Source organism: Ovis canadensis, chromosome 9 (assembly GCF_042477335.2).
Source record: "Ovis canadensis isolate MfBH-ARS-UI-01 breed Bighorn chromosome 9, ARS-UI_OviCan_v2, whole genome shotgun sequence".
NCBI lineage: Eukaryota > Metazoa > Chordata > Mammalia > Artiodactyla > Bovidae > Ovis > Ovis canadensis.
In genome coordinates, this window is record NC_091253.1 from 61474422 (window position 1) to 61546510 (window position 72089).

General features: G+C 37.7%; 1 pseudogene; it reads right to left on the reverse strand.

The window, feature by feature from the left end:
- Window positions 1-26912: 26912 nt before the first annotated feature.
- On the reverse strand, window positions 26913-37561 carry LOC138446250 (nucleotide triphosphate diphosphatase NUDT15 pseudogene; annotated as a pseudogene).
- Window positions 37562-72089: the final 34528 nt, after the last annotated feature.

The following is a 72089-nucleotide window of genomic DNA, read 5'->3' on the forward strand; positions in this document are numbered from 1 at the left end:
ACTCATGTCCATTGAGTCGGTGATGCCATCCAACCACCTCATCCTCTGTTGTCCACTTCTGCCTTCAATCTTTCCCACCATCAGGGTCTTTCCCAGTGAGTTAGACCTTCACATCAGGTGGCCAAAGTATTGGAGCTTCAGCTTTAGCATCAGTCCTTCCAATGAATATTCAGGACTGATTTCCTTTAGGATTGACTATTTTGATCTCCTTGCAGTGCAAGGGACTCTTAAGAGTCTTCTCCAACACCACAGTTCAAAAGCATCAGTTCTTCGGTGCTCAGCTTTCTTTGTGGTCCAACTATCACATCCATATGTGGCTACTGAAAAAACCATAGCTTTGACTAGACAGACCTTTGTTGGCAAAGTAATGTCTCTGCTTTTATTATTTTAATTAAAGGCTAATGTAAAGTAATTAGCCTCCAATTAAAATAAACAACTAAAAAAATGCTGTTTAGGTTGGTCATAGCTTTTCTTCCAAGGAGCAAGTGTCTTTTAATTTCATGGCTGCAGTCTCCATCTGCAGTGATTTTTGAGCCCAAGAAGATAAAGTCTGTAAGTATTTCCATTGTTTCCCCATCTCTTTTGCTATGAAGTGATGGGAACAGATAGCATGATCTTCATTTTTTGAATGTTGAGTTTTAAGCCAGCTTTTTCATGCTCCTCTTTCACTCTCATCAAGAGAGGCTCTTTAGTTCCTCTTGGCTTTCTGCTATAAGAGTGGTGTCATCTGCATATCTGAGGTTATTGATATTTCTCCCAGAAATCTTGATTCCGGCTTGTGCTTCATCCAGCCAGGCATTTAGCATGATGTACTCTGCATAGAAGTTAAATAAGCAGGGTGACAGTATACAGCCTTGACGTACTCCTTTACCAATTTTGAAACAGTTCGTTGTTCCATGTCTGGTTCTAGCTGTTGCTTCTTGACCTGCATACAGATTTCTCAGGAGGCAGGTCATGTAGTCTGGTATTCCCGTCTCTTTAAGAATTTTCCACAGTTTGTTGTGATCCACACAACAGCTAAAGCCTGAAGTCAAAGGCTTTAGTGTAGTCAATGAAGCAGAAGTATATGTTTTTCTGGAATTCTCTTGCTTTTTCTACGATCCAATGGATGTTGGCAGTTTGATCTCTGATTCCTCTGCCTTTTCTAAAAGCAGCTTGAACATCTAAAGTTCCAACTTGAACATTGTGGAAGTTCTCAGTTCATGTACTGTTGAAACCTTGCTTGGAGAATTTTGAGCATTACTTTGGCAGTGTGTGAGATGAGTGCAATTGTGGTATAGATTAAAGAAACTGGCAGAATGTAGAAAATTATCAAAGCTGGTGGATTGATACTGGGGATGGTTTCATTGACATTATTCACTTTACTTTTAAAATGTTTGAAAATTTCCTAATGAATCTTTAGAAAAAGAATTAAGAAAAATGCATACTATTTACCTTTGTGTTCTGACAAATTTATTTTTCATGAATACTCTGGCAAATAATACTGTTGGTCCTACACAGTACTCTTTCCTCATTTGTTTATAGATGTATAGACATGCCGTGTGCTCAGTCATGTCTGGCTCTTTGTAACCCCTTTTCCTGTAGCCCAACAGGTTTTTCTGTCCGTGGAATTTTCCAGGCATGGATACTGGAGTGGGTTGCTATTTCCTCTTCCAAGGGATCTTCCCAACTCAGGGACTGAACCTGCATCTCCTGTGTCTGCTGCATTGCAGGGAGATTCTTTCTGCTGAGCCATCATTTGTGTATAGAACCCCAAGATTTTCAGAAGCTAAAATTCTTAAGAAAAGTATATTCTTCCCTACCCTCTAAAGGATGAAGCATGAATATGTAAACGAAGCATGGTTATGGCATTTTACTCTGCCACAGATTTTTATAGAGATGAGAAGGTGATCAGATTGTGAAAAAAAATATTTAAGGAGACATCTGCTTAGGGGCAAGCTGTTTCTGGGAAGGACTTTTGCTCCATGGATATAAAGAGAGCAAGATAGATACACAGTTACATTGAATAGAGTTTTGTGAAGAAATGACAGTTCAGAGTTGTGATTTTAGTTATATAGCTAAAAAGTGACAAACATTTACTTTAATGAAAACTAATATGCTGAGGATGGGAAAATGAAAAAAAACCAGTGAGAAACAAAGACTAATAATTTTGTTGAATTATGACATCAAGCCTAAAACTTCTGTACCCAAAGTTGCTGAACACCTTTATTTCATAAGTCACCTCATGTGAGCAATGTGTTTCCTGCAGTAAAAACCATTTGTAGTTGGCACAGTTACATAAACATTACTCATGATTGTTTCATGATCAGTCCTGAAAATCACTTTATTTCCTTAAAATAGATTTTTCTGTGCCCAAACACTTGAACTAATTTGGAATGGTTAGATTCTCTATTAGAATTTTTTTCTATTCTTGAGCTTATGTTTCCTCTTTTTCCCCCAGCTTTATTGAGGCAAAACTGATAAATAGAAATTATATACATTTTCAGTGAAGAATGTGATGTGGATAGATGTATGCATACATTGTAAAATGATAAGCATAGTGAAACTAATTAATGTAATCAGCTCCTCATGCAGTTATCAATAATTTTGTAGTGAGAACATTTAAGAACTACTCTTTAGCATATTTCAGGTACAGTGTACAGAATTATTCAGTTCAGTTCAGTTGCTCAGCCATGTCTGACTATTTGCGACCCCATGAACTGCAGCACTCCAGGCCTCACTGTCCATTACCAACTCCTGGAGTCCACCCAAACCCATGTCCATTGAGTCAATGATGCCATCCACCCATCTCATCCTCTGTCATCCCCTTCTCCTGCCCTCAGTCTTTCCCAGCATCAGGGTCCTTTCCAATGAGTCAGCTCTTCACATGAGGTGGCCAAAGTATTGGAGTTTCAGCTTCAACATCAGTCTCTCCAATGAACAACCAGGACTGATCTCCTTTAGGATGGACTTGTTGGATCTCCTTGCAGTCCAAGGGACTCTCAAGAGTCTTCTCAAACACCACAGTTCAAAAGCATCAATTATTCAGCTCTCAGCTTTCTTCACAGTCCAACTCTCACATTCGTACATGACCACTGGAAAAACCATAACCTTGACTAGACGGACCTTTGTTGGCAAAGTAATGTCTCTGCTTTTGAATATACTATCTAGGTTGGTCATAACTTTTCTTCCAAGGAGTAAGTGTCTTCTAATTTCATGTCTGCAATCACCATCTGCAGTGATTTTGGAACCCAAAAAATAAAGTCTGACACTGTTTCTGCTGTTTCCCCATCTATTTCCCATAAATTGATAGGACCGGATGCCATGATCTTAGTTTTCTGAATGTTGAGCTTTAAGCCAACTTTTTCACTCTCCTCTTTCACTTTCATCAAGAGGCTCTTTAGTTCTTTGCTTTTTGCCATAGGGTAGTGTCTTCTATATCTGCATATCTGCAGTTATTGATATTTCTCCCGGCAATCTTGATTCCAGCTTGCGGTTCATCCGGCCCAATGTTTCTCATGATGTACTCTGCATATAAGTTAAATAAGCAGGGTGACAATATACAGCCTTGACGTACTCCTTTTCCTATTTGGAACCAGTCTGTTGTTCCATGTCCAGTTCTAACTGTTGCTTCCTGACCTGCTTACAGATTTCTCAGGACGCAGGTCAGGTGGTCTGGTATTCCCATCTCTTTCAGAACTTTCCACAGTTTATTGTGACCCACACAGTCAAAGACTTTGGCATAGTCAATAAAGCAAAAATAGATGTTTTTCTGGAACTCTTGGTTTTTCGGTGATCCATCGAAACATCCATTCCCTGTTGGCAGTTTGATCTCTGGTTCCTCTACCTTTTCTAAAACCAGCTTGAACATCTGGAAGTTCATGGTTCATGTATTGCTGAAGCCTGGCTTAGAGAATTTTAAGCATTATTTTACTAGTGTGTGAGATGAGTGCAATTGTGCGGTAGTTTGAGCATTCTTTGGCATTGCCTTTCTTTGGGATTGGGATGAAAACTGACCTTTTGCAGTCCTGTGGCAACTGCTGAGTTTTCCATATTTCCTGGCATATTGAGTGCAGCACTTTCACAGCATCATCTTCAGGATTTGAAATAGCTCAATTGGAATTCCATCACCTCCACTAGCTTCATTTGTAGTGATGCTTCCAAAGGCCCACTTGACTTCACATTCCATGATGTCTGGCTCTAGGTGAGTGATCACATCATTGTGATTATCTGGGTCATGAAGATCTTTTTTGTACAGTTCTTCTGTGTATTCTTGCCACCTCTTCTTAATATCTTCTGCTTCTGTTAGGTCCCTGCCATTTCTGTCCTTTATTGAGCCCATGTTTGTGTGAAATGTTCCCTTGGTATCTCTGATTTTCTTGAAGAGATCTCTAGTCTTTCCCATTCTGTTGTTTCCCTCTATTTCTTTGCATTGATCACTGAGGAAGGCTTTGTTATCTCTCCTTGCTATTCTTTGGAACTCTGCATTAAAATGGGTATATCTTTCCTTTTCTCCTTTGCTTTTCATTCCCGTCTTTTCACAGCTATTTGTAAGGCCTCCTCAGACAGCCATTTTGCTTTTGTGCATTTCTTTTCTTAGAGATGGTCTTGATTCCTGTCTCCTGTCCAGTGTCACGAACCTCCATCCACAGTTCATCAGGCACTCTGTATTATTATCTCTAGTCAATATGCTGTACATTAGATCTCCAGAAATTATTCATCCTGCATTGGTCAAACTTTGTACTTTTCATCTAAAATCTCATTTTAAAATGGAAACTAACACCACCATGCACTCAGTCCCTGGCAACTAACATTCTAATCTCTATTTCTCTGAGTTTGAGTTTTTAAGATTCTACCTACAAATGAGATCATGAAGTAGTAGTCTTTCTGTGCTTGGTTTATTTCATTTAGCATTGCATCATCTAGGTTCATCCATGTTGTCACAAATACATAGTTTCCTTCTTTTGGAAGACTGAATTATATTCTGTTGCATGTATGAGAGATAGAAAGAAGTCAGATTTTCTTTATTCATTCATCCATCAGTGGACACTTATGTTTTTATCATATCTTGGTTATTGTGAATTATGGTACAAGGAACGTGGGAGTGCAAATATTTCTCTTTGATATTGATTTCATTTACTTTGGACATATACCCAGAAATGGTATTGCTGGATCATATGATAGATATATTTTCAGTTTTTTGAGGACTCTCCATACTGTTCTCCATTATGGCTGAACCAATTTGCATTCCTAGGAACAGTGCCCGAGGATTCCTTTTTTACCACATCCTCACCAACACTTTTTGATAGTAAATATTCTCAACTGGTGTGAGATAATGTCTGATTGTGGTTTCAATTTGCTTTTCCCTGATGATTATTAATATTGAGCATCTTTTCATACACCTGTTGGCCATTTATATGTCTTTTTTTGAACAATGCATAATTCAGGCACATATTTTAATCTGGTTATTACTATTATTTTTGCTATTGAGTTTTTTGAGTTCCTTATGTATTTTGAATATTGATCCCTTATTAGATACATGATTTTCAAATATTATCTCCCATTCCTTAGGTTATTCTTTCACTCTCTTGATCATTTCCTTTGCTGTGAAAGAGCTTTTTAATATGAGGCAGACAGTTTGTCTAATTTTACTTTTGTTGCCTGTGTTTTGGGGGTCGTATCCAAAAGTTATTACCAAGGCCTGTATCAAAAGGCTTTTTTCCTGGTAGTTTTATAGGTTTAGGTCTCATATTTAAGTCTTTATTCCATTTTGAGTTGATTTTGTAGATGATGTGAAATAAGAATCCAGTTTCATTTTTCTGAATGTGAATAACATTCAACTTTTTCATGGCCATATGGTGAAGATATTGTCCTTTCCCTATATTGTATTCTTGATACTATTGTCAAAAATTAATTGACTGTAAAGGTGTGGATATATTTCAGCAATCTTTATTCTCTTCCATTTTCTGTATGTCTGTTTTTATGCCAGTACCATGCTGTTTTCATTACCATAGCTTTATAGTGTATTTTGAAGTCAGATAGTGCAGTCCCTCCAGCTTTGTTTCTTTTGCTTAAGATTGCATTGGCTATAATGAAGGATAAAAATTGTATGATTATCTCAATAGATACACAAGAACCATTGATAATATTCAACACTCTTGCATGATAAAAACTCAACAAATTAAAAGCTCTTAGGTATAGAAGGAATTTACTGCAGTATGATAAAGCTATATAAGGTAAGACCATAGTTAACATCATACTCAATAGTGAGAAGCTGAAATCTTTTCCTCTAAAATTATAAGCAAGATAAGGATGCTCTCTCTGACCACTTCTAATCAATATAGTACTAGAAGTCCAGGCTCGAACAATCAGGCAAGAAAGAAAATTAAAAGTCATTCAAATCAGAAAGGAAGAAATGAAAGTATTTCTATTTATAGTTGACAGAATCTTATATATAGTACACCCTTAAGACTCCACCATAAAACTGAAAACTAATAACAAATTCAGTAAAGTTAAATGATACAAAATGACACAGAAGTGTCTTATGTTTCTATCTACTACTTGGGAACTATCTGAAGAAGCAGTGAAGAAAACAGTCCCCTTTATAGTAGCTTCAAAAAATAAAAGTGATTGTCCTTCAGTCATGTCTGATTGTGATTCCATGGAGTGCAGCCCACTGGGTTCCTCTGTCCTTGGAATTCTCTAGACAAGAATACTGGAGTGGGCTGCCATTCCCTTCTTCAAAGGATCTTCCCAACCCAAGGATCAAACCCAGGTCTCCCACATTGCTGGCAGATTCTTTACCATCTGAGCCACTAGGGAATCCCAAGAATACTAGAGTGGGTAGCCTATCCCTTCTCCAGTGGATCTTCCTGACCCAGGAATTGAACTAGGGTCTTCTGCATTGCAGGTAGATTCTTTACCAGCTGAGCTACCAGGGTAGCCCTTTATACTAGCATTAAAAAATACTTTAAATTTAACCATTGAGCTAAAAGATGTATACACTGAAAACTATAAATTATTGATGAGAGATGTTGAGGAAGACACAAATAAATAGAAAGATATCCTATGTTTATGGATTAGAATAATTTCCTCTTAATAATTTTTTCTAACTACCCTGATAGAGAAAAGAATTTGAATAGGTCTGCCTTCTTTTTGATCTTTTTCAATCATTGAACATTTCTTTTTTCTGTTTGCTTTATTGCTAAAAGCATAATATAAAAGCTCTCTTCTGGGTAGAGAATTTTAAAAATTAATCTTAGGTAATTCTGTGCTTAATTATATTCAAAATATTCTTATATGTTTATGACTCCACCCCACCCCCCTAATTTATCATAGTTTAAAGATCTTCCTTTCTGTCTTTGGAGTACATAGAACTACATTTTTATTTATCTTAAGTTTTTGGCTCTCTCAGTTGTCAACCTACAGTAACATTGTTTTTACAAAGAAAATTCAGTGTCCGTGAATTTATAAAGGTAAAACAAATAATTATTCAAATACTGAATTTATAGAGTACAGGGTGCCCCAAAAATTCTTTTTAAAAGTAAAGGAAAAGAAAACTGGCAGGAAAGCCCCATGCAAAGCAATTCTTTCTTCCTGGAAAACTGTGGGTATTAGCAATTTTTGATGTTTTCATTAGTTAAAAGAAAATACCAAAGTCATCCTTCTGTGGTTTTGTCTTTTTTAACTTGAATCCGGGTTTCCATTTTTCCAGGCAGCAGTTTCTCACTCCTTGGTCCTTTATTCTGGCAAGGATTCTAGGCCTCTAAAGAAAATTTTGAATGAAACTGCTCAGGTATTAGATAACCAGAGGGTTGGTGATCCTGTTACTAAACTGATTCATGAGTAGTCTTTTAAAACTGTGTTAAATACCTGTTCCCTTTGTAGTATGTTATCCATAATACCAAATGGTTTTGCTAAGTCATAAATCTGATATATCACTTTTCTGCTCACAACTCAGAGGCTCTTTATTATTATGGGCTGTTCCATTATCCTTCTCAATCCATTTAAAGCTTTCCATCTCTTTGAAATGGGTTCTCCTCTCCAGTTAGCCTCATCATTTACTACACTGGCTTCAGAACTGATGGTCTAACTATACCAAGGTACCTGTAGATTTCCACAGTGTGTCTTTTTTTTTTTTTTTTTTAAATCTCTGTCTGTATGTCTGCTTATTGGCTTGCAAAGTCTTTCTCATTGGAATAACAAAAAATAGTTAATTGAAGTCATCCATTTAAATCTACATGTGCTGCTACTGCTGAGTTGCTTCAGTCGTGTCCGACTCTGTGAGACTCCATAGAAGGCAGCCCACCAGGCTCCCCCATCCCTGGGATTCTTTAGGCAAGAATACTGGAGTGGGTTGCCATTTCTTTCTCCAGTGCATGAAAGTGAAAAGTCAAAGTGAAGTTGCTCAGTCGTGTCCGACTCTTAGCGACCCCATGGACTGCAGCCTACCAGGCTCCTCCGTCCATGGGATTTTCCAGGCAAGAGTACTGGAGTGGGGTGCCATTGCCTTCTCCAATCTACGTCATACATCATACAACTATCTACATCATGGTTCAGTAAGCTTGGCTGAAGCCCCATTATGTATATTCTGTTTCTGTATGTGTAAAAGGAGAGGGCAGTATTTTAGTGTTTTCACTTAGATTGCTGGCATTCCTAAGGTCTTGTTTTTTAAGGTGTCTCTTAATCCTGATTCCTGATTCTATTGAGTGCTCAGTTTCACTTGTGTCTTACCTCCTGGGACTGCTCTCTTGTTTGCTCCATACCAATAAAGATGTAGGGGAAAAACCCCTACCTTTTATGAGTTTTCTAAAACCCAGATCTTATTTTTAGTCTAGGGTAAACTGAACTGAACTGAATGGAAAGCATGTCAACTATAACGACAAAAAGATTGATTGTAAGTTACTATTATTCATCTTTTTTTAATGCCTAAGTAATTTTCCACTGTGTGTATTTGCCACAATTTGTTTATCTGTTCAGCCACTGAAGGACAGTTGGGCTGTTCCCATCTTTAAGCTGTTTTGATATTACTACTATGAACATAAGTGTATACGTATTCATTTGGGTGTCTGTTTTCAAGTCTTTTGGTTCTATACATAGGTGTGGGCTTTATGGGTCATGATAGTTCTATGTCTGACTTTTTGAGGAACTGCCAAAGTGTTTTCCGCAATAGCCAAATCACATTTTCACTAGTGATGTATATAAGGGTTCCAGTTTCTCATTTCCTTACCTGTCTTGGCTAGTTTTTGTTTTTCTAATTATAGTCATACTAGTTGTTCTGAGATGGTTTTGATTTCATTTCCAGGTGACCAGTGATGCTGAGCATCATTTCATTTTCTTATTGGTAGTTAATATATCTTTTTTGGAAAAATACATATTAAAGGCCATTGCCCATATTGTGATTGCATTGTGTGACTTGTGCTTATTGACTTGTAAGAGTTCTTGATATATTCTGGATGCTAGACCCTTACAGGATATATGATTTGTATATCCTGTCTTCCATTCTGTAGATTGGCTTTTCACTTTTTTGATAATGTCTTTTGACGCAGAGGGCTTCCTTGTGGCTCAGCTGGTAAAGGATCTGCCTGCAGTGCAGGTGACCTGGGTTCAACCCCTGAGTTGGGAAGATCCTCTGGAGAAGGGAAAGTCTACCCAATCTAGTATTCTGGCCTGGAGAATTCCATAGACTGTATAGTCCATGTGGTCACAAAGAGTCAGACACGACTGAGCGACTTTCACTTTCACTTTTGATGCAGAAGAAGTTTTAATTTCAATTTAGACCAATATGTCAATTCTTTCTTTTGTTGTTCATGCTTTTGGTAATATATAGATAAAGATATAACATATTACATACACACATATTATGTATATAAATGTTTAACACATATAACACAGAGTGTGGGAGAAGATGATGGCACCCCACTCCAGTACTCTTTTGCCTGGAAAATCCCATGGACAGAGGGGCTTGGTAGGCTTCAGTCCCTGGGATCGCTAAGAGTTGGACACGAGTGAGTGACTTCACTTTCACTTTTCACTTTGGTGCACTGGAGAAGGAAATGGCAACCCACTCCAGTGTTCTTGCCTGGAGGATCCCAGGGACAGGGGAGCCTGGTGGGCTGCCGGCTATGAGGTTGCACAGTTGGACACGACTGATGCAACTTAGCAGCAGCAGCAGCAGCAACACAGAGTATATAGGGAATATTTTTATGTTAAATATACTACATTGTGAATGTATGGATTAGAATAAGTTATTTGAGTAAGTTGTCTTAGAATAAGTTATTTGAATTTAAATGGGCAGCTGGCCCCACAACATGAGAACATTATTAAAAGCATAATTTGTTCATAAAATCTCAATCTGGGGAAGAACAAAGACTTGTGAATCATTACAGAAAAGAATAATTTCATTCTCTCATTAAATTGTAGCCTTTCTGAGATTACAGTAAAAGAAGTCTCTTAAAACTGGCCTTTTAATTTTTAACTGTTATGTTGCCACCTAAGTGAAAGAAAACGATCGTGAAATATTAGCATTATTCTATTTCAACATTACGTTAAACAGAAACATTTAGCTCTGAAAGCTAGACATCATTAGCTGTCTTCTGATTATTATTTAGCTCTAGTTATATAAGTCTGGTATTTAATGAAACTTTCAAATGATCTGGAAGCTGTTTTAAAATCTACAAAGTTTCATTAAATCATATATACATTAGTTGTTTCAAGAAGAAAAGAAAATCCACACTTGATTGCCTCCTGCTGCTTCAAAGATACAAGGTTGTATGTTTGTATTAATAGTTCATCTATTAAATAGAAGGCATAAGAACAGTAAAAGAGCAAACTTGTTGCTAAAAATTCATCATTCTAAAGTCAAGCACACCAGCTTTCTCGGGTGTGTGTGTGTGTGTGTATGAGAGAGAGAGAGTGAGAGAGAGTGTGACTTTACTCTTTTTTGAAAGCATTAATTGTGTAGTTACTATGTAATAGGACTTCCCTGGTGGCTCAGAGGACAGTTTGCCTATAGTGCGGGAGACCCTGGTTTGATCACTGGGTTGGGAAGATCCCCTGGAGAAGGAAGTAGCAACCCACTCCAATATTCTTGCCTGGAGAATCCCATGGACAGAGGAGCCTGGCAGGCTACAGTCCACGGTGTCACCAAGAGTCAGACACAACTGAGTGACTTCACTTTCTTTCACTATTACAATAGGTACCATCCTGGTCTTCATAAATACAGAAAACTTCCTTGCTGTCTTTGAACTCTCATTCTTAAGATAGAAAACAGAATAAATATATTGATAAATTATGTAAATTGTTAATAGGAAGAATATTTTTGGAAAATTCGATAAGTTTGAAAAATAAACGTTAAAAGGAAATTCATCTGGTCTCATGTTAGTTAGGAAGCTGTAGGCCTCCCAGTTCAAGTCACAATTTAGCAAACTTGGTAGTTAGTGATTGTCAACTTGTTTTTCTCATAAACTTTTTCAGACTGAACTGAAACTGCATAGCTGGCAGAAATAAGACATTGTCACAGACACAATGGCAACATCAATATTCTGTGTTTCATCCTAGCAACTGCTGTTCTGGCCCAGGGGGTGATATGTGTCTACTTAGAACTGAATCATCTTTTGTCAGGCTAGGAAAGAAAGTGCTCATGCAGCCAGGAGTTCCTCCAGGCAGACGTCATTTGGGTTCTCTAATTTAATAGGGTGCAAATAGATCCTAAAATTAAAAACCCAGCTCTCTGTTTATTTCTTCTGTTTGGGAAGCAGTCAATAAACTCCACAAAACACGAGCTCTGTGCTGTGTTTCCAATGTCAGCTGCCCCTGTAGCCAGCTTTCGCTTGCTATGAAAGGATTCCATTGACTTTCACCAACCAAAAACACAGGAGACTGACTATCCAGGAACCCCACTTTATTTTCAGTTATGGCTTCTTCTGTTTCCATATTTAAAAACAAAAAGTCTTTCTTACCTCTGGTTTTCCAGTTTAACCAGGTCTTCAAGTTTACTAACAATAATGTGTTTATATGGTGTTTCACCCTAAAGGAAGCCCCAATTCCTTATATGAGTATATACATAGTCTCTCCTCCTTACCTCCCCATCCTCCAACCCTATACACACAGATCTCGTCACTTGTGAAATATGACCTCTTAAGGGTGGAGTGTGCTTGATGCTGAAACAGCATATAACATTGAGTAATAAGACTGACTTCAGCTGCTGTTAAGACCAGCAATCAAAAAATAAAAAAGGAAAAGAAAAATGTATTAGAAATAGAACAAAGCAAAAAACTAAAAAGAAATAAGAAATACATATAATTCTAGTTTAGGATTCAAAGATACAATTATTAGATAAGGATTAAAGATAAGAATAAAAAAAGGAAATCACCTCATAAATTGGCATAAATAGCATGAAAACAATGTATGTGTGTGCTCAGTGGTGTCTGACTCTTTGCAACCCCATGAACTGCAGCCCACCAGTCTTTTCTGTCCATGGAATTTTCCAAGCAAGAATACTGGAATGGATTCCTATTTCCTGTTTCACGGGATCTTTCTGACCCAGGGATCAAACCCACATCTCCTGAGTCTCCTGAATTGGCAGGGAGATTCTTTACCACTGAGCCACCTGGGAAGCCCAGCAATGCTTTTATACAGTTGTGGCAAACAATATAAAATTTGAAGAAAATATATTTTAATTATTCCTGGAACCTTGGATTAAGTAAATAGATAGTGTGTCCTATGGCTGCCAACATAGTTGAATTAGATAGATTCTGTTTGGAATTCTAAAAATATGAAAGAGAATAACAAGAGAGGTAAGGAAAATTCCACAAAGCAAATTTTAATGGTGAGAGGGGATTAAATTGGATCCCTGATTATAACATTGATCTTGAATTTGTGTAGTGTAAGCATTAAAGTAAAAACAGGCTCTTCTGGCATCCTAGAAATATTCTCAAACAGGGTCATGTGTGTGCACGTGCATGCACTGTGGATTATCAAGCCAACACTCTCCTTAAGAAATGATAAAGCCACAAGGAGAGATCATTCCTGTATACTTCAGTGCTTGACAACAGCAACAACAATAAAACGCATCTGCTGAAAAGGAACAAAAGTCATAAAAGAAATTTAGAGTTGTATTCCTTAATGTAATTCCAGTTACATCCATGCGCTGTGCTAAGTCACTTCAGTCGTGTCTGATGCTTTGTGACCCTATGGGACTGTAGCCTGCCAGGCTCCTCTGTCCATGGGATTCTCCTGGCAGGAATAGAGGAATGAGTTGTCATTTCCTTCTCCAGAGTAACATCCACATACTTGCCAAAAACAACAATGACTACGTAGTGTATGGTAAAATGGATAAAACATTTTCATCCAAGCATTTAAGCTTCATCAGCTTATGGCATAAATTATTTTTCTTCTATTATCTCTCACTCTTCTTGATGCCCTTAGTGCCATTACAAAGGAAAAAAAAATCTTACCCTGTATGCTCAGAAAACAAAGGGTAATTCTACTCACTAGTCTATTAAGTTTACATGCTTTGTTTTTGATCAGTTGCTCTGTCTCATAATCCACTTTTGCATCTGGTATCTGTTTTGTTATGCCCCTAGCTCAACTTTTCTTTAGCATATAGTATTTTAATGTTAACACTTCAGAAAATCACAGACCCCCAGCATCTTAGTACTTAACATTTTTGTTTTTAAATCAAAGTAAAGTTGATTTACAATGTTGTATTAGTTTCAGGTATACCACATAATGCTTAGACTTTCATGGATTATACTTCATTTAAAGTTATTATAAAATATTGTTACATTTCTTATTCTTTGCATTGCATCCTTGTATCTTACTTATTTTAAACCTAATAGTTTGTACCTCTTAATCCCCTTCCCTTATCTTCCCCTTCCACCTACCCCTCTCCTCACCAGTAACCACTAATTCTGTATCTGTGAGCCTGTGCCTATCTTACTATATTCATTTGCTTTTTTTGTTTTTTAGGTTCCACATATAAGGAAAAACATACAGAATTTGTTTCTCTGTCTTATTTCACTAAGCTAAAACCCTCTAGGTTCATCCATGTTGTTGCAGATAACAGAAGTTCATTCTTTTTTATGACTGAGTAATATTCTTAGGTCATTAATCTGTATTTTTGATATTTATTGTAAACAGTCGTGCTGTGAACCATAAGGTGCATGTATCTCTTCAAATTAGTATTTTCATTTTCTTCAGATATATACTCAGGAGTAGAATTGCTGTATCATATAGTAGTTCTCAGGCTTTCCTGGTGGCTCAGTAGTAAAAGAATCCACCTACCAATACAGGAGACATAGGAGATGTGGGTTCAATCCCTGGGTCAGGAAGATTGCCTGGAAAAGGAAATGGCAACCCACTCTAGTATTCTTATACCTGGAGAGTCCCATGGACAGAGGAGCCTGGCAGGCTATAGTCCATGGGGTTGCAAAGAGTTGGACATGACTTAACAATAACAACAACAACATGGTAGTTCTGTTTTTAATTTTTAGAGAAATTTGCATACTGTTTTTCCATAGTGGCTGTACCAATTAACATTCTCACCAATAATAAACTAGGGTTCCCTTTTCTCAATATACTGGGCAACAGTTATTGTTTGTTGTCTTTCTACAAAATTTAATTGGACAAAGTTGCTTTACAATATTGTGTTGGTTTCTGTCATACAGCAACATGAATCAGCCGTAGATAAACATATGTCCCCTCCCTCTTGAATCTCCCTCCCACCTCCCACCAATTCTACCCATCTAGGTTGAGACAGAGCACTGGATTGAGCTACCTGCATCATACAGCAAATTCCCACTGGCTATATATTTTCTATATGGTAATGTTAATGTCTCTTTGCTACTCTCTCAATTCATCCCACCCTCTCCTTTCCCTACTGTATTCACAAATCTGTTCTCTATGTCTGTATCTCTGTTGCTGCCCTGAAAGTAGGTTCATCAGTACCATAAACCATAATTGAAATAGACACAGGTACCCCAGTGTTTGTTGCAGCACTATTTACAATAGCTAGGCTATGGAAGCAACCTAGATGTCCATTGACAAAGGAATGGATAAAGAAGTTGTGGTACGTATATACAATGGAATATTAATCAGCCATAAAAAGAACACATTTGAGTCAGTCCTAATGAAGTGGATGAACCTCAAGCCTATTATACAGAGTGAAGTAAGTCAGAAAGAGAAAAACAAATATTGTATATTAACGCATATGTATGGAATCTAGAAAGGTGGTACTGTTTGTTGTCTTTTTGATGATGGCTGTTCTGATGGCTGTGAGATGGTACCTTATCATGGTTTCAAGTTGCTGATTTTTACTTATTTGGATATACTCAAGAACTTAGAGGGTGTTAATTTCAGCTCTCCTGTATTACAGGTGAGTCAAGTCCAGAAAAGGCAAAGAACTTTTCCAAGTTCACTCAGTAAATTAGGGCAAGAAAATAGAAACTAAACCCAGATTTTCTGTCTTCCTGCTGTGAACTCTTTGGCAGATACACTTACTAGGCCCATCAATATTTTCTTTCTTTAGCTAGTCATTGAGAACCAAATAATATGAGGACCAAATAATCCATGGGGAGACAGGTTGTGATTTGTGAAGTGGCTAGTGTAATGTACACATTTTTGTGTATTTGCAAGAAGATTTATATTCTCTGAGCTGGATATAATGAATAATTTTGTATATTTGATGGATGTAATGAGTCTTTTTACTTTAGACCCTTCCCTTTTTTTTTTTTTTACATTTTCTGTCACAGAACCGTGTTACTTTTTGATTTGAAAACTTATCTTTAAAATGATTTTTCTTTTTTCTCTTGTATGGTAGAAATAGCTAACAGGAACTATAAAGCTTGTTTACTGATGAAAGAAATGAATTATTTTTAAACATCCTATTTAGTGTAGATCTTTTCAAAATCTTTGTGTTCTTGGCTTTGGATATTGCAGGGATTTTACAGTAGGCCAAGAAAAATAGGGGAAGTAATCTGTTTCCCTAGCACAGGAGGAGACTCACATGGTATAGGGGTGACTCCCAAAGAAGTGGCAGCAAGTCCAAATCATAATATGTATAGGACTGTGGCAAACTCCTGTTTGCACAAGGCTGAGATTGATAGCCACTGGTTCCTAGTTTTGTTTAGGTTAGCAGGAGTTATGAGCTGCAGTAATACTAATAATCACACAGTTTACACTCCTGTTGTTGACCACAGTCAGCAACAAATCTCTCTGGGTGAAAACAGGACCCAAACCAGAGACAGGTGATAGTATATGTATTAGGAAAGGAAGAGGATAGTCAAAGTGAAATGCTGAAATAACAGACAATATGGACATGATTATGGTCTTCCCTGGTGGCCCAGTGCTAAAAGAGTTTTCTGCTAATACAAGAGATATGGTTTCAGTCCCTGGATTGGGAAAATCCTCTGGAGAAGGAAGTCCAGTGTTCTTGCCTGGGAAATTCCATGGACAGAGGAGCCTGGCAGGCTATGGTCCATGGGGTCACAAATGAATTGGACAGGACTTAGCAAGGAAACAACAACAGCAGTGGGCATGATTAGCACTGCTCTTCCTACCCCTTTCTTCCTTATAACCCAGTGCCTTTATCAGTGCAAATCATGGCTGTAGGGCAGGACTCTTATTCCAGCAGGCAGAACTTTCCAAAGGTTTGGACAAACATTGAGAGATTTGGGGCTAGAAGAGGATTTGGAGGACAGAAACCCTGGAAGGAGAATCCAGGTCAGGAAGCCACATTGGCCTTGCCAGGTGGTTGAATTCAGTGCCAGACCTCACCTGTCAGAGAGCATGCAAGTCCTTTGTACTGGCAGGCTGGGTTATTTCGGTTTGTGTCCTGAGCAGAGATTTACCTTCCAGTTGAAGAACTTCAGTTCTCATATTCTAACCAAAAAAAAAAAAAAAAGAGAGAGAAGGTAGAAGCCTACAGATATGATGGAATTGTTCCCTATACACAAAAGTACGTTAGTTACTAAGATTTTTTCATTACTGCGTAAATTAAAGTAGAACATTTGAAATGAAAAATCTTTTTGAGAGCTTTCCTTTATTCAATTCATGTTCTGTATATCTCTTAGTTAGTGTATACTATAGATACATGTGTTGGTATATAAACTTAACCAAAGACAACTTATCTCCAGGCAGTGGTTTCTATTTGAAGAACTAAAAGAAATGGTTACTGAAGTTATTTTTTTAACCCAGAAAAAAAAATATTTCAATCTAAGGAGTGTTACAAGCAAAATCATGTTGAATGTGGTATCACAAGCAAGGTTCAACAGCTAATATTTATGCTGTCCTAACATTAATTATGTGCATTTGTACAAATTAACCTATTAAATCTTTGCACATAATCCTGAGAGTAATAATTAGTATATTAATTGTACACGTGAGGAACCTGAAATTCAAAGAGGTTGATCAAGATGATATAGCCACTTTATCTTGCATTTTGAAGTTCAACCAAGTTATCTTGCTTTAACATAAAATAGTTGATCTTTCTAGATATACTGCTCTTCCTAGCTAGTACTTTCTCTATTCTAGATAAAAGCATCCTTTAAAAAGAAAGTTGTGAAAACATTTTTGAGTAAATGTATTTCTATCTTTGTTTACTTCCTAAAACTCAAACAGGTCATTCGAGGAAGACAAATTTAACCTGAATTGCTGAAGTTTTACCCAATTGTGGGTACAAATGAGCCTTTATACACAAAATTTCCTTGTTCATCACACAGTTTACACAGCTTCTCAGTCATCAACCTCCATCAAAACATTTCTGAGATGTCCCAGAAATATACTCAGGAACAAAGCCCTGCACACTTGGGGCTGCTAAAATACTCTTCTCTGAGCAAAAAACCATCCCGGACTCTGCCCAGAAATGAGAACAGCTATTGTTCTCCTGCCCTCACTCTCAGGGTAGGCTCAGCCTGGGTCACCTTGCTACATTGATGCAATAGCACGTTTTGTGCTTTTGTAAATTTGAGCTAGAATCTTGACTCCAACCTAAAGCACAATATGTACTGATTTGCATTATCACACTTGAAGAATATCACACACACTTGAAATCAGAATATTCAGGTAAACATTTTCCCTGTGAGATCTTAAGCACGATATTTTATCACTTTGAGCCTCAATTTATTCATCTTTAGAATTGGAGAAATAAAAATGCCAATCATTGGAGATAATTTGGGGACAAAGAGAGATCACAAATGTGAGAACTTGGTTTATTATACATTTTAACGTAGGTTTATTGCATAGATGTGACTCTTTGGGATCCAAGTAGCAAACCACTTTTTATCCTAACAGAAACAAAGCAGAGTATGCATTGCATATGTAAATGCAGCTCATATGTATCTGAAGCTTGCTTGTACTTTATTTCTTGGTGTGTCTTGCTTTTCTTTTTGGCTGTTCCTCTGGTTCACATACATTCTTCCCACAAGGAGGATAAGGTAGAAGCTGGTAGGCTTAAAGTTTGAGTTCTAAAAGAAGAAAGATCCTTTCTCATCTTATGTCTAAGTGGTATATTTCAAAAAAAGGTTCTGATCAGCTATGGTTGACTTTTATGTCCAGTTCTTCGACTAATTCTGTACCCTGCCTGGGTCACATGGCTAAGGTCAAGGGAAGTTCAATTCAGTTCAGTCACTCAGTCATGTCCAACTCTTTGCGACCCAGTGTACTGCAGCACACCAGGCTTCCCTGTCCATCACCAACTCCCAGAGCTTGTTCAAACTCATGTCCATCAAGTTGGTGATGCCATCCAACCATCTCATCCTCTATCGTCCCCTTCTCCTACTGCCTTCAATCTTTTCCAGCATCAGGGTCTTTTCCAATGAGTCAGTTCTTCACATCAGGTGGCCAAAGTATTGGAGTTTCTGCTTCAGTATCAGTCCTTCTAATGAATATTCAGGACTAATTTCCTTTAGGATTGACTGGTTTGATCTCCTTGCAGTCCAAGGGACTCTCGAGTCTTCTCCAGCACCACAGTTCAAAAGCATCAATTCTTCGGCACTCAGCTTTCTTTATAGTCCAACTCTCACATCCATACATGACTACTGGAAAAACCATAACCTTGACTAGATGGACCTTGTTTGGCAAGATCAAGGGAAGGTGTCCCAGAATCACACAGGGTAAGGGAAGGGCGGTTCTGGGAAAAGAGGTGCTGGGCATAAGAGAGACCATTGCCCACCATAACTCTGCTACTGTTGGGTCATAAGAATCTGCATCTACATAGCTTTTCCTTATTTAGCTTCCATTATTCTTCATCCCCACTGATGACATTCAATACCAATCTACCAAACACTTATTGAAATCCTACTCACCACAAATGGGGCCAAGTACTAGGAAAACAAAGACAAGAATACAGGGCTCTCAACAGCTCACTACTGAGGTGGGGAGCCTGTGCTAATAGACTGTTCCACTGTTCTACTGGAGGAGCATGGAGTGTGGCTAAATTCCACCCAGCGCAGTGTGGGACTGGGTGGAGGAAAGTGTGGCAGATTGGGTCCTGCTTCCCAAAGGACCTAATTGTAAAATCAGTCTTAAGAGATGAATAAGAATTAGCTGGACATTAATGGTGAGAAAGAACATTTCTGTACAGTTTAACCAGCTGGTATTCTTTGGTACATATTTTAGCCTCTCTCATTTTGATGATAATTTTCTTGATAGTGATCAGGCTATAAATGTTCTGTATTGTTGACAGTGCTTTCATAATGCTAACTGCTTTATTGACTATTGCTGTCTGATATAGTTAATGCTGATAATTATTTTCATTACTGACTATCTGGAACATTTTTACTTATGAAAATGAGTTAATCGTTAATAGCAACAGCATGGTGTATGAAACTGTCTGTTTTCCTGGAAAGCTTTTCAGATTTTGCCAGGCAGGTTTCATTTTTTTTTTACTCTAGGTTTCTTACTGCCACTTACTGCGATTTTTAGCCAATTTAAGAAGCTACAGCCATTCATATATGGCAGCTCCAAAGTGATGCCTCCCTCTGAACCACCCCCTCAGCTGAAGAAATAAAAGCTGACTTTTGCCACCTGCTTTGGTCAAACTTTTGTTCAATAAATATGTTAACTTAGGAAAATAACATCATATAGTGATTCCCTGCCAGTAAAAATACCATCATGTCCAGAAAATACACTCATGGGTGGCTTGATTTACCTAGAATACCTAATTAAATTTTCTTTTCCCTCCCCACCAGTGACATACTCACATTCACAGATTGGTTGCTGGAAATATATGGTTTCTAAACCCACCGATCTTGGATTTAACTCACATGCAAGACTTAGAAGCAAGAAAAGCAATAGTGATCTTGAGCACCCAGAGACCATTCTTTGTCTGTGTGCATGTTTATCTATTTATATTTGGTATAAGTGGCTTTATATATATGCATGCATAGACTGACCAGATATGTATTCTTAATATATTGGATATTAGGACTATTTTTACATTTAAATACATCAATTGACTCAACCCTCTCATGTGGTTGGGATAATATATTTTCTTTGTGAGTACAGTCTCATTTTTTTTTTTGAGGACGTTGGGTATGAGAAGGGAATGAGCACTAGAGACATGCCATCTCTGGAAACTGTCTGGCAGTATTTGCATTTTCCAGGGCTGCTTTATTAATTCCACATCTAATCCTGTAAAGTTTGTTTTTTCACTTATTTCTCATTTTGATTGTGTCAAAGAAATATGGACACATTGATATTCATTGACTCTAAGAGAGCATTGGTAGAAAAATATTTCTTTGAAATCCTCATTCCATTCAATTACATTCAAGATATTTTTAAAAATGTTAAAGAGAATTTTTAAAAAGAATGTGTTTATCTTCTCTGGCACAAATAGAGGGTTGAGTGGTCTTTCCCTGGCTCTAGCGTGGAACAGAGTGATATTGACACGTATGGTATGAGCACAACGGAACTCCAAAAGTTAAAATCCTTGATAAGAAAACGTGGAGAGTACATGTACATGACCCTGGAGCTCAAAATGGGACAAGCAAAAGGATAAGTTCTGAGGCAAGTGGACAGCCTCAGGTTCAGGTTTTTACGTTGCTTGGATTGTGTCCCTGAGTCAAGAGAAAGGTGGTAAGAATACCCTGGCAATACAGAAGTTCTTCATGCATTATGTGGGATCAAGTCTCTTCACAGTGATGAATGCCTCTAATATACTTGGCATCATTGTCAGGACAGGAGACCTGTTACCACAATTAGTTTTCCATCCAGGCTTTTCCCAGTGGGATACAAAGTAAGCTGTGGAGTCATAGGATGTTTTACAGAGATTTACTCAGTTTGATGTCCAGGAAAGAGTAGTGGTATTCACGGAAAGAGTAACTTCTCTATGGGCTGAAGGTAAAAGGCAATGTTAAAATATCCAGTGAATTCCCTTGAATGGAGGTTGAAAGTGTTAGTTGATCAGTTGTGTCCAGCTCTTTGTGACCCCATGGACTGTACCTTTGTCCATGGAATTTTCCAGACAAGAATACTGAAACGGGTTGCCATTCCCTTTTCCAGGGTATCTTCCAGACCTAGGGATCAAAGCTTTCTTCCATGCAGGCAGATTCTCAGATACCTTTTGAGCCACCAGAAAATTCCCATAAGTGGAGATTAAGGGAGTTAGAAAACAATGGAAAAATGACCTCCCTCACAATGAAAAAGGCCTGGGAGGCATTTTTCCTGCTTTTTACTGGTCAGGTCATACATGTAAAGAGAGTCAGATACTACCTTCTACCTGGATATCTTCCTATGGGCCTCATGCCAGTCAGTATGCTTACTAAATAGTATTTGCCCATACACTTACCCATTAATTCTTAGTAGCCTATGTTCTGTCTGAGCTTTGATAAACTGTCAATATTTTAGGGCTTATGGGGAAATTTCATGGGAGCCACTGGGGAAGCCCCAGAAATTTTAAGTGTGATTAAGTGGGGATATTTTTGGTCAATCAGTGTAGTAAGAAAGCTAGAAAGGTGAAAGAGTTGTGTTATTGATAGGAAGCATGTCCCTTCTGCTCACTGGTGGCATTCTCTCTTTACACGTCTATATATGGATTTGGGGCAGCAGAGTGTGAGTATGGACTTGCAAAATATGAACTTCCTCCAGATCCAGGAGCCTGTTGAGTCCCTTGGTTGGGGAACTGACGATTATAGGAATGGTTGGTGTCCTAGGAAGATTCCCTGTGATTTACAGTAGCCTTCTGAGAAAGGAGTGGCTCATGAACCTCCACTTAAGTCTGTGTTTGGCTGGAAGTTTGGAAAAGAGATGTGCCTGTTTTGGGAGCATCCTGGCACCAGGCTCTTGGAACCAATTTAATTGCAGTCTTCTTCACACAAACATATAATAGTCTTTGGCACATCAATATTTGTTGAATTCTATTAAAATAAAATTAAAACCCATTTTGCTCTATATTTTAGAACAGTACTGATTCTAGAGGGACAGATGCTTTTAATAACTCCTTTCATCCATGTCTCATATTTACTTGTCTTTAAAGCTCTTTATGTGCTGTGTGCTCACTCAGTCATGTCCAGCTCTTTGCAAGTCCATGGACTGTAGCCCACCAGGCTCCTCTGACCATGGGGTTTCCCAGGCAAGAATACTGGAGTGTGTAGCCATTTCCTCCTTCAGAGGATCTTTCTGACCCACAAATCTTACCTGTGTCTCCTTCATTGCAGGTGGTAAAACCTCTGAGCCACTGGGGAAGCTCTTCATAAATTGACCTAATTCCCTCCTGCTTGTTATCTTATGGCTAGGGTGAGATGTCATCAAGTATCTCCAGGCTTATTCCTTTCAGCATACTGACCACTTGAGAAGGAAAGCCTTTTGTGCTGTCTCTAAAAGGACTTTTTGAGGGGATCACTGTTTTAGATAGACACTGTTTGACTTCAGAGGGCATTCCTGAATTGGGAATAGCCTGATTGGCCAAACTGAGTAACCTGTCCATTGACACAGCTGCTGAAAATGAAGGGTATGTTACTGTGATTGAAAATTCTACTTAAATCTCGTGGAGATCAGAAGTTCTCCAAAAGAAAGAGGTTATTGTTTCTCGTAGTAGAGGAATGATAGGGCATCCTGGGTAAATAAAACAAAAGTTACCCTAGTCTTCCCAGGTGGCGCCAGTGATACAGACCCTGCCTGCCAGTGCAGGAGACGTACGAGACATGGGTTTGAGCCCTGCGCCAGGAAGATCCCCTGGAGGAGGGCATGGCAACCCACTCCATTATTCTTGTCCAGAGAGTCCCATGGACAGAGGAGCCTGATGGGCGACAGTTCATGGGTTCACAAAGAGTCAAACTGAGTGACTTGGTATGCACACATGGATGCAGACCATAGCCTGCTACATATGTGTTATCTCTTAATACTGGAAAATTTATATTTAGAATGCATAAAAGGGAATTCAGAAGTTCTTTTTGTGTGGAATTCTAGTATAAGCTAATTTACCACTGTTTATTTCATTCCAGCTATTTTAGGAAATCAACAGTCAACACTTTTCAAGACAAAAAATTGGTCTAGAGAAAAGGCAAAGCTAAAAATTAAAGGGACATGGAAAAGATTAATAAACTGGTAGAATACAGGCTTTGCAATAGTACCAGATTAGGACCATCTGGTACCTCAAATGGTAAACGAGCAGGAAATCAGGAGATGAAACCTAGTGAGTGGTAGGATAGTGATGGCAGAAGAGCCAACAACTTTGATTCCAGAATTGCCCTTGTTCCAGTCCTGTCTTTCAAGTTGAAATAATGGAAATAGAGTTCTAAATAATCTTCTTGCCTTCAGTTTGTCCCATATCCAGTCAATTTGTCATTGTTACCAATGTTATCAATCAAATACAAATTTGTGATCACTACAATGTCTTGAAGGGCATAGCAGCCCACTCCAGTGTTCTTGCCTGGAGAATTCCCATTGACAGAGGAGCCTGGTGGGCTACAGTCAGTCCATGGGGTTGCAAAGGGTCAGACACGGCTGAGCGACTAAGCACACACACACACAGTGTCTTAAAAGGCTATAAGGATGGAAATATTAGCCACACTGAGAAATATCAAGCTGGCTTGTCCTGGAAAGTGACTCTGAATGATGTGAACATCAGGTAGAACGTGATATTAAGATGATTGGAGTGAGACAACAAGTATTTCTAAGGCAAGTAAGTGACATTAGGCTGGACCATAAGAAACAAAGAACACCCTACTAATGAAATTGATGAATAAGACATCAATATTGAAACATATTGAAAAAGTATGATAGCAGCTATCAAGTGTCATAATCAATGTTGAGGTGAATATGATAGTTAATGTCTGAAGCAGGGTTTGTAATCCTTAGAGGCTTATGGAAAGACCTGAGGGGACCCAGAAAATGGTATGCTGAACTTAATGCAAATGTGACCCATAACTTACACCAGTATCTATTTTATATGTTTTCTTTTAAATTTTAAGAATTCTTTTATTAATTTATTTACAAATAACAAAAACCCATGACACAAAACTTATATGTTAACATAGTTTTTATAAAAAATATAGATGTTTTCCTTTAAAAAAAAGTGAGAAGCATGGCATTGTTTTACATTTTTATCAATTTCTTCCACATCTAGCTTACTAGAAGAGAGCTAGATTTTCATATCTGCTTTGCAGTCATTCTACTAGAGTAACCTACAACATGCAGTCTCTGGAAAACTCCTCTGTACACTCAGCAAAGAATGAGGATGAAAAAGGCAAACAACGTCTTTGTGTGACAAAACTGACTTTGACCCTGAAGATCCTAGAAAGGGTCTTGAGGACTTCTCCAGGCTATACTGAGAACCGCTGCTCTAGTCTAATCACATTTTACATATAAGGAAGTTGAATCTCCAGAGAGATCAACTGAGATCCAAAATGGTAAGGCCTGTTAACAATGGGATACAGATCCTGGATGGTTTATCTCACTCCCCTAGGTTTAGGTTCCCAATCAGAAATACACCCTAATGACCTGTCCTGCCTGCTGTAGTTGCAGGAACTGTCAAAATATATTAACAACAACAACAACAAATTGTTTTAAATGAAATAGAAGAGGAAAACCAGCAAATGTGATAAATTCTATGGAATACTGTGTTAGCACTTGAATTAGGATCTCTACCAGAACTGAAACACTAAGACAAATTCTATTGCACTCTCCTCCACACTCACTGACAGCACAATCAATACCATGGAGAAATACAGAAAGCAGAATTACCGTTTATAACATCACCAATTATCACATTTTATGAATCTGAGACACAATTCATGACACAGTCTGAAAAATTTTTGCAAATACTGAATGAAAAGGTGTTGGGTATATTGAGACTTCAAACAAACTGGCCATCATGTGGGACTTTTCAGATAAAATGGAGTTGTTTTGAAATATAGATATTTTTCATTCTTTAACAGGACCTTATTTGCCTTTTATGTATTGGTTTGGCTCAAAAGTTCTTTTGGTTTTTAAGTAAAAATAAAAGACACATTTTTCACTTTCACCAAGAACTGAACAATGTATTCACCATTTTGTTCCACTGCCTTCTGCCATTTTTCAGGCAACTTCATAATTGCATCTTCCCAAAACTTTTTATCTTTTTGAGAAAAGAACTGTTCCAGGTACCTTTTGCAGTCTTCCAGAGAACTGAATTTTTTTTCCATTGAGAGAATTTTGTAAAGATCAAAATAAATGGAAATTTGAAGGTTCAATGTCTGGGGAATATGGTGGAGGAATCAGAACTTCCCAGCCAAGCTGTAATGATTTTTGTCTGGTCATCAAAGAAACATGTGGTCTTGCGTTATCCTGATGAAAGATTATGGATTTTCTGTCCACTGATTCTGGACTCTTTTCATTGAGTGCTGCTTTCAGTTGGTCTAACTGGGAGCAGTACTTCTTGGAACTGATTGTTTGGTTTTCTGGAAGGAGCTCATTATAGAGGACTCCCATCCAATCCCACCATATACACAACATCACCTTCTTTGGATGAAGACCAGCCTTTGGTGTGGCTGACGGTGGTTCATTTCGCTTGTCCCATGATCTCTTCCATTCCACGTAATTGAACAGCATCCATTTCTCATTGCCTTTCACAATTTATTTAAAAAATGGAACACTTTCATTACATTTCAGTAGAGAATCATATGTAGAAATAAGATCAAGAAGGTTCTTTTGGCTTTAACTTAAGTCGAACCCAAATATCAAAGTGATTAACATAACCATGCTGATGCAAATGATTTTCAACACTTGATTTAGATATTTTGAGTATGTCGGCTGTCTCTCACGTGGTATGATGTTGATTGCTCTCAGTTAATGTCTCAATTTGATTGCTGTCCACTTCAACTGGTCTACCTGACTGTGGAGCATAATACACAGAGAAATCTCCAGCATGAGACTTTTGACACGTGCAAACCACTTTGGACACGTTTGCTCAGTCACAGCACTTTCTCCATACTCTGCACAAAACTTCTGTGTGTGTGTGTCAGTTGTGTTTTTACCTTTCTTGACATAATCAAGCATAATATGCCAAAATTGTTGCTTTTTTTCTTCCATTTTCAATATTAAAATAAAGAAAGTGAAAGTGAAGCAGCTCAGTTGTGTCCCACTCTTTGTGACCCAGTGGACTGTAGCCCACCACGCTCCTCCATCCATGGGATTCTCCAGGCAAGAATACTGGAGTGGGTTGCCATTTCCTTCTTCAGGGGATCTTCCCAGCCCAGGGATTGAACTCAGGTCTCCTGCATTGCAGGCAGACACTTTCCCCTCTGAGTCAATGGCTACCCCCAAATTCACCAATTTTGATAAGTTTCATTTAAAAAATGCATGTTGCTATGACAGGTGTCACACTATAATCTTACAGAATCGTTTCCAATGAAGGTAGAGACTAAGCACTACTACAGTCATCATACAAAAAAATCAAGTGAATTTTTTGGCCAATTCATTAAAAAACAAAACAAAACAAAACAAAAAAAAACAACTCAGTGAGTCTCCTTGTTCACCTCTAGGTGACTTCCTTAATATCTTACCAGATGATCCAAATCTTCTTTAAAAGGATCATAGCCTTGTTCCTTTAAACAACATAGTGCCCAGAAAAGCTGGTCCAGGGGAGGAAATTCTTTCCAAGGAATCTACTCCCAACTTTCATTCTTTTCAGGCTCTGCATTCTTTGGTTCTAAATCATGAGTCGGGTCCACCTATCCTTTCATTAAAATAGTGATAAATGGTAATTCTCTTTCTCAACAAAAGAATTCACAACTGAGACAAAGTGAACATTTTTCAGGTGAAGAGCTCCTTCTCCCCAGGTTTCCCTTTAAGCACATTCTTCCCAGCTTTCACCGAACTCCAAGTGGCCCCCAGGAAGTTGGAAACTGCTGGCTTCAAAAGACCCTTTCCTCTGCCCCAGGAGGACACAGCGAGGATGCCTGCAGCTGGTCACCACTGCTCCTACTCCGACTCCCGGGCACTGCCTCCGTGGCTCCACATGCCCGTCATCAAGCCTTCACCAGTATTTTTAGTGTTCCATATAACCCCCCAAATATTCACACTGAAAAAAATTTGTATTCAGTTTGCTAACATATAGAACTTATTTTATTTGTAGAATATTTAGAAAAATGTCATTCAAATTATAGGCATAATATTTGTTTAATATTTATGTGTGGTTTTTAACCTAAAATAAAATTTTGAAATTTTATATTCCAGTTTGAGTGACAATAATAGCTTAGTACCATGAATATTTTCCCACTCTGTTTTTCATTTTTATTCTCTACTTTTGGCTTATTTGGACAAAATGAACAGTTTCTAAATGCATGATTAATCATTCCATTTGGAAGATTTATTTAAAATTTTTTTCTCTCATACATTTAAAAAAAAAAATTCTAGGAGACCTATTTTTCTTATGATAATAAGACATCACAGAGAAACCTAAGCTGTTTTTAACCTTAAATTCGTTCCCACTGCTAGTCATATTTTAATGGCTGAGCTAATAGATTCATCTTTGTGCTTTCACACTCCAGTGGCTAGCACAATGGTTGGCATGTCCTTGTTGTTCAGTAAATATTTGTTGAACTGAGTTGAAATGAATCAAGTTGTAAATATTTTCTGGTCACATGAGTGAAACTAAGAAATACACAACTTTTCTTGGTTGAGTTTAGGAGCTATTCTGATACTAATAATTAAACATTAGCCTTTGCACTGCATTTTGAAATTTGAGCTGAGGTCAGTAACCACATATAACTTGTTTCTTTTTGGAACAGATGATGAAAAAATTTCAACTCTTGCCAACTTGTTTTGGAAAGGAAATATGTAGATATAATAAAAGTAGAGAAAGAAGTATTTTACCCATTTTGAAACTATTGATTCCTGATTAAAATACTGCATGTTAAAACTTGTCAGTCTTCACTCACCACAGTATGATGACATGAAGCCCTACCTTGAAGACATAAGAATTCTTAAAATCAAACTGCTGTACTACTGTACTGTGGATCAAAGGTCATTCTATAAGCTTTTACCCTAAAGGGATAAAACACTCCTCAAGTGCTTTCAGTCTCATTTGCTGGCATTCTGTATTCAACAAGCAGCCTTAAGTGTACCTAGGCATTGTTTCTTAGGCATTTAATTTATTCTGGGAAAGGCTGTCTTTCATTATAGAAATAAATATTTTGATCATTAGTACGGCATTGTAAATGAGGATATTAAAATTATTACTAGGAAAAACAGAATTTAAAGAAGCTAATATCCTCTCTTGATACTTCTGAGTTATAATGCTTTTCTTATAGGATGACTTCTACCAAAATTTGAAAGTTAATAAAGCACAGTTAATAAAGCTAATAAAGGTTGCAAAGAGTCAGACATGACTTAGCGACTGAACAACAACAAAGGACAGTTATTAGTGATGAGTTCTTTTCTTTATATGTGTCTGTAATCAGATTAGTGAATTGGAAGTGAGAATTTCTCCTGTGTACTTTTGAAAAAGTAATGCCAAAATATTAAACTATATTGTTCTCAGTGACATTTTTCGAAAAAAACTTAATCGTCATCTTTCAAAAAGCACTCAAGGCTTTAACTGGTTATACTCAGAACATAAACAGTTGTACGTCTGAGCCGAGTACATATCTAATTCAGTCTTTGAATTTAATATACTTCATATGTGAAAAAATTCATTTGTTTACATGGGGAAAGAGTAGAGCAACCTAATACAAAATTATAGAATGTAAACCTTGTAATAGACTTGACTTTATTCTCTAACATCTTGGCATGAGGTCAGCTTTGCTTATTATGATTGGCGCAGGTCATAAACTGGCAAGTTAGCCTAGTGAGACTAGAGTAAATCTAGCTGTTTACATCATTAAATTTTGAATGATGGCATATTTCTACACTTTTCTGCCAACTTTGCCTTTGATAAACAATTCTTAAGATCAATAATTTGTTAACTGTGACAATCAGGAATGAATCCAGAGACACTAATTCCATATGATTTATTTTATGCCAAATTCTCAAGCTCTCCTAGGGGAACTGTGAGTTATTAGTGTGTATTAAAAGCAAAAACTGAATACAGTAGATTTCCAGTGAGCACTGAGTTCACTCCAAAAGCTTATATAAACGTTCTCATTAAGTTGCAACTCTACAGCCATACTAGAGAACTGTTTTATTTAATTCCAAGGCCACCTTTCTAATGGCTGGCATATCTATCCCCAGGCTAAGGGCCTTAAGGTTAAGTTTACACCTTGAAAAACATAATTAAAATGATAAAATGAACAACCTTTCCGATCAGTTCTCCAAAAATCATTAATTAAAACAATCAGTCCCATAGCAACCTTGGATTGGATTCATATTCCAAGGTGAGGTTTACCAAGGCTAGAACTGAAAAATGCCTTAAAATTCACACATCTGACTGGTAAAAAAATTGTTGGCTTTAGAATTAGATAAATGGAGGTTTGAAGGCTAGCCCTGCTACCTCTTGGCTGTGTGATCTGGAACAAATTATTTATCCTCTCTAAGCCTCAGTTTATACTTTCCGGTGTTGTTCTGAGTATATGTAAAATAGAGTATGAAATTGCCTAATAAAATGCATGGCATAGTGTACATACTTTTATCTGTGTACTGTCAGTCTTTTCTCATGATGAAATGATTTACTTGAGGACACAGATTTTCATCTTTTTGGTTAAATGCTGTACCAGAATACCATGAACATTCTGCCACATAAGAATGCTCAGTAAGTATTCACTGAAATTAGAATAAGTCTCTGTATCCTCATTGCTAAAATGGGAGAGGAAATAATTTGCTGTATAATATTTAAAGCTGTATAATATTTTTTTCCTATTATGGGGCATTTAATTTATTCCCAAAGTTTTAGGATATGTGTTTGTACATCAGCATATTTTGTGGCGTAAATTTTAAAATTCTGTTTCAGATGATTACCTAACTATGAATTAGTTTGCGTAGGATTATCACACCAAAATAAATTGATATTTTAAGGCTTTTAGTAATGTAACAAAATGTAATTCCAAAAATATTATATTAATTTATTCTCTCAAGATAGTGCATGAGAATATTTGTTTAACCACATCAGTCTCATCAGAAATGAGTATTCTCATTTAAAAAAATTTTGCTATTGTGGGACAATTTAATTTCATTATCTCTAGCTATCTTTGATTTTATAACTATCATGTTATGAAGAAGTTTGTCTTAAAACTCCTAACTATCCAATCATTGGGCTTTCCTGATTGCTCAGTGGTAAAGAATCAGCCTGTGGTGCAAGAGATCGGAAGACAAGGGTTTGATCCCTGGGTTGGGAAGATCTCCTAAAGGAGGAAATGGCAACCCACTCCAGTACTCTTGGCCTGGGAAATCTCATGGACAGAGGAGTCTGGCAGGCTATAGTCCATGGAGTCACAAAGAGTCAGACATGTCAGAGAGACCAAGCACAAATTCAGTCATTGCTCAGTAAGGAGTAACTGAATCAGTGAGTGAATTAAGTACTATATCCCAACGTGGAGTCTTATGTCAGCAATTTAAAATATTGGATTTTTCAGGCATAATCTTCTCCAAGTACATTGAATTATTACTTTCAAATGAATTGTAAGAATTATGTGTTGTAAACATTATACTCACAAGACTTTAGGAGTATTTCTCATAAAGATAGGATGATAAGTAATAGGAATTAAACTGTAATAGGAAGTAAACAATGTGCCATTGGAGAAAGGAAACACCTAGGAGGATGGAAATAACGGCTTTGATTTGGATCTTGAAATAAGATCACAGTGGTAAAAAAAAAATGTTCACTGGTAAAGAAAAGGACTTCCTTGGAAGATAATGGAGAAGAAAATGGTAACCCACTCCAGTATTCTTGCCTGGAGAATCTCATGGATGGAGAAGCCTGGTAGGCTACAGTCCACAAGGTTGCAAAGAGTGGGACATGACTGAGAGACTTCACTTTCTTTCTTTCTTTCTTGAAAGATGAACCAAGGGTGTCAGATTAGGAGCAGGTTACAAGAGATTGAAAAGATTCAGTTATTAAACTAAATGTATAGTTTTCTTCAAACTATGAATAACTATCAAAGCTGTTTCATCACCAAGTGGATTTTATCATTTGTAGTTTCAAAAGTTAACTCTGGCAACAGTGTATAGAAAGACACTGGGCTAAAGAGAGAGCCTGAATGTATAGATGAAGAGTTGGATTCAAATTTCTGACTGAAGTTAAGACAGTCTTTTCTATCTTAAAAACAACAACAATAAACCACCCTTTATTAACAACATTTTTAAAAAAGACTACCTGACATGACTAGCTTCTCTTAATCTGCAGTGTATTTATAAGCAATATGCAAGTATTTATCTCTTATGTCACTTTGCTATGATGTTAAAAGGTACTCTGAACTTGTACCTGAATCAGAGTGTAGAAAATGCATGATTTAGGCTTTCTATGACAGTCTTTATAATTTCTGACAAACTGTGGCTTGTCCTGAGAACTCTTGTTTTCTTCTTTGATAGCAACAGCAAACCTTCAAAATTGCACAAATACAGTTTATAATGTTTATGTAAGAAGTCATATGGGATACTTTCTTAGATTTTAACACTTATGTCATTAAAATAACTTTTAAGAAATTTCCTAAATGTTCCTGTTAGAAATTCTTATCATTTTGGTCTTGCTCTTTCTCTATATCTTGTCAAGTAGATTTTATGCATTCAGTTGTGCAGCTAAAAGCGTATAATTAAAGAGGAGTAATTTCAACAAGTTGTCATTTTTAGGGAAAATAATTTTTAAGCAAGTTTACTGTACATGACTGTATAAACATAAAAGTAGGATACATGCTGCTGTACAAAAACATATTTTGTTAGCTTGTAGGGTGGCCGCACAGGCTGACCTGCCTAAATCACTGCAAAATAAAGTCTACTTGTTTTGAACTGATCTACATTGGTTTGTGGCAGTAAATTCATCCACAGTATTAAAAAAACAGAATAGGCTTTACAGTCCATCACCCAACTTGATTTCAAGTTTTGTCTGCTTCTTGATTTTAATCTCTTGGGAGGGTGCCTTACTTTTTGCTGTTATCCAGGTTCCTCCCTCTCAAAGAGATGTGAATAAGGATACTTCTGTACTGCCTTTCCAATAAGGATCCCCATGAGTCTTGTTTGGACGACTCATAGGCACCTTTTATAGTACAGGAAATGCAAGCGAGTGGAGAGGTTAAGGAAACTATTCAAGGACATTGAGGAAGCTGAAGTCAAAGCTAGAAATAGTGAACAGGCCTTCTCACTCCAAGTCCTTGGCACAACTACCAGATTTCAGTCTCTTTCTGATGTTGAGAGAACAGCTATCCTGGCATCAGTCATTTAAATTAATCTTCCATCTTAAGAAAGCAAGCATATGACAATGGACTTTAAAAGGAAAATAAAGCCCAGAGCAGAAGATATAACTAAATTTGAATTAGTTATTACCCTTTTTAAATTTTTCCTCCTGTACCCAATCATTGGTTACAAGAGCCAAAGGTAAAAATTTAGATCAAGAGACAATTTGTAATGGTGCAGGTGGGATGGCATAAGTGGCACTGCATTGACATTACTTTATCCAACTCAGTTCATCATGTATCCTTCAAAGACTTATCCCGTTCCAGGAACTGCGTGAAAGCTACAAACATGGGTTAGACATTGTCCCTACCTTTGAGGAGCTGATATTTTACCAGGAGAGACACACATAAAAACATACATATATACATATGGCAGTAAAGTCTATGAGGTGTTAATATTGAGGATTATATAGAGCATTATAGATATTAAGAGAAGGGGTTCAGAATTTAACATAAAATAAGTTGTGGGTCAAGGGATTGCTCTCTTAGGGAAAGGATGCTTGGGGGTTGAACTTCGAGGGATTCTCATTGTGGCCAAAGAAAAAGTCAGAACACAAATAAAAGGAATAATATTTATGGATGCAAAAAGATGTGAATTGCACCTTCATAGAAAGGATTATTAGAAGAAGGCAATGGCACTCCACTCCAGTACTCTTGACTGGAAAATCCCATGGACAGAGGAGCCTGGTAGGCTGCAGTCCATGGGGTCGCTAAGAGTCAGACACGACTGAGCGACTTCACTTTCAATTTTTACTTTCATGCATTAGAGAAGGAAATGGCAACCCACTCCAGTGTTCTTGCCTGGAGAATTCCAGGGACAGGGGAGCCTGGTGGGCTGCCATCTATGGGGTTGCACAGAGTCGACTTTTCACAGACTGAAATGACTTAGCAGTAGCAGCAGCAGAAAGGATTATTGTCTAATAATCTGAGAATGTAGATGCAGTGGGTTGTAAAACTGAAATGAGAGAGCTAGGAAGAGATGGGAAAAAATATCTTGCTTAAATCCCTGCAAGAAAATCCTTTTAGGAATGGCAGACAATTCAGTTCAGTTCAGTCCAGTCGCTCAGTCATGTCTGACTCTTTGTGACCCAAAGGACAGCAGCATGCCCAGCTTCCCTGTCCGTCATCAACTCCCAGAGTTTACCCAAAATCATGTCCATTGAGTCAGTGATGCCAACCAACCATCTCATCCTCTGACATTCACTTCTCCTCCTGCCCTCAATCTTTCCCAGCATCAGAGTCTTTTCCAATGAGTCAGCTCTTTGCATCAGGTATACAAAGTATTGGAGTTTCACCTTCAACATCAGTCCTTCCAGTGAACACCCAGGACTGATCTCCTTTAGGATGGACTGGTTGGAACTCCTTGCAGTCCAAGGGACTCTCAAGAGTCTTCTCAAACACCACAGTTCAAAACCATCAATTCTTTGCAGGTCAGCTTTCTTCACAGTCCAACTCTCACATCTGTACATGACCCCTGGAAAAACCATAGCCTTGACTAGACAGACCTTTGCTGGCAAAGTAATGTCTCTGCTTTTTAATATGCTGTCTAGGTTGGTCATAAGCTTCCTTCTAAGGAGTAAGCGTCTTTTAATTTCATGGCTGCAATCACCATCTGCAGTGATTTTGGAGCCCCCCAAAATAAAGTCTCTCATTGTTTCCACCGTTGCCCTATCTTTTGCCTTGAAGTGATGGGACCACTCTATCTGATAGATAGAGCGCCTGATGAACTATGGACGGAGGTTCGTGACATTGTACAGGAGACAGGGATCAAGACCATCCCCATGGAAAAGAAATGCAAAAAAGCAAAATGGCTGTCTGGGGAGGCCTTACAAATAGCTGTGAAAAGAAGAGAGGTGAAAAACAAAGGAGAAAAGGAAAGATATAAGCATCTGAATGCAGAGTTCCAGAGAATATCAATAAGAGATAAGAAAGCCTTCCTCAGTGATTAATGCAAAGAAATAGAGGAAAAGAACAGAATGGGAAAGACTAGAGATCTCTTCAAGAAAATTAGAGATACCAAGGGAACATTTCATGCAAAGATGGGCTTGATAAAGGACAGAAATGGTACGGACCTAACAGAAGCAGAAGATATTAAGAAGAGGTGGCAAGAATACACAGAAACTTTACAAAAAAGATCTTCACGACCCAGATAATCATGGTGGTGTGATCACTCATCTAGAGCCAGACATCCTGTAATGTGAAGTCAAGTGGGCCTTAGGAAGCATCACTACGAACAAAGCTAGGGGAGGTGATGGAATTCCAGTAGAGCTATTTCAAATCCTGAAAGATGATGCTGAGAAAGTACTGAACTCAATATGCCAGCAAATTTGGAAAACTCAGCAGTGGCCACAGGACTGGCAAAGGTCAGTTTTCATTCCAATTCCAAAGAAAGGCAATGCCAGAGAATGCTCAAACTACCGCACAATTGCACTCATCTCACATGATAGTAAAGTAATGCTGAAAATTCTCTAAGCCAGGCTTCAGCAATACATGAACCGTGAACTTCCTGATGTTCAAGCTGGTTTTAGAAAAGGAAGAGGAACCAGAGATTGAATTGCCAACATCCGCTGGATCATGGAAAAAGCAAGAGAGTTCTATTTCTGCTTTTATGCCAAAGAAGAGGCTATTTATGCCAAAGCCTTTGACTGTGTGGATCATTATGAACTGTGGAAAATTCTGAAAGAGATGGGAATACCAGACCACCTGACCTGCCTCTTGAGAAACCTATATGCAGGTCAGGAAGCAACAGTTAGAACTGGACATGGAACAGCAGACTGGTTCCAAATAGGAAAAGGAGTATGTCAAGGCTGTATATTGTCACCCTGCTTATTTAACTTCTATGCAGAGTACATCATGAGAAACGCTGGACTGGAAGAAACACAAGCTGGAATCAAGATTGCTGGGAGAAATATCAATCACCTCAGATATGCAGATGATACCACCCTTATGGCAGAAAGTGAAGAGGAACTAAAAAGCCTCTTGATGAAAATGAAAGTGGAGAGTGAAAAATTTGGCTTAAAGCTCAACATTCAGAAAACGGAGATCATATCATCCGGTCCCATCACTTCATGGGAAATAGATGGGGAAACAGTGGAAACAGTGTCAGACTTTTATTTTTTTGGGCTCCAAAATCACTGCAGATGTTGACTGCAGCCATGAAATTAAAAGACGCTTACTCCTTGGAAGAAAAGTTATAATCAACCTAGATAGTATATTCAAAAGCAGAGACATTACTTTGCCAACAAAGGTCCATCTAGTCAAAGCTGTGGTTTTTCCAGTGGTCATGTATGGATGTGAGAGTTGGACTGTGAAGAAGGCAGAGCGCCAAAGAATTGATACTTTTGAACTGTGGTGTTGGAGAAGACTTTTGAGAGTCCCTTGGACTGCAAGGAGATCCAACCAGTCCATTCTGAAGGAGATCAGCCCTGGGATTTCTTTGGAGAGAATGATGCTAAAGCTGAAACTCCAGTACTTTGGCCACCTCATGCGAAGAGTTGACTCATTGGAAAATATTCTGATGCTGCGAGGGATTGGGGGCAGGAGGAGAAGGGGACGACAGAGGATGAGATGGCTGGATGGCATCACTGACTCGATGGAAGTGAGTCTGAATGGACTCCGGGAGTTGTTGATGGACAGGGAGGCCTGGCGTGCTGCGATTCATGGGGTCGCAAAGAGTCAGACACGACTGAGTGACTGAACTGAACTGAACTGATGGGGCCAGATGCCATGATCTTAGTTTTCTGAATGTTGAGGTTTAAGTCAACTTTTTCATTCTCCTCTTTCACTTTCACCAAGAGGCTCTTTAGTTCTTCTTCTCTTTTTGCCATAGGGTGGTGTCATCTATATCTACATATCTGCAGTTATTGATATTTCTCCCAGCAATCTTGATTCCAGCTTGCGGCTCATCCGGCCCAGTGTTTCTCATGATGTACTCTGCATGTAAGTTAAATAAGCAGGGTGACAATATACAGCCTTGACGTACTCCTTTTCCTATTTGGAACCAGTCTGTTGTTCCATGTCCAGTTCTAACTGTTGCTTCCTGACTTGCATACAGGTTTCTCAAGAGGCTAGTCAGGTGGTCTGCTATTCCTATCTCATGAGAATTTTCCACAGTTTATTGTGATTCACACAGTCAAAGGCTTTGGCATAGTTAATAAAGCAGAAGTAGATGTTTTTCTGGAACTCTATTGCTTTTTCCATGATCCAGCGGATGTTGGCAATTTGATCTCTGGTTCCTTTTCTAAATCCAGCTTGAACATCTGGAAGTTCACGGTTCATGTATTGCTGAAGCCTGGCTTGGAGACTTTTGAGCTTTACTTTACTATCATGTGAGATGAGTGCAATTGTGTGGTAGTTTGAGCATTCTTTGGCATTGCTTTTCTTTGGAATTGGAATGAAAAACTGACCTTTTCCAGTCTGAGGCCACTGTTGAGTTTTCCAAATTTGCTGGCATATTGAGTGCAGCACTTCCACAGCATCATCTTTCAGGATTTGAAACAGCTCAACTGGAATTCCATCACCCATGAGCTTTGTTCGTAGTGATGCTTCCTAAGGCCCGCTTGGCTTCACATTCCAGCATCTCTGACTCTAGGTGAGTGATCACACCATCATGATGATCATGGTCATGAAGATCTTTTTTGTACAGTTCTTTTATATATGCTTGCCACCCAAATCACTCTCCTTAGCCCAGAGATTCACATATACCACTTTTCATTGAAAACATCTTCATCTGCATATTCTGGAACTTTTTCCCTCTGGATGCTCATCTCTGTCAAAGGCAACATCATTAATCCAGTTATCAAAGTCAAAAACTAAGAAATCACCATTGGCCTTCCTTTTCCAGTCCCATGTTCAGTCCATCACCAAATCTTGTTTTTCCTTCCTACCTTGCAAGTATTTCCACTGATCCCATTCTCTGTATCAATACCTTTAGTTCAGGACATCATATTTTCCTCGTAAACTATTATAACCTCTTCCTCATTCTGCCTTGAGTCTGTCCCCTTATATACAGTCTGTTGTCAATACTGTATACAAATTGGAACATGTCATTAACACCCGCTTAAAGCCTGCCATTTTCCTGCCTATTTCCTTGGGATAAATTCTAAAGCTCTTTCCATTGCATGTATGGCTTTTCAGGACGTGGCCACTCTTACCCTTAAATTCATAGCCTGTTTCTTACCATATTTGGTGTTCCCACCACACTGATACACTTGCAAAATCCCACCACACTGATACACTTATTTCTCTCTCCTCCCTTTCTGTCTCTCTTCTCTGGGCGCTGCATTCTTTTTGCTTGCCATGTTCTTAGTTTGTTCTCCTTTAGCTCTTTGAATACACAAGCACACACACACGCACACACACTCTAGTGGATACACTAGTGCTCCTTTCCAGATTTTTCTCTTCGGCAGTACTCACCAATACATCTTCTCATGAAATCCTCAATGTCTGTCTGTTTGCAAGCAGCTCAATCTAAGATGCATGGTTTGCCTTTTCATGACCAGTTGGGAAGCCTTCCATAATTAAACTTTGAGATACTTAGAGAACCTGTAATTGACTTATCTGGTACTTACCAACTTTAAAATAATTACTTTGCTTACCTATCCATAAGCAACTTGAGGTTTCATCTTTAGTTAGTATTCCTGTTGTCTGTCACTGAGGCACTTGATAATTCTTTTTTTGAATGCCCAAGACCATTTAAATACTGGCGGACCTAAAGATGCCTAAAATGCAGGTTTCCTGAGAATGAGTACCAGTGAACCACATGGCCCTGGTTATTCAATAAAATATGGGAAGAAAAGCACTGAGAAGTATTTGTAATTTTTCTATGTCCTTATCAGATGTTACTGAATTCCAGAGATTGGAATACTTGAAAAATATATAAATATAGAAATATATCTACAAAATTAAACATGGGAAAGATTATACTAGAGGTCCTCCCTCTTCCAGAAAACTCACAGCATTGTGATACTAGTTAATTATAGAGGCAAACCATGGGTGGTATAAAATCTATATTATAACTCTGGAATGCTATAGCTGTAGTTCTGTATACAAAGAAATTGGAGTAAATTTACTTTCAAGACAGGCATACAGGCAATTGACCACAATTGGATCTGAGCATGCCTTTAGAATTTCCTTTTACTTCATGTTTACATGTATGTAAACAGATATTTTTAGCTCAAGGTGTTTATGTAAGATCAGTCAGGGATCACTGATAATGAAAAGTTAAAATTCTAAGTCCTGCATTTTCTGTCTGTAGGTCACAAAATGATCATGGTATTTTGTGGGCTTGTTGTCTGAGAAATTAAAACATTAAGATATAAGAAAATTATATTTCAGAATAAAAATATTTGAGTAGAAATAAAGAATGCTGGGAGGAATGTACTGAAAATTATGTAGTAATTCATTCCAGGAAAAGACCAGCTAAAATGACTGCTGTTAAAAATAGCATCATTATTTTCAGTTATTGTTATCTATAAAGTACTTTCTATTCAAAACTTATGTCTTTGACAATTTCTTATACATATGTGATATTGCCTGAGAATTTCAATAATTTAGATTATTTTTAGAGTATGTGTATGTGTACAAAAAAGTCATGTTTTATTTCTGTGTAATTCTGTTATAGTTACTGTTTTTTTATAAGCCAGTTGCCACTTACAGTTCTATTTATTTTATTTTAGCACACTTAAAACTTGAACCTCGTTACCATGGCTTTATGACTGTATGACACTTTTACATAAGAATTTTGCTTATTTTCAGCACCCTGACGTACCTGACTTGCATATATTAATCTCAATGATTGGTCTTCACCCTCGAAAACCCATTTTAAATGATTTTCAAGGAGTTCTAGAGGTAGATTGAGGAACATGTCATGATAACAGTGACTTTTAGTTTAATGATTTATGTAGTTCAGTTACAATCATTGTTGAAACAGGGAGCAATAGAACTTTGTTTAATCTGAAGCTTGATTATATTTTGGCAGCTGTTTTATTGTCCATTGTTTAAGGATGTGTTAATACCCTTTACCTATGTTGATGTTTTGCCGCTTTGAATAAAGTGTAGAAAACATACTTCCATTACATCCTTTTACCCTTCTGAAACATTTTCTCTACATACACTGAGACCCACATCAGGTGGTCTTATAATTTTGCTTCAACAATCAAATATTTAAGAAAGTCATGAAACAGGAGAGTCCACTACATTTACTCTGATGTTTAACATTCCTTTCTGAGGTTCCAAGTCTTCTATTAACATTTCCTTTTTGTTCAGAGAATTCCTTTTGAGGCAGATTTGCTAGCAACAAATTCTCTTACGGTTTTCCTTTTGTTTGTTCTTTCATTTCTTTGAAATGGATTCATGAGGAAGTTAGAAGCATGGCCTAATGTTGATTCGTGCATGCTCAGTTGCTCAGTCATGTCCAACTCTTTGCAACCCCATAGACTGTAGCCTGCTAGGCTCCTCTGTCCATGGAATTTTCCAGGCAACTATACTGGAGTGGGTTGCCATTTCCTTCTGTAGGGGATCTTCCAGACCCAGGTATCGAACCCCTCTTTTACCTCCTGCGTCTCCTGCATTGGTAGATGGGTTCTTTGGCCACCTGGGAAGCCCAAGATAACTTAATGAGGGGCTGTTTTTATAAATTGATCCAGAAATGGTGGTGGTTTAGTTACTAAGTCATATCTGACTCTTGTGACCCCAGGGACTGTAGCCTACTTGGCACCTATTTCCATGGGATTGTCCCAGCAATAATACTGGCGCTGGTTGTCATTTCCTCCTCTAGGGATTCTTCCTGAACCAGGGATCAAACCTGCATCTCCTGCAGTGCAGGTGGATTCTTCACTCCTGAGCCACCAGGGAAGCCCAATATTGATTCAGCAGCATTCAAAAGCATTGTATTGACCACAGACAAAAGATTTCAAAATCAAATTTGAAAAGCACCTGGAGTCAGACTGCCTGGTTTCTAAGTCTCAGGTCCACCATTTACTAGTTATTTGAACTTAGATAAGTGACTTAATCTCCTTGTGACTCAGTTTCCTATTTTTAAAAGATACGAATGGTGTCTGCCTTATAAGGATTAACTAAGTTGTTACATGTAAAGTACTTAGAACAGTGGCTTCCCTGATGGCTCAGGATGAAGAATCAGCCTGCCAATGCAGGAGATGTGGGTTTTATCCCTGGGTTGGGAAGATCGCTTGGAGGAGGGAATGGCAACCCACACCAGTATTCTTGCCTGGGAAATCTCATGGACACAGGAGCCTGGTAGGCTATATCTATGAGGCTGCAAAAGAGTTGGACACGACTTAGTGGCTAAACAACAACAATACTTAGAACAGTGACTGGCATTTGTGGGAAGTAAATGTCAGTGATTGTTTTTATTATTGATTATGGAGCTAGATGCTTGTCACTGCACCTAAATTACTCAATTTCCTCTGTTCTGGATTCCAGGCTGATGTAAAGTTTAGCTTTATGTGTAGAACTAGTAAATTTGGAGAGTGTACTAACCATGTGGAGACACATATTTCAATGTAATAGAATAACAATTATTGAGAGTTTTTACTTAATTCCCAGTTCACACCCCAATAGGACTTTGGCAGATTTCTTAAATTCTAAAGTCTCATCATTTTCATTAATAAATAAGTTTGATATGTTCATCTCCTAGGGTTAATGTAAGGATTAAATGAAATAATGCACATAGTCTACTTAGCTCTGCCCCTGGTGTTTGGTGATGTTTCAATAAATAGGAAGTCTTGTGCTTATTACTATGCCTCAGGTAACTGTTATATTTGGACATTCTAATTTAAGTTCTTACAGTGCTAAATATTTTAAAATATACCCCCCAATTCTAGGAAAGATCAAGCTTTTTGACTTGTACAATCTCCCAAGGCAACAGAAATAAAAGTAAAAGTAATGAAATGATACCTAATCAAAATTGTAAGCTTTTGCACAGCAGAGAAAACTATAAGCAAAATGAAAAGACAACCTACAGACGGAGAGAAAATACTTGCATATGATGCAACCAACAAGGGCTTAATTTCCAAAATATATAAATAGCTCATACAACTCAATAACAGCAACAACAAAATACCCTCAAACCCAGTCAAGTTGGTTAGAATGGCCATAATTAAAAAGTCTAGAAATAACAAATGCTGGCGAGAGTGAGGAATAAAGGGAACCTTCCTACACTGTTGGTGCAAAAGTAAACTGGTGCAGCCACTATAGAAAGCAGTGTGAAGGCTCCTCAAAAAAACAAAGATAAAGTTGCCATATCATCCAGTAATTTCCACTCCTGTGTATATATCCTGAGAAAACTCTAATTTTGAAAAGATTCATGCACCCCAGTGCTCATAGTAGCACTATTTCAATAGCCAAGACATGGGAGCAACCTAAATGTCCATCAGCAGATGAATAGATAAGTAAGAAGTTGTATACATACACAATGGACTACTGCTTAACCATAAAAAGAATGAAACAGTGCCATTTGCAGCAGCATGGATGGACCTAGAGATTATCATACTGAGTGGAACAGGTCAGGAAGAGAAAGGAAGATATTTTATGATATCACATATGTGTAATCCCAAATATGACACAAATGAACTTGTTTACAAAACAGAAACAGACTCACAGACATAGGAAACAAACTTATGGTTTACCAAAGGGGAAAAAGGGTCAGGGAGGGATAAAGTAGGAGTTTAAGATGAACAGATTACTTTATTTAAAATAGGTAAAAATGAGGATTTAGTGTTTAGCATAGGGAGGTGTATTCAATATCCTGTGATAAACCATAATGGGAAAGAATATGAAATATATATATATATATATATGTATATATATATATATATTCACATATATAAGTGAATCACTTTGCTCTATATTAGAAGCTAACATAATATCATAAATCAAATATATTTCAATTTAAAATAGTTTTTGACCTGAAAAGTTAAGAACCATGTCACAGACTCAGGCAATTTCTTTGGGTAAATTGCCACCGTACTAGATAGTATTTAAATTCTCAGTACGATATCACACTCTAGACACTAGACACCTCCCTATCCCGCTGAAGATGAAAGGTTAGAAACTAGTCTCTGAAACCAGACAGCAGGATTCCAATTAAATTCTACCAACAGAAGATGGTCATGTGAGCTGAGGGAAAGGCATTATTCTCTGGCAGCATCTGTCGGCAGGCATTACAGAGACCAGCAGATAGTATACATCAAGGACTGAAGTCCTCCAGCATGCTCAGTCGCTTTAGTCGTGTCTCACTCTTTGGGACCCCATGGACTGTAACCCACCAGGCTCCTCTTTGCATGGGATTTCTCAGGCAAGAATACTGGAGTGGGCTGCCATTTCCTTCTCCAGGGGATCTTCCTAGACCCAGGGATTGAACCTGTGTCTCCTATGTCTCCTGCATTGCAGGAGATTCTTTACCGCTAAGCCAGTCCTCCAGAGAATCACATACTTTGATATGACAATCAGTCACAATATTGATAGAGAAGACTTCCATGTGGCTTGTTCTTTTCTCAGTTTTCTGAAAACAGCCCTCCGGATCTGATTTCCCTAGTTCTTCTACAGGTTTTGTAAGCCTATATTTCTTGTTTTACTCTGCTACTAAAATATCTGTGTGACTTGTGTTTTCATGACTTGACCTATCTGATACAACTCATGCACCCTCTTGATAGAGCTTCCTGTGATTTTCTGATTATACAACTTTCACACAGTGGTCCTGCAAACTACAGCAATAATTCTGGTGTAGTAACATTTCCACTAGCAACATGAATATAATACTGTGAAAGTAGAGCATGTTATTTTGAAGCTGGGAGCATCACAGCTGCGACCAATATGCATACATATTAGTATCTGCACTGTCCTAACCTCCTTTTTATTGTAACAAGATCCCTCCTTTGTATTTTGTTTCACATATATTATTGTGTTGTCTAAAACATTTTGTTTTTAGTTATCGAGATGATTGCTTCTTATCAGGAAAGCTATGACAAACCTAGACAGTGTGTTGAAAAGGAGAGACATTACTCCGCCAACAAAGGTCCGTATAGTCAAGGCTATGGTCTTCCTGGGGGTCACATACGGTTGTAAGAGCTGGACCGTAAAAAAGGCAGAATGCCAAAGAATTGATGCTTTTGAACTGTAGTGTTGGATAAGACTCTTGAAAGTCCCTTGGACAGCAAGGAGATCAAACCAGTCAATCTTACGGGAGATCAACCTTGAATATTCACTGGAAGGACTGATGCTGAAGCTGAAGCTCCAAAATTTTGGTCATCTGATGTGAACAGATGACTCATTGGAAAAGTCCTTGATACTGGGAAAGATTGAGGGCAGAAGGAGAAGAGGGCATCAGATGATGAGATGGCTGGACACCGTCACCAGTGCAATGAATGTGAACTTGGACAAATGCCAGGATATGGTAAAGGACATGAATGCCTGGTGTGCTGCAGTCCATGGGGTCACAAAGAGTCAGACATGACTGGGGAACTGAACAACAATTCTTACTCTCATATTCATCAGATGTTCTTTTACAATGGATTCTTGTTCTTTTTATTTATTTTTTACTGTATAATTTGTTGTTACTATTTAGTTGCTAAGTTGTATCCAACTCTTTTTTGACACCAGGGACTGTAACCCACCTAGCTCCACTGTTCATGGGATTTCCCAGGCAAGAATATTGGAGTGGGTTGCCATTCCTTCTCCTGAGGAATCTTCCCAGCTCAAGGATCAAATCCGAGTCTCTTGCATTGACAGGCAGGTTCTTTACCACTGAGCCACCAGGGAAGCCTAAAATATAATTTACATTCAATAAAATGTACCCCACTTTGAGTTCAATATATTTTGGTGAATACTTAGAAACCTCTGTGGAAACCTCTACCACAATCAAAATATTAGATTAATTCCATTATCAAAGAATTACCCTGTGTCCTATGTGGATGATTCCTTTTTCTGCGTCATCTCCTGGTAACCACTGATCTTTCCTCCCGTCACTATAATTTATCTTTCCTAGAATCTGAGTGAAGTCCGGGAGTTGGTGATGGACAGGGAGGCCTGGCGTGCTGCAGTTCATGGAGTCGCAAAGAGTCAGACATGACTGAGCGACTGAACTGAACTGAACTGAACTGAGAATCTGTTCTTACTGGAGTCAAATAGTATGTAAACTTTCGCGTGTCACTTGTTTCACTTACCATGATATTCTCAAGATTCCTTCATATTCCTGTGTGTATTAGTATTTCCTCTCTTAATTATTGAATAGTATTATGTTGCCAGTGCAGGAGATGTGGGTTCAATCTCTGGGTAGGGAAGATCCCCTGGAGAAGGAAATGGTAACCCACTCTAGTATTCTTGCTTGGAAAATCCCATGGACGCTGGAGTCTGGCGGGTTACAATCTATGGGGTCGCAAAGAGTCAGATATGACTAAGTGACTGAGCATGAACATGATTTCATTGTATGAATATGCTACCTGCTGTTTATTCACTAGTTCATAGACATTTGGTTTATTTCCTGTTTTGGCTGTTAAGGAAAAAAAATTGTTAAAAATGTTTGGATACATGTCTCTGTGTGAATGTGTTTTATTTCATGATTGAATGCCTAGAAATGTAATGGCTTGCTTGTGTATTAGATATATATTCAACATTTTAAGAGGATGCCATACCTTTCCAAAATCGGCTATAATATTTTGCATTTTCACCAGCATTGTAAACACAGTCTTTATCAGCACTTGATAATTGAGCCATTTTAATGAGTTTAGTGGAAACGAGTTACCTGTTGATAGTCTATATCTTTTCATGTACTTATTAGCCACTTTAAACCTTTTTTAGTGAAGTGTCTTAATCTATGGACCATTTTATTCTTGGAGGTGGGACAGATTCTCTTTTGTTTTTTATTGCTATTCTTGACCAAGTTTTTTTTTTTTTTTTTTTCTGTATTCTGGAGACAAGCTATTTATCAGATATGTATTAAGCAAATATTTTCTCTCAGTGGGTAGTTTATCTTTTGCTTTTCTTAGGGGTGTTTTTCAAAGAAAAGATTTAACCTTGATGTCAGTCTAGTCCATAGTTGAGCTTGGTCTGAGATTTTGTTAATTTAGTTCTTATGGGTAACCCACAAGTGTCACGTTTCTCTGGTGGTAGATTGAAGCCACCTTGCTCTGAGTGTAAGGGGTGCGGTGCTGGGGTGTGTTTCTCCACGTTCCTGCTGCACCCTCACCTTTAAGTAGACTTTGCCTCATGGGGGATCTCAGCTGTCCTGCCCCACCCCTGGCAGAAGCCAGTTCTTATTTTATACTTGGTGTAAGGCTCAAGATCCTTACACATGTGTGTGTCTTGTGTTGGTGGCTTTACCCAGCTTCAGAGTGGATTGTTGCAATGGGGCAAGGTTTTCTACCAGTTTCTTCCCCAGAGGCAGTGAACTTTTGCCTTTGACTGGGGGCACTTCTCCCGCTGGTCAAGGACATTTCTTTTTTTCTTTTTGTTGAAGTATAGTTGATTTAAAATATTGTGTTAGTTTCAGGTGTATAGTAAAGTGACTCAGTTATATGTATATATTTCAGAATATTTTTTATTATATGTTATTATAAGATATTGATGTAGTTTCCTGTGCTATATATTAAATCCATGATGTTTATTTATTTTATATATTGTAGTGTATTTTATATATTGTAGTGAATTTCTGTTAATCCTACACTTGTAATTTACTCCATGCCCCCCTTTACCCTGTGGTAACCATGAGTTTGTTTTCTATGTCTGTGAGTGTGTTTCTGTTTTGAAACAGAATCTATACAAATAAATTTATTATTTTTTAGATTTCACATATAAGTGATATCATATATTTGTCTTTGTCTGACTTACTTCCCTTAGTATGATATTCTCTAGGTCCAACCATACTGCTCCAAATGGCAATACTTCATTCTTTTATGGCTGAGTAGTGTATATACTGTGTGTATGTATATACTGTGTGTGTGTGTATGTATATTGGAGAAGGTGATGGCACCCCACTCCAGTACTCTTGCCTGGAAAATCCCATGGACAGAGGAGCCTGGTAGGCTGGAGTCCATGGGGTCACGAAGAGTCGGACACTTACTGAGCGACTTCACTTTCACTTTTTACTTTCATGCATTGGAGAAAGAAATGGCAACCCACTCCAGTGTTCTTTCCTAGAGAATCCCAGGGACAGGGGAGCCTGGTGGACTGCCATCTATGGGGTCGCACAGAGTCGGACATGACTGAAGCGACTTAGCAGCAGCAGCAGTGTATGTATATTATAGTTTTGAACTGAACTGATATATTACACACATATGAAACTTTATCCATTCATCTGTTGATGGACACTTAGGTTATTTCCATATTTTGGTAATTGTAAATAGTGCTGCTATGAACAATGGGGTGCCTATATCTTTTCAAATTAGAGTTTTTGTCTTCTTTGAATATATGTCCAGGAGTACCTAAAAGCAGCAGAAGATATTAAGAAGAGGTGGCAAGAATGCACAGAAAAGATCTTATACAAAAAAGATCTTTCTAACCCAGATAACCATGATGGTGTGATCACTCACCTAGAGCCAGACATCCTTGATTGCAAAGTCAAGTGGGCCTTAGGAAGTATCATTACCAACAAAGCTAGTTTAAGTGATGGAATTCCAGTTGAGCTATTTCATATCCTAAGTTCAGTTCAGTTCAGTTCAGTTCAGTCTCTCAGTCCTGTCTGGCTCTTTGCGACCCCATGAACCGCAGCACACCAGGTCTCCCTGTCTATCACCAACTCCCGGAGTCCACCCAAACCCATGTCCATTGAGTCAGTGATGCCTTCCAACTATCTCGTCTTCTGTCGTCCCCTTCTCCTCCTGCCCTCAATCTTTCCCAGCATCAGGGTCTTTTCAAATGAGTCAGCTCTTCGCATCAGGTGGCCAAAGTATTGGAGTTTCAGCTTCAACATCAGTCCTTCCAATGAACACCCAGGACTGATCTCCTTTAGGATGGACTGGTTGCATCACCTTGCAATCCGAGGGACTCTCAAGAATCTTCTCCAGCACCACAGTTCAAAAACATCAATTGTTCAGCGCTGAGCTTTCTTCACAGTCCAACTCTCACATCCATACATGACTACTGGAAAAACCATAGCCTTGACTAGATGGACCTTTGTTGACAAAGTGATATCTCTGCTTTTTAATATGCTGTCTAGGTTGATAGATGATGCTGTTAAAAAGTGCTGCACTCAATATGCCAGCAAATTTGGAAAACTCAGCAGTGGTCACAGGACTGGAAAAGGTCAGTTTTCATTCCAATCTCAAAGAAAGGCAATGCCAAAGAATATTCAAATTACTGCACAGTTGCACTCATCTCACATGCTAGCAAAGTAATGCTCTAAATCCTTCCAAGCTAGGCTTCAACAGTATGTGAACTGAGAACTTCCAGATGTTCAAGATCAGTATAGAAAAGGCAGAAGAACCAGAGATCAAATTGCCAACATCCAGTGGATCATCAAAAAAGCAAGAGAGTTCCAGAAAAATATCTACTTCTGCTTTATTGACTATGCCAAAGCCTTTGACTGTGTGGATTAAAACAAACTGTGGAAAATTCTTAAAGAGATGGGAGTACCAGACAGACCACCTTACCTGCCTCCTGAGAAATCTGTAGGCAGGTCAAGAAGCAACAGAACTGGACATGGAACAACCGACTGGTTCCAAATAGGAAAAGGAGTATGTCAAGGCTGTATATTGTCACCCTGCTTTTTTAACTTATATGGAGAGTACATCATGCAACATGCTGGGCTGGATGTAGACCAGGCTGGAATCAAGATTGCCAGGAGAATTATAAATAACCTCAGACATGCAGATGACACCACCCTTATGGCAGAAAGTGAAGAAGAACTAAAGAGCCTCTTGATGAAAGTGAAAGAATAGAGTGAAAAAGCTGCTTAAAACTCAACATTCAGAAAGCTAAGATCATGGCATCCGGTCCCAACATTTCATGGCAGATAGATGGGGAAACAGTGGAAACAGTGACAGACTTTATTTTCTTGGGCTCCAAAATCACTGCAGATGGTGACTGCAGCCATGAAATTAAAAGATGCTTGCTCCTTGGAAGTAAAGTTATGACCAACCTAGATAGCAAATTCAAAAGCAGAGACATTACTTTGCCAACAAAGGTCCATTTAGTCAAGGCTATGATTTTTCCAGTGGTCATGTATGGATGTGAGAGTTGGACTGTGAAGAAAGTTTAGCACTAAAGAATTGATGCTTTTGAACTGTGGTGTTGGAAAAGATTCTTGAGAGTCCCTTGGACTGCAAGGAGATCCAACTAGTCCATCCTAAAGGAAATCAGTCCTGAGTATTCATCAGAAGGACTGATGCTAAAGCTCCAATACTTTGGCCACCTGATGCAAAGAACTGAGTCCTTAGAAAAAACCCTGATACTGGGTAAGACTGAAGACAGGAGAAAAAGGGTATGACAGAGGATGAGATGGTTAGATGGCATCACTGACTCAATGGACATGAGTTTGAGCAAGCTCCGGGAGTTAGTGATGGACAGGGAAGCCCGGCGTGCTGCAGTCCATGGGATCACAGAGTGTGACACGGCTAAGTGACTGGACTGAACTGAATTGAGGATTGCTGAATCATATGGTAGCTGTATTTGTACTTTTTAAAGGAACCTCCATGTGTTTTCCATAGTAACTGTGCCAATTTTCATTCATACTAACAGTGTAGCAGGGTTCCTCTTTCTCCAGATTCTCTTTAGCATTTGTTAGTTGTAAATTTTTTATGCTGGCCATTCTGACTGGTGTGAGGTGATACATCATGGTTTTGTTTTGCATTCCTAAAGGTCTGTATAGTCAATGGTATGTTTTTTCCAGTAGTCATGTATGACTGTGATAGTTGGACCATGAAGAAGGCTGAATGCCAAAAAATTGATGCTTTCAAACTATGTGGTGGTGGAGAGGACTCAGGAGAGTCCCTTGGGTTGCATGGAGATCAAACCAGTTAATCCTAAAGGAAATCAACCCTGAATATTCATTAGAAGGACTGATGCTGAAGCTGAAGCTCTAATACTTTGGCCATATGATGCAAAGAGCCAAAGACTCATTGGCAAAACCCCTGATGATGGGAAAGATTGAGGGCATGAGGAGAAAAGGGTGGCAGAGGATGGTATGGTTGGATGATATCATCACCTCAATGGACATGAGTTTCAACAAACTCTGGTAGATAGGACAGGGAAGCCTGGCATGCTGTAGACCATTGAGTCACAGAGTCAGACACAACTGAAAGACTGAACAACAACAAGAAGCAGTGGTCTAGAGAACCTTCTCAGTGCCTGTTGACCATTAGGCATGTTTTCTTTGGAGAATGTCTATTTAGAGCTTCTGCCCACTTTTTGATTAGGGTATTTTTTTTGTTTTTTGTTTGACATTGACTTTTATGAGTTGTTCATATAATTTGGAAATTAAACCATTGTTGATTGCATTGTTTGCAAATATTTCTTTGCATTCCACAGGTTGTTTTTTTTTTCCTTTTTTTGTGGTTTATTCTGCTGGCAAAAGCTTATAAGCCTTGTTAGATCCCATTTATTTATTTTTGCTTTTATTTCTTTTGCCTTAGAAGAGTGATCCGGGAAAACATTACTATGATATATGTCAGAGAATGTTTTGTCTATGTTCTCTTCTAGGAGTTTTATGGTATCATATCTTATATTTAAGTCTCTAAACCATTTTGAATCTATTGTTATATATGGTGTGAGAGAATGTTCTAATTTCGTTGATTTACATGAGGCAGTCCAGTTTTCCCATCATCATTTGCTGAAGAGACTGTCTTTTTTCTATGTGTATGCTTCTGTCCTTTGTTGAAGATTAATTGACTGTAGGTGTGTGAGTTTATTTCTGGCTTCTCTATTCTGTTCCATCAATCTGTGTGTCTTTTGTGCCAAATACCATGCTGTTTTGATTACCATCAGTTCAGTTCAGTCGCTCAGTCATGTCCGACTCTTTGTGACCCCATGAATCGCAGCACACCAGGCCTCCCTGTCCGTCACCAACTCCCGGAGTTAACTCAGACTCACGTCCATCGAGTCTGTGATGCCATCTAGCCATCTCATCCTGGGCCATCCCCTTCTCCTCATGCTGCCAATCCCTCCCGGCATCAGTCTTTTCCAATGAGTCAACTCTTCTCATGAGGTGGCCAAAGTACTGGAGTTTCAGCTTCAGCATCATTCTCTCCAAAGAAATCCCAGGGCTGATCTCCTTCAGAATGGACTGGTTGGATCTCCTTGCAGTACAAGGGACTCTCAAAAGTCTTCTCCAAAACCACAGTTCAAAAGCATCAATTCTTTGGTGGTCAGCCTTCTTCACAGTCCAACTCTCACATCCATACATGACCACAGGAAAAACCGTAGCCTTGACTAGACGGACCTTAGTCAGCAAAGTAATGTCTTTGCTTTTGAATATGCTATCTAGGTTGGTCACAACTTTTCTTCCAAGGAGTAACCGTCTTTTAATTTCATGGCTGCAGTCACCATCTGCAGTGATTTTGGAGCCCAAAAAAATAAAGTCTGACACTATTTCTACTGTTTCCCCATCTATTTCCCATGAAGTGATGGGACCGGATGCCATGATCTTTGTTTTCTGAATGGTGAGCTTTAAGCCAACTTTTTCACTCTCCGCTTTCACTTTCATCAAGAGGCTTTTCAGTTCCTCTTCACTTTCTGCCATAAGGGTGGTGTCATCTGCATATCTGAGGTTATTAATATTTCTCCCGGCAATCTTGATTCCAGCTTGTGTTTCTTCCAGTCCAGCTTTTCTCATGATGTACTCTGCATAGAAGTTAAATAAGCAGAGTGACAATATACAGCCTTGATGTACTCCTTTTCCTATTTGGAACCAGTCTGTTGTTCCATGTCCAGTTCTAACTGTTGCTTCCTGACCTGCATACAGATTTCTCAAGAGGCAGGTGAGGTGATCTGGTATTCCCATCTCTCTCAGAATTTTCCACAGTTTGTTGTGATCCACACAGTCCAAGGCTTTGGCATAGTCAATAAAGCAGAAATAGATGTATTTTCTGGAACTGTCTTGCTTTTTCCATGATCCAGCAGATGTTGGCAATTTGATCTCTGGTTCCTCTGCCTTTTCTAATACCATCTGGAAGTTCACAGTTCACGTATTGCTGAAGCCTGGCTTGGAGAATTTTGAGCATTACTTTACTAGCATGTGAGATGAGTGCAATTGTGCGGTAGTTTGAGCATTTTTTTTGCATTACCTTTCTTTGGGATTGGAATGAAAACTGACCATTTCCAGTCCTGTGGCCACTGCTGAGTTTTCCAAATTTGTTGGCATATTGAGTACAGCACTTTCACAGCATCATCTTTCAAGATTTGAAACAACTCACCTGGAATTCCATCACCTCTACTAGCTTTGTTCATAGTGATGCTTTCTATGGCCCACTTGACTTCACATTCCAGGATGTCTGGCTCTAGATGAGTGATCACACCATCGTGATTATCTGGATCTTGAAGATCTTTTTTGTAGCTCTGCAATATTGTTTGAATCCTGGGAGAGTTCTATTTCTAGCTTCGTTCTTTTTCCTCAGGTTTTCTTTAGCAATTCTGGGTCTTCTGCTGTTACCTATACATTTTAGGATTATTTGTTCTATTTCTATGAAAAATGTCATGAGTAATGTGATAGGGATTGCATTAAGTCTTGCTTTGTGTAGTAAGGCCATTTCATTATCAATCTGGCAGTTGTAGGTTTCTTGCTCTTCCTTCAAGAGGAAGTGGTTTTCCATTTGTGCTGAAGGTGTTCACAGTGCCAGTAGCATTCAAGCCTGTAGTCAAGTGACTGCTAGTCTCTTCTTGGAACTGTCAGGGCCCAAGGTCAGATAGGCTTCTTTTGGTTCACCCACATCCTCCTCTAATCTTGCCAGTGTTGCTCATCTGCACAGCTGATACACCCAATGCTTTGCCTTGGTCATGCCTCCAGTCTTCCTCTCAGGCACCTGGTGGAGGCCTGTGGGGAATGGTTGGCAGTGGGTGTGGACTCCCCTTGTAGCTGGGGCTATGGAGATTTTAAACTATCCTGGGCCAGCACAGCCTTTAAGATACTGGTAAAATTTTAATTTTTTTTCTTTTGCTTCCTCTTCCTTTCATGTTATGTTAAGATCTCCTCTTGGAGGGGCTTGCCACACTTGTGAATGTGAGACAATTGGTTGATTTGTGACCTTAGGTCTCTGAGCAGCTCCAAAAATTATGGTACATTCTCCTCCAGGATGGGAGTGACTTCCTCTATGCCTGATTATACATCCTAAGTCCAATGAGCTTTTAAACAAGTGTCTTCTAAACAAAAAGCAGTCTCTAAGTCCCACATTTCTTGCCACTGACTTATAACTCTCATTCTCTCATAGCCATATTTTTTTGCATGTGAATATTAAATGAAAAATAAAGTTTGTAAAAATTTAGCATACAACTAATGGTAACTTTTAATATCACTGTTAAATAAATAGTGCCCTAGGTTTAAACAGAAGTAACCCTACTTACATGGTCTTTTCATTCCAAACATGGAATCCTTCTTGTTAAAAGCATTTTTTTTTTCACTATTTGTATGTATCATTAGATTGAAATGTAACAGTGCAGGAAACATTAAGACAAAAAAAGTGTATGATTACACTTGATCTTTACAATGTGCTGTCATTAGGCATTTTGGGGTAAATAATAACATCGAGAAAATATACTGGCTCCAATGTTCATATTAATAAAAGATGTACATTTTTAAGAAGAAATTTATTCATGTTTTTCAGGACATAAGGAACATATCTCAAAGAGAAGTTGGAAAAATTTGCACAACTAAAGATTTGCTGAAGTAAAAATGCTTTCTTTGGAATTAAAAGTTAGCCAATCTATTTATCTCTAGGAACAATGCTCAATAGGAAATAATAAATGCAAATTTCATTTTATAATCCATTCAGGATTTAGAGGTTTGGTTTGGGGCATATTTAAATGTTTAATTAGGAAAGGAAATTTTCAAGCATCAGCTTTTTGTTTTTAATAACCATTTCTATTTCATTTGGCAACACAGAGCATTTTTTTCCTTTTTTCCTAGCTGCTAAGTCTGGTTTCCAAGCTCTATTCCAGAGAATTATTTTAGGCGTAAATTCCTGTAACCTTTAAATTTTTTTGTGAAAAAGTTTCAATTCAAAATTTTAGAAAGCTGGCATAAGCCTTTAAGATTTAGTTTTCACATGTTAACCTTCATAGTTATGTCTAAGCTTTTGAATAATCCACCCAAATCCCATAGCTCTCATTTTAGAGATCATTGTTTTCATTTCTAGAAATTATTATGTCTCTCAAGTTTACATTAAATTGTGGCTTGGTAATTTACTGAAGAATAAAAATATTTAAACATAAAATTTTTACCTGCAGGGTATAGGAAGCATTTGAGTCCATTACATTTCTGTAATGTGAAATTAGAAATTAAAATTCAAACTAGATACATTTCATAAATGAATTTCTAAGAAGTCCATTAATATATGACTTTTTCATAAACTTCGTTTTTCACATAGTCATTTTAAAGAGAGGTTAAATATTATGCCCCAATGTCTTATGCAGTGAATTAAATAGTTTCTTCTTTCACTTCCATTCTTTTCACTTTTCATAACTTTCACTTTTATTCATTCATTTTTCTTTCGCTGTCTTTGTTAGACATTTCATAATACTTAAGAAATACATTCTTTAAGGAATTTTTATATGTCTTGTTTTCCTTGTCGCTTTCTTTAAAACACTATACTCAGCTGTTAAAAAGAATCCATTTGAATCAGTTCTGATGAGATGGATGAAACTGGAGCCGATTATACAGAGTGAAGTAAGCCAGAAAGAAAAACACCAATACCGTATACTAACACATATATATGGAATTTAGAAAGATGGCAATGATGACCCTGTATGCAAGACAGCAAAAAAGACACAGATGTGTATAACGGACTTTTGGACTCAGAGGGAGAGGGAGAGGGTGGGATGATTTGGGAGAATGGCATTCTAACATGTATACTATCATGTAAGAATCGAATTGCCAGTCTATGTCCGACGCAGGATACAGCATGCTTGGGGCTGTTGCACGGTGATGACCCAGAAAGATGTTATGGGGAGGGAGGTGGGAGGGGGGTTCATGTTTGGGAACGCATGTATACCCGTGGTGGATTCATGTCAATGTATGGCAAAACCAATACAGTATTGTAAAGTAAAATAAAGTTAAATAAATAAATAAATAAATAAAACACTAAATTCAGATTGCTCCTAACAAGTTTTGACCAAATTTTAAATTCTCAACTGATTATAACTGTTGATGAAAAGTAACATCAGGACAAATTGTTGTATCTAATATTTATTAGGTTTTCTTATTCATTTGTAAGAAAATTCTACCTCACAGTTCCTTAGGTAGAATTCCTGTTTTTATTTTCTTCATCCCATTTTCACATCCCATTAGAATTCCTAATGTGTTAGATTCCTTATTTTGTTCCCTCTTTATTATATTCAGTAGGTATTTTGACAAATTGATGATATAAGTAGGAAGCCAGTATCAAATGATCCTGTAGAAAAAAAGGAAGGGTGGATGGATGGAATGATGGAAAAACAGAAAGGAAGAAAAGAAAACAAAAAATAAAAGGTGGAAAAGAAGAAAGACTCAGTTATATCAAAATATCCTCTATAATCATATGTAAAACTAGTTCTATTTCTTATTATTTGAGCAAAAAAATCCTTCCTCTTGAATTTATTTTGATTACCATTTAAGTTTCAGTTTGTTTGATATTTCAGTTTGTTTGATATTCATTGTTTGTTTGTTTGAAATGTTATTGAAGAATTTTTAAAACATTTAAATCACATATTCTTACCAGTGCATTCATATTGTCACGGATAGTAGGGTGTCTTCTTTTTAAAGCCTGAATAATACTCCATTGTGTGTATATACCACCTTTTCTTCATACATTCGTCTGTTGGTTGACCTGGAAGTCATTATGCTAAGTAAATTGTTAGTCACAGGACAACTACTGAATGTTTCCACTTATATGAGGCATCTAAAATAGTCAAAGTTATAGAAGTACACAATAGAGCGGTGATTATCATGGGATGGGAATAGGAGGACATGAGGAGTGCTTCAGTGGGTATAAAGTCAAGTTATACCAAGTGAGTAAGTAAGTTTCAGAAACCTGCTGTACAACATTGTGCTTATAGTTAACAATGAAGTGTTATATACTTAAACTTTTATTGAGGGTAGATCTCATGTTAACTATTCTTATTGAAAAGACACACAGACAAACAATAAACAACAAAGAGACAAAGGAAACTGTTGGGGATGATGAATATAATTATTATCTGGACTGTGGTGATTGTAACACGAGGGTTTACATATGTCAAAACTCACCAATTGTATGCATTAATTATGTGCAGTTTTTGTATACCAGTTATATCTCAATAAAACTAGAAAAAAATCACTTTTTCTTAGACTCTGAAACATCCAGTTCAGGCTTGTAATGATGTAGGTCTTGGACCGGAGGATTTCAGATTTGTTATTTCACTCAGTTTCTTAGAAATATGTTAATGCTGTTCTGACTAGAGTTGTTATAAGCAAAATAGGCAATCCCTTGTTTAACCAGCATTTACTAATTACTTCCCATGGGCTTCTCAGGTGTTACCAGTGGTAAAGAATCTGCAGGAGATGCAAGAGATACAGATTGAATCCCTAGGTCGGGAAGATCTTCTGGAGGAGGAAATGGCAACCCACTTTAGTATTCTTGCTTGGAAAATTCCATGGACAGAGGAGTCTAGGGGGCTACAGTCCAAGGGATCACCCAGAGTCAGACACAACTGAGCACCCACATGTGTGTGTCCCCATGGGCTTGGAAATATTAGGCATTCAGAGAAAAAGGCAGTTAGCAGAGAACCTGGGTTACTTCTCTTATGCTTTCTTGCATTGACCTTTGGTAAAAGATCTACCTGGTGATGGACTAGCTGAGTTAAGTAAGGCAGTGGACCAAAAGCTTCTATGATGCCTGATTCTTCCTTGTACAGAGTTTCTGAACCTTTTCTGCACTCAGACTCTTATAACTTGATTTATGAATGAATTTATGAATATATAGCAAAGCCTGATGGCTCAGTGTGTAAAAAATCTGCCTGCAGTGCAGAAGACACAGGAGACATGCGTTCAATCCCTGGGTCGGAAAGACCACCTGGAGGAAGAAAATGGCAGCCCACTCCAGTATTCTTGCCAGAAAATTCCCGTGGACAGAGGAGCCTGGCAGGCTACATTCCAAAGGGTTGCACAGATTAGGACATGACTGAGCATCTAAGCACACACATAGCAAAGCCTAGAATTGCTATAATCAGATCTGATCTAGATAATAATCCCTGTGACCTGTTTTCCATGACGTTCTCATCTCACCAGGACAGTAGAAGTATTCTCAACAAAGATTCTTAAAAACCGAGAATTTGTATAATGCTCCCTTATATAATGACCATTTTATATTCCTTTTCAAAATGAGAAATAGCAAGATCTTAAGGTCAGCAATAAGGGAACACAATAATATTGACTAGTTCAGGGAGAGGTTTGGGGATAAGAACTGGGAGTACATTTTATCTGATCTGATTAAACATTCTTGGGGAGCAAGTCTATTTCAGAGCCTAGGGAGTCACTAAATGTGTTTTTTCATTGAGGTAGGAAAAGAATAATATTGACAGAACTGTTAACACAAAAATCTTTATTTTTTTCCTATTGCTTTTCCTTAATTAATAATAAGCTTCTCAAACAATCATCCAGGTTTCACTGCATCATACTTTTTTGTCATTTTCATAACTATCAAATTACTCTTTTTTAAAAGTAGGAGTAGCTGGATAATACCCTGAGAAGGAAAATCTGGACTCTCTAACCTTGCCTCTGCCACCCACACAAGTGGAAAACATTTGGTTATTTTCTCTACTTTTCCTTTCAGACCTTCTTATGTGGTTACTTCATCACTGACCTAAATCTTAAGTAATTTTTTAAAGCAGAGTTACATCGTGAAGTTCTTATTTGGGAAAAGAAAAAAAAAAAAACAAACAGTTGTTTCAGTGATCATTGGTTTCCAAATAAATTCGGGTAAGATATAAAATCCTGGAAAAGAATGTCCTCAATACACAGTACAGAAATATTAATTTATTCTTTAAAATATTCATCCAGTATTTACTGATTGTATTTTATATACTAAATAAGGACACACCTCGGCTTTGTAGAATATGTTGCTCATCTATTTGGGTTGCCTTTTTAAGATTAAGGATGCAAAAATATGACTGCTGTATTAAGATATAAACATTAATGTGTTATTTAAAATAAAAGGGATGGGGTGACACTTTGCCTTTGTAAGTGTAGAGTTAGTAGCTTTCAGTATATTCACAAAGTTTTGTATCCACTAATATAATCATTTAATGTTAGTTCAACAAATAATAATGTATCAATTAATATTATCAATTTCAGAATATTTTCATCATCACCCTCCAAAGTCCCATAGTCATTCTTTATCCTCCCAAACCCCAGTCCCTGGCAACCACTTTTCTACTTTTTGTCTCTATGGTTCTGCTTATTCTAAACATTTGATATAAATAGAACTATATAATTGTAGCCTTTTGTGTTTGGATTCATTCATTTAGCATATGATTTCAAAGTTCGTACATTTTCTAGGATTGTGTAAGAACTTTGTTCTTTTTATGGCCAACTAATAATCACAATGAACTGTGGAAAATTCTGAAAGAGATGGGAATACCAGACCACCTGACCTGCCTCTTGAGAAACCTATATGCAGGTCAGGAAGCAACAGTTCGAACTGGACATGGAACAACAGACTGGTTCCAAATAGGAAAAGGAGTACGTCAAGGCTGTGTATTGTCACCCTGCTTATTTAACTTCTATGCAGAGTACATCATGAGAAACGCTGGGCTGGAAGAAGCACAAACTGGAATCAAGACTGCCGGGAGAAATATCAATAACCTTTTATATGGAGATGACACCACCCTTATGGCAGAAAATGAAGAAGAACTAAAGAGCCTCTTGATGAAAGTGAAAGAGGAGAGTGAAAACGTTGGCTTAAAGCTCAACATTCAGAAAACTTAAGATCAAGACATCTGGTCCCATCACTTCATGGGAAATAGATGGGGAAACAGTGGAACCAGTGACAGACTTTATTTTCTTGGGCTCCAAAATCACCACAGATGGTGATTGCAGCCATGAAATTTAAAGACGCTCACTCCTAGGAAGAAAAGTCATGACCAACCTAGACGGCATATTAAAAAGCAGAGGCATTACTTTGCCAACAAAATTTCATCTCATCAAAGCTATGATTTTTCCAGTAGTCGAGTATGGATGTGAGAGTTGGACTATAATGAAAGCTGAGTGCCGAAGAATTGATGCTTTTGAACTGGGGTGTTGGAGAAGACTCTTGAGAGTCCCTTGGACTGCAAGGAGATCTAACCAGTCCATCCTAAAGGAAATCATCCCTGAATATGCACTGGAAGGACTGACGTTGAAGCTAAAGCTCCTTTACTTTGGCCACCTGATGCAAAGAACTGAGTCATTTGAAAAGACCCTGATGCTGGAAAAGATTGAAGGTGGGAGGAGAAGGGGACGACAGAGTATGAGATGGTTGGATGGCATCAACAACTCAATGGACATGAGTTTGAGTAAACTCTGAGAGTTGGTGATGAACAGGCAGGCCTGGCATGCTGCAGTCCGTGGGGTCGCAGAGAGGTAGACACAACTGAGCGACTGAACTGACTGAACAGAAGGGTTAGGAATGTTGAGCCACTTTTCATGTGCTACTTGACCATTTGGATTTTTTGGAGAAAAGATTGTTCACATCTTTATTTTTTAAATTGGCTTCTTTATTCTTTTATCCTTAAGTTGTTGAGTTCTTTATATATTCTTGATATATATATATATATATGATGTTTCTCCCATTCTGTGGATTGTCTCTGCTTGCTTTCTCAATAGTATCCTTTGAAACACAACAGCTTTTAATTTTGATAAAGTCCAATTTATGTTTTTCCTTTCATTATTTATCTTTTTGGTATCATATATAAGAAACATTAGTCTAACCAATGGTCACAAAGATTTACTCCTATTTTATTCTAAGAGTATTATGGTTTTATCTCGTACATGTAGATTTATGATCCATTTCAGGTTAATTTTTGTATTAAATGTAAGGTAGTGGTCCATGTTCATTCTTTGGTATGTTGATGTCCCATTTTCCCGTCACTGTTTATTGAGAAAGCTATTCTCTCCACACTAAAATGTCTTTCACTCCTGGGGAAAGTCAGTTGATTATACTGTGAGGATTCATTGATTTGAGATCTTTTTTATTCTTTAATACAGATATTTACAGCTATATATTTTCCTCTGAGCATTTATTTAACTACATACCTTAATTTGAGTTAAGTTGTATTATTATTTTTTTTCTCAAAGTATTTTTCTAGACTCTCCTCATCACTAATTATTAGAGAAGTGCAAATCAAAGCTATAGTGAGGTACCACCTCACACCAGTCAGAATGGCCATTGTTAAAAAGTCTACAAATAACAAATGTTGGAGAGGGTATGGCAAAAAGAGAACTTCCTGTGGTGTTGGTGCGAATGTAAATTGGTGCAAACACTATGGAAAATAGTATGGAGTTTTCTCGAAACTAAAAATAGGATTGTCATATGCAGCCATCCCACTCTCGGGAATATATCCTCAGAAAACATTTAAAAATACACTTGCACTTCAGTATTTATAACAGCACTATTTACAATAGCCAAAACATGGAAACAACCTAAATGTCCATCAGCAGATGAATGAATAAAGAAGATGTGGTGTGTATACACCACACACACATACATATGTACAGTGGAATACTACTCAGCCATAAAAATGAATGAAATAATGCCATCTGCAGCAACTGGGATGGACCTAGAGAAATTATCATACAAAGTGGAGTAAGTCAGAAAAAGAAATACAAATATTATATCACTTATATATAAAATCTGAAATATGGCACAAATGAACTTATTTATGAAATAGACTCAAACTCACAGACACAGAAAACAAACTTATGGTTACCAAAGTGGGAACGAGGTAGAGGAGAAATAGGAGTTTGGGATTAGCAGATACAAACTACTACATATAAAATAAACAATAAGGTTCTACTGTATAGCACAAGGAACTGTAATCAATATCCTATGAAAAACCATAATGGAAAATAAATAAAGCGTTTTCTAAATTCTCTTGTGATATCTTTTTGATCATTGTTTATTAAAGTATGTATTGTTTAATTCCGCTTATTTGTGAGTTTCCCATATTTCTTTTGGTAATTCTAGTTTCATTCCATCGTGGTTGGAGAACATACTTGGTCATAATTTCAGTTCCTTAAAATTGTTTAACCTAATTTTATGACCTAATAGGTGGTCTGCCCTGTACAGTGTTCTGTGTATACTGGAGAAGAATGTTTATTCTTTTCTTGTTGACTGGGTGTCTATTAGGTCTAGTTGGTGTTCAGTAGTAGTTCCTTGCTTATCTTCTGTTTAGTTTTTCTACACATTTTATTGAAAGTTTGATATTGAAGTCTCCAATATTAGTATTAAATTGACTTTTTTTTTTCATTCAATTCTGTCACTATGTGCTTCATGTATTTTGGGACTCTGTTGGTAAGTGCATGTATTTTAAAAAGGTATTATGCCTTTTTAATGTATTGATTATTTTATCATTTCAATTTGTCATTCTTTGCCTTTATTCTAGTAACAATTTTTATCTAAAAGTATACTTCGTTTCATGTTAGTGTGGTCACTCTCACTCTTTTGAGTATTGTTTACAATACCATCTTATTAATTTTACCCTATTTGTGTCTTTGAATCTGAAGTATGTTTCTTCTGGATAGCATATAGTAAGCTTATGTTTTTTTTTTTTTTTTTAATTCCCAACAGTATATGCAGGTTCCTTTTTCTCCATATCCTAGCCAGTATTTGTTATTTGTATATATATGTTTTTTGCTGATAACCACTCTGACAGGTATGAAGTGATATTTTATTGTGTTTATGTGCATTTTTCTAATAAGTAGAGACATGGAGCATCTTTTCATGTGACTGTATGTCATCTTTGGAAAAATGTCTATGTAGGTCTTCTGCCCATTTTCTGATTGGGTTGTTCATTTTTTGATACTGAGTTGTATGTGTGTGTTGTATGAGCTAATTTATATATTTCAATCATCATTTACAAATATTTTCTCCTGTTCTGTAGGTTGTCTTTTCATTTTCTCAGTGGTTCCCTTTTCCATACCAAAGCTTTAAAATGTAATTAGGCCCCATTTTTTAAATTTTTTACTCTTATTTCTTTTGCCTTAAGGGATAGAATAAAAAAATATTACTATGTTTTATGTCAAAGAATGTTCTGCCTTTGTTTTCTTCTGAGTTTTATGGTGTCATGTCTTACATTTAGGTCTTTAATTCATTTTGAGTTTATTTTTGTACATGGTGTGAGGAAATGTCTTAATCTCATTCTTTTGCATATACCTGTCCAGTTTTCCCAACACCACTTATTGAAGAGACTGTCTTTTCTCCATTGTTTATTCTTGCCTCCTTTGTCATAGATTAATTAACCATAGGTATGTGGGTTTATTTTTGGGCTTTCTAGTCTATTCCATCAGTTTATGTATCAGTACCATGCTGTTTTGATTACTGTAGCTTTGTAGTATAGTCTGAGATCTGGGCAGGTGATAAGCTCCAGCTTTGTTGTTTTTGTCTCAAGACTGCTTTATCAACTCAGGATCTGTGGTGGTTCCATATACATTTTAGGTTTATTTGTTCTACTTCTATGAAAAAGGTCATGGGAAAGATGTCATGCATTAATATGTAGATTGCTTTGGGTAGTATGGCAATTTTAACAATATTCTTCCAATGGAAGAATGTGAGATAGTTTTCCATTTTTTGTATCATCTTCAGTTTTCCTTCATCAGTATTTTATACTTTTAAGAGCATAGGTCCTACAACTACTTGGTTATGTTTATTCCTAGATATTTTATTCTTTTTGATGTGATTTTTTTGATATTTTTAATGTGATTTTAAACTAGATTATTTTTTACTTTCTTTTTGAGTGTTCATTATTAGAATATAGAAAAGTAGCACATTTCTGTATATTAATCTTACATTTTCAACTTTGCTGAATTCATTTAGTAGCTGTAATAGCCTTTGGGTGGAGACTTTAAGGTTTTCTCTATAAAGTATCATGTCATCTGCAAATAGAGACAGTTTTATTTCTTCCCTTCCAACTTACATGTCTTTTATTTCTTTTCCCTGTATGATTGCTGTGGCTAGGATTTTCAGTACTGTGTTCAATAGAAGTGGTGAGAGTGGGCATTCTTGTCTTGTTCCCATGTTTAAGGAAGGCTCTAAATTTTTCAGTGTTGAGTGTGATGTAGGTCCATGCCAATTTAATTTTAAAGTCATACAGAAGCTTTGCTTCATACTTCCTGCCTCTTTATACTAACAATTTACATATTCATACAGTATAAGTCAATCAAAACAGTTTGATAAGCATTATCTTTTAAACCAGATTGAGGGAACAAAGAGTTATAAAATATACATTTAACTTTATTTTACATTTATCTATGTATTAACTTCTACTGGTGCTCTTCATTTTACATGTAGATTTGAGTTACTGTCTAGTGTCTTTTCATTTCATCCTGAAAGACTTCCTTTGATATTTCTTATAGAGCAAGTTTGCTAATGACAGATTCTCTCACTTTTTATTTATTTGGTAGTAGGTCACTGACTCGATGGACGTGAGTCTGAGTGAACTCTGGGAGTTGGTGATGGACAGGGAGGCCTGGTGTGATGCGATTCATAGGGTCACAAAGAGTCGGACACGACTGAGCGACTGAACTGAATTGAACTGAACTGAGGTCTTTTGTGGGCTTCCCAGGTGACTCAGTGGGTAAAGAATCCTCCTGCAATGCAGGAGATGTGGGTTCAATCCCTGGATTGGGCAGACCCCCCCGAGGAGGGTGTAGCAACCCAGTCCAGTATTCTGGCCTGGAGAATCCATGGACAAAGGAGACTGGCGAGCTACAGTCCATAGAGTCACAAAGAATCAGATACAACCGAAGCCACTTAGCATGTACAATTCCTTTGTATTAGCATAATATTGCAGACCAAGTGCTTTAGCGTTTTAATGGTCCAACAGGCCATTTATTTGACAGTATTTTTGGAGAAATCTTAGAACTCAAGTAACAACCCATTTAAAGAAACTAATTACAAAGTTTTTTAAAATCAATTTTATGGCCTACAATAAATTGTATCCATTTAAAGTAAAGAATTCAGTGAGTTTGATTGATGAATACATCTTTATTTATTTTTATTTTTATTTTTTTATTTTTTTAAATTTTAAAATCTTTAATTCTTACATGCGTTCCCAAACATGAACCCCCCTCCCACCTCCCTCCCCATAACGTCTCTGTGGGTCATCTCCATGCACCAGCCCAAAGCATGCTGTATCCTGCATCAGACATAGATTGGCGATTCAATTCTTACATGATAGTATACATGTTAGAATGCCATTCTCCCAAATCATCCCACCCTCTCCCTCTCCCTCTGAGTCCAAAAGTCCGTTATACACATCTGTGTCTTTTTTCCTATCTTGCATACAGGGTCATCATTGCCATCTTTCTAAATTCCATATATATGTATTAGTATACTGTATTGGTGTTTTTCTTTCTGGCTTACTTCACTCTGTATAATCGGCTCCAGTTTCATCCATCTCATCAGAACTGATTCAAATGAATTCTTTTTAATGGCTGAGTAATACTCCATTGTGTATATGTACCACAGCTTTCTTATCCATTCATCTGCTGATGGACATCTAGGTTGTTTCCATGTCCTGGCTATTATAAACAGTGCTGCGATGAACATTGGGGTACATGTGTCTCTTTCAATTCTGGTTTCTTCAGTGTGTATGCCCAGCAGTGGGATTGCTGGGTCATAAGGTAGTTCTATTTGCAATTTTTTAAGGAATCTCCACACTGTTCTCCATAGTGGCTGTACTAGTTTGCATTCCCACCAACAGTGTAGGAGGGTTCCCTTTTCTCCACACCCTCTCCAGCATTTATTGCTTGCAGATTTTTGGATCGCAGCCATTCTGACTGGTGTGAAGTGGTACCTCATTGTGGTTTTGATTTGCATTTCTCTAATGATGAGTGATGTTGAGCATCTTTTCATGTGTTTGTTAGCCATCCGTATGTCTTCTTTGGAGAAATGTCTATTTAGTTCTTTGGCCCATTTTTTGATTGGGTCGTTTATTTTTCTGGAGTTGAGCTGCATAAGTTGCTTGTATATTTTTGAGATTAGTTGTTTGTCAGTTGCTTCATTTGCTATTATTTTCTCCCATTCAGAAGGTTGTCTTTTCACCTTGCTTATATTTTCCTTTGTTGTGCAGAAGCTTTTAAGTTTAATTAGATCCCATTTATTTATTTTTTGCTTTTATTTCCAGAATTCTGGGAGGTGGATCATAGAGGATCCTGCTGTGATTTATGTCTGAGAGTGTTTTGCCTATATTCTCCTCTAGGAGTTTTATAGTTTCTGGTCTTACATTTAGATCTTTAATCCATTTTGAGTTTATTTTTGTGTACGGTGTTAGAAAGTGATCTAGTTTCATTCTTTTACAAGTGGTTGACCAGTTTTCCCAGCACCACTTGTTAAAAGAGATTGTCTTTACTCCATTGTATATTCTTGCCTCCTTTGTCAAAGATAAGGTGTCCATATGTGTGTGTATTTATCTCTGGGCTTTCTATTTTGTTCCATTGATCTATATGTCTGTCTTTGCACCAGTACCATACTGTCTTGATGACTGTAGATTGATGAATACATCTTTAAAAACATCCCCCGAATCACTAATATTTCCTTTTTGTAGATGAGTAGCATTCCACTGTGGGCTTTCCTGGTGGCTCAGATGGTAAAGAATCTGCCCGCAATGCAGGAGACTCAAGTTTGGCCCCAGGGTTTGCATATTTTTTTAAGTAATTATTTTAATTAGAGGATAATTACTTTACAATATTGTGATGGTTTTTGCCATACATCAACATGAATCAGCCATGGGTGCACATGTGTCCTGCCATCCTGAACCCTCCAGCCACCTCCCTCCCCACTCCGTTCTTCTAGGTTGTCCCAGAGCACCGGCTTTGAGTGCCCTGCTTCAAGTATTGAACTTGCACTGGTCATCTGTTTTACATATGGTAATATACACATTTCAGTGCTATTCTCTCAAATCATCCCACCCTCACCTTCTCCCACAGAGTCCAAAAAGTCTGTTCTTTACATCTGTGTCTATTTTGCTGCCTTGCATATAGGACTGTCGTTACCATCTTTTTAAATTCCATATATATATATATATATATATATATATATATATATATATATATGTTATAAACCATTACAGTCTTCAAACTTGCTAAATTTATTTGTTAGTTCTAGTGCTTGTTTTATAGATTATTTAATATTTTCTACATCAACAATTATGTTCCTTGGAAATAGGCATGGCAGTCCTTCATTTCCAGTGTTTATTTATATTAATTTCATTTTATTGCCCTAGTGCAATAGCTGGGCCTCCAGTACAGTGTTAATGCAAGTTTATAGAGGAGAACACCATCCTTGTCTTTTTCCAGACTACACAGAAAAAGCTGAATATTTTACCATTATATATAACATTGGTAGGGCTTCCCAGGTGGCACTAGTGGTAAAGAATCTGCCTGCCAATGCAGGTGACTTAAGAGATGCAGTTTCTATCCCTAGATTGGGAAGATGCCCTGAAGGAGGGCACAGCAACCCATTCCAGTATTTTTACCTGGAGGATTCCATGGACAGAGGAGTCTGGCGAGCTGCAGCCCAGTGGATGGCAAAGAGTTGGACATGACTGAGTGACTTAAAAAGCACACACATAACACTGGTTATAGATTTTTTCATCAGTTCAGTTCAGTCACTCAGTCATGTCTGACTCTTTTTGACCCCATGAATCGCAGTACGCCAGTCCTCCCTGTCCATCACTAACTCCTGGAGTTTACTCAAACTCATGTCCATTGAGTTGGTGATGCCATACAATGGCCTCATCCTCTGTCTTCCCCTTCTCCTCCAGCCTTCAGTCTTTCCCAGCATCAGGGTCTTTTCAAATTAGTCAGCTATTCGCATCAGCTGGTCAAAGTACTGGAGTTTCAGCTTCAACATTGGTCCTTCCAGTGCATATTCAGGGCTGATTTCCTTTATGATGGACTGGTTGGATCTCCATGCAGTCCAAGCGAATCTCAAGAGTCTTCTCCAACACCACAGTTCAAAAGCATCAATTCTTCAGCACTCAGCTTTCTTTATAGTCCAACTCTCACATCCATACATGACTACTGGAAAAATCATGATTTTGACTAGATGGACCTTTGTTGGCAAAGTAATGTCTCTGCTTTTTAATATGCTATCTAGGTTGGCCATAACTTTTCTCCCAAAGAGTAAGCATCTTTTAATTTCATGGCTGCAGTCACCATCTGCAGTGATTTTGGAGCCCCCCAAAATAAAGTCTGACACTATTTCCACTATTTCCCCGTCTATTAGCCATGAAGTGATGGGAGCTGATGCCATGATCTTAGTTTTCTGAATGTTGAGCTTTAAGCCAACGTTTTCACTCTCCTCTTTCACTTTCATCAAGAGGCTCTTTAGCTCCTCTTCACTTTCTGCCATAAGGGTGGTATCATCTACATATCTGAGGTTATTGATATTTCTCCTGGCAATCTTAGTATTATTTTAATATACATGCCTATATAAATATATTTGGCAATTTCTTTGTCATGTTCTGGTATTAGGATTATTCTGGCCTGCTAAAATAAAACTAGTTGGGAAGTAAATATTTTCTTCCAGATGAATTTTTACAAAATTGCTTTTAGTTAAATGTTTTTCATGTAAATGATTATATATCAATGGAATCTTTATTAAATGGGAACAGCAGGGCAAATATAATTAATTGTCATCATACCCATCTCAGAGAGGTCTGAAGCTTTGTAGATAGATAAACACCTTTGGTCTATCTAGTCAAGGTTATGGTTTTTCCAGTAGTCAAGTATGGATGTGAGAGTTGGACTATAAAGAAAGTTGAGTGCTGAAGAATTGATGCTTTTGAACTGTGGTGTTGGAGAAGACTCTTGAGAGTCCCTTGGACTGCAAGGAGATCCAAGCAGTCCATCCTAAAGGAGATCAGTCCTGGGTGTTCATTGGAACGACTGATGCTGAAGCTGAAACTCCAATACTTTGGCCACCTATTGTGAAGAGTTGACTCATTTGAAAAGACCCTGATGCTGGGAAAGATTGAGGGCAGGAGGAGAAAGGAAAGACAGAGGATGAGATGGTTGGATAGCATCACTGATTCAATGGACATGGGTTTGGGTAGATTCCAGCAGTTGGTGATGGACAGGGAGGCCTGGCGTGCTGTGATTCATGGGGTCTCAAAGAGTCGGACACAACTGAGCGACTGAACTGAACGCCTTTGGATGAAGTTCAGCAAAGATTCATTTCTCTATTCCTTCATTTTCTTCTTTTGTCCTCCACATTCCCTCTGCCTCTAACTCTTCCACTTACTAAATATATATAGGATAAAACATTTACTGAGAAATGTTTTATTTAAGCAAGTGAAGCTGTTCAATATGTAGCCTTATGTGTTCACGATATATTAGTTTCTACCCTCCACCTCAGAGAGCTTTATGTGGAAGTCTTCGAATCATAAACACTACTCTTCTGTGTAGAAGGTGGTGCTTATTAAATGTGCAAACTTATATGTCTTCTACTCTGACCTGGCCTACAAGAGACCTGGTTTGATCACTGGGTTGGGAAGATCTCCTGGAGAAGGGAAAGGCTACCCACTCCATTATTCTGGCCTGGAGAATTCCATGGACTATATAGTCTATGGGGTCACAGTTGGACACGACTGAGCAACTTTCATTTTCACTTTCTTTTCATGCTGACCTGAGTCTCAGGTCCAGTGGAAAGTCCTTATGTCACTTGCCCACAGTTTGTCCCAAAGGATGGAAAAATAATAGACATCACAATGCTAATCTTCAGTAAGTGGCATGTTTCTCATGGAGAGAATCACATTTTTTGTGTTTTTGGAGGGGATAGAGTTTATAATAATACCAGTAATAGCAGCTAATACTTATTTAGTTTTTATTTTGTTTCTGACATTGGTGTATACTAATTTTAACCTAATAGTAACCCTGTTAAGTAATATTATCTCCATTTTCTGAAAAGAAAACAGAAGTAAAGAGAAGTTAGATAAAAACTCATCTGATTCACACAGTGATAAGTGATGAAATTTTTTAGGCAACAACTTGTTCTTAAGGGAACAGTAAGGCTTTCTGACTTCACATAAATACAGTAACTTTGAGAATAGTTGTAAAATCTGGGTGCTTATCATCTTACTTTTTCTTCATAAGATCATCACCAACTTTTAGTATTATTTTGGTTTCAAGAGAGACTCAGTTCAAACTAATGTCAGCAGTATAGTAAATTGATTAGGAAATGTAGAAAATGCTTAGAAAGTCTGTCACAGAAGCAACAAAAGGGAAACAGAAGCAAAAACAACTAGGAGGATCATAGTGTCAGGGGCAGGTGCTTAGGTTTTTAGGGTTACCAAATTCTTTCTTCTCTCTTTTTCCTTCTACCCTTTGTATTTCATTTCTCCACTTGTCAATTATGCATTTTATTGTGGAATTTAATATCCTCTCTTGTAAATAGACATTCTTCTCTTGTGACCAGGGCAGTGCTGCCATGTAATAGCCCAAGAGGTGAAGGATTCACTTTGTAAAGATCACAGAGTGGTTGGCTGGATTCACTTCCTTGAAGTCCGTTTGTGGACTGAAGCCCTCAGTTTCTCATTGTCTTTCTGAAAGATGCTGTCATTTCCTTGCCATGTGGGCCCTGCCACGTGTGGCTTACTCATCAAAGCCAGCAATGGAGAGAATCAATAGAGATTTTTCTAACACAATGGAAGTTATCTTACCTAAAGTAATCATGGAAGTGACATCCTATCAATTTGGCATAGTCTAATGGTCAGAAGCGCATCGCAGTTTCAAGGGGAGGGAACGATAAAGGGACATTAATACCAGGAATGGGGATAATTACCATCATTTGGGTAACTAAAACTGACCTTGGGGATAAGGGGAATCATAATGTATGATCACTCAAGCTTAGGTCAGTTATCCTTCCTCTAGGTCCACAGGGGCAGCATGTGTTAACACAGAAAGAGAAGGAAAGAAAATTTTCTGTGGAGAAAAAAATATTAGCTCTTATTAGATGTAATATTAGATCTTATTAGATCTAAAAATATTAGATCTCCAAAATTAGATCTTATCTATTTTTTCAAAACTAATTTTACTCATATCATTTTTAAACCATTAGTTTAAATTCATATGAGAAATTATTTGAAGAACTTTCATCTTGATCCTCAGTTTATGAGTGTTTTAGTTAGTAAGGCATATCATGAATCTGACTTGAAATGGTGGAGTTGATCAAAAGATATTGGGTGTTACTGTGTATCTGTAATTATAGAGAATGGCTGTCCCTAGACCAAGAATTTGTTTGCAAAACAGATACTTGGCAATTAAGGCATCATAAAGTATAATAATAAATCTTTGTTTCTACTTTAAATTTTTAAACAACATTTGGGGATCTGTTGTATCCTTGATATTGTGCTAGGAGCTTTCCTGTGTTATAGCTCCTTTACATCTTATAGCAGTTCTTTTTTATTATTACTATTATTATTTAAATGGAATGTCTGCCATTTTATAATAGGAGGTATGATTGAAGCACCATGGATCTATTAGCCAGCAAAAGAAGACTTAGAAGTGTCAGGGGAGTATGTAATTTCCTCGGTTTCATAACAAAAATTTGAAGTGATGGACCAGTGTTTTACTGCCCTCAGATGGACCAGTGTTACAGCTTAGTTTTAATTAGAAAGTAAAGGAAAATACTTCCTCAAGGCTTGAGGGCATGCCGACCCAAAAGATGCAAAGAGAAGAGAGAGACCCCTGGCCCTTTGGCTCTTCTTTTTATATGTTTTTCTCTCCTCCCCCTGGGCCTGCCCTATGTAAATTGGGCTAGCCAGGAGTGCTGTTTGTTTTACCTGAAGACCTCTCTGAGGTCCTCAGACCTTCCTTTGTTCTATTTTCATGGGCTTTTCCCTTCCTTGTCTTTTAGCCACCGCCATTCTGGACTCCTTTTTCCTATTCTAACTACCTAACAGAAGGAACTGTAGAAATACAGTGGGGAACCTAAACAACTTTATGTCTCAGAAGGATTGATCAATGGTATAATATGTGGATAAAGAGCTCTTGTAATCTTCAGACAAAATGCTTCAATAGTGTTAGTAATATAGAGGTCATTAGTGACTTTAGTGAGGCAAGGAAGTCAGGAAAGTAAGGGATAAGAAAGGTACTGAGAAGTAAGTGATGAAAAGGTGGACTTGAGTGCATGGTTTTCAGGAAATTGAGCTGTAAATGGAAGAAGGTAGACAAGCCATAATTATTGAGGGAAGAGAATTTTGGTATTTTGTTCCCATTATTGTTTGTTTGATAAGTGTGATGATTTTCAGGTTTGAGAAGGTTGGTTAATTTAAATGCTGATTGGAAGAATCAGATAAGAAGCAAGAGGTAAAAGATACAGGACAGGAAATATCTTTAGTTTCTGAGAAAAGGTTGGGATGAAATTCAGAACACAGGTGGAACACTTTGAGACACAAAATTCTTAATTTTTGAGGTCAAGGCTTGACCCAGGTTTAATCACAAAGAGCATAAATCACTTTGAGAGTATTACAGATATGTTCACACTTTCCCCTCACTATCCTCATGGCCAGATTTTTTTTTTCCTGAGCTAGTTCATCTATTATTCCCTCTTTTAAATGAACCAAAAAGTAAAATGAAATATGAATAAGTGATGGGGAAAATGGTGTTTTTGGTGAGTTAACAGTTCTGCTTGAATAGAGACTAGATATTAAGGGAAGAAATTCAAAGAGGTGATAATTACTTGATGAACAGTTCCATGTAATTTCTAGTTTTAAAGTTTTTGTTCTAGGCAGAAAATAATATGAGTAGTAGGAAGCAAGAGACAAGTCACGAGGTCATAATGAGATTATCTTGAAAGCTTGGATTATTTCAACCAGGTCTAAACATCACCAAATTTCCCTGTCAAAACGTATCATTGTTTATTTATTTTTTTTTTTACCTTTTTATTTCTTTTTTTTTTAATTTTTTTATTTTTTTAATTTTAAAATATTTAATTC